Raw genomic sequence first — 55,600 nt, forward strand, 5'->3', positions numbered from 1 at the left:
TCCCTTTCCTAGCCAAGGGAAGCTGTGACAGACTGTACCTGGAAAATCGGGACACTGCCACCCAAATACTGTGCTTTTCCAATGGTCTTAGCAAATGGCACACCAGGAGATTATATCCCACACCTGGCTTAGCAGATCCCACGCCCACGGAGCCTTGCTCACTGCTAGCGCAGCAGTCCCAGATCAAACTGCAAGGTGGCAGTCTGGCTGGGGGAGGGGCATCTGCCATTGCTGAGGCTTGAGTAGGTAAACAAAGCAGCCTGGAAGATCAAACTGGGTGGAGCCCACCGCAGCTCAACAAGGCCTGCCTGCCTCTGTAGACTCCACCTCTAGGGGCAGGGCATAGCCGAAAAAAAGGCAGCAGACAACTTCTGCAGACTTAAACGTCCCTGTCTGACAGCTCTGAAGAGAGTAGTGGTTCTCCCACCATAGTGTTTGAGCTCTGAGAATGGACAGACTGCCTCCTCAAGTAGGTCCCTGACCCCTGTGTAGCCTAACTAGGAGACACCTCCCAGTAGGGGCCAACTGACACCTCATACAGCTGGGTGCCCCTCTGAGACAAAGCTTCAGAGGAAGAATCAGGCAGCAATATTTACTGTTCTGCAATATTTGCTGTTCTGCAGGCATCTGCTGGTGATACCCAGGCAAACAGGGTCTGGAGTGGACCTCCAGCAAACTCCAACAGACCTGCAGCTGAGGGACCTGACTGTTAGAAGGAAAACTAACAAACAGAAAGGAATAGCATCAACATCAACAAAAAGGACATTCACACCACAACCCCATCTGTAGGTCACCATCATCAAAGACTAAAGGTGGATAAAACCACAAAGATGGGGAGAAACCAGAGCAGAAAAGCTGAAAATTCTAAAAACCAGAGCACCTCTTCTCCTCCAAAGGATCGCAGCTCCTTGCCAGCAATGAAACAAAGCTGGATGGAGAAGGACTTTGACAAGTTGACAGAAGTAGACTTCAGAAGGTTGGTAATAACAAACTTCTCCAAGCTAAAACAGGATGTTTGAACCCATCACAAGGAAGCTAAAAACCTTGAAAAAAAGATTCAATGAATGGCTAACTAGACTAAACAGTGTAGAGAAGACCTTAAATGACCTGATGGAGCTGGAAACCATGGCACGAGAACTACGTGACCCATGCACAAGCTTCAGTAGCCAATTCAATCAAGTGGAAGAAAGGGTATCAGTGATTGAAGATCAAACGAATGAAATGAAGTGAAAAGAGAAGTTTAGAGAAACAAGTGTAAAAAGAAATGAACAAGCCTCCAAGAAATATGGGACTATGTGAAAAGACCAAATCTACGTCTGATTGGTGTGCCGGAAAGTGACGGGGAGAATGGAACCAAGCTGAAAAACACTCTTCAGGATATTATCCAAGAGAACTTCCCCAACCTAACAAGGCAGGCCAACATTCAAATTCAGGAAATACAGAGAACACCACAAAGATACTCCTTGAAAAGCACAACCCCAAGGCATATAATTGTCAGATTCACCAAGGTTGAAATGAAGGAAAAAATATTAAGGGCAGCCAGAGAGAAAGGTTGGGTTACCCACAAAGGGAAGCCCATCAGACTAACAGCTGATCTCTCAGCAGAAATTCTACAAGCCAGAAGAGAGTGGGGGCCAATATTCTACAATTTTAAAGAAAAGAATTTTCAACACAGAATTTCACATCTAGCCAAACTAAGCTCATAAGTGAAGAAGAAATAAAATCCTTTACAGACAAGCAAATGCTGAGAGATTTTGTCACCACCAGGCCTGCCTTACAAGAGCTCCTGAAGGAAGCACTAAACATGGAAAGGAATAACCAGCACCAGCCACTGCAAAAACATGCCAAATTGTAAAGGCCATTGATGCTAGGAAGAAACTGCATCAAATAACAGGCAAAATAACCAGCTAACATCATAATGACAGGATCAATTTCACACGTAACAATATCAACCTTAAATGTAAATGGGCTAAATGCCCCAGTTGAAAGACACAGACTGGCAAATTGGATAGAGTCAAGACCCATCAGTGTGCTGTATTCAGGAAACCCATCTCACGTGCAGAGACACACATAGGCTCAAAATAAAGGGATGAAGGAAGATCTACCATGCAAATGGAAAGCAAAAAAAAAAAAAGCAGGATTTGCAATCCTAGTCTCTGATAAAACAGATTTTAAACCAACAAAGATCAAAGAGACAAAGAAGGCCATTATATAATGGGAAACGGATCAATTCAACAAGAAGAGCTAACTATCCTAAATATATATGCACCCAGTACAGGAGAACCCAGATTCATAAAGCAAGTCATTAGAGACCTACAAAGAGACTTAGACTCCCACACAATAATAATGGGAGAATTTAACACCCCACTGTCAATGTTAGATAGATCAACAATACAGAAGGTTAACAAGGATAGCCAGGACTTGAACTCAGCTCTGCACCAAGCAGACCTAATAGACATCTACAGAACTCTCCACCCCAAATCAACAGAATACACATTCTGCTCAACACCACATTGCACTTATTCCAAAGGTGACCACATAGTTGGAAGTAAAGCACTCCTCAGCAAACGTAAAAGAACAGAAATCACAACAAACTGTCTCTCAGACCACAGTGCAATCAAATTAGAACTCAGGATTAAGAAACTCACTCAAAACCGCTCAACTGCATGGAAACTGAACAACCTGCTCCTGAATGACTACTGGGTAAATAATGAAATGAAGGCAGAAATAAAGATGTTCTTTGAAACCAATGAGAACAAAGACACAACGTACCAGCATCTCTGGGACACATTTAAAGCAGTGTGTAGAGAGAAATTTATAGCACCAAATGCCCACAAGGGAAAGCAGGAAAGATCTAAAATCGACACCGTAACATCGCAATTAAAAGAACGAGAGAAGCAGAAGGCGACAAATTCAAAAGCTAGCAGAAGGCAAGAAATAACTAAGATCAGAGCAGAACTGAAGGAGATAGAGACACAAAAAACCCTTCAAAAAATCAATGAATCCAGGAGCTGGTTTTTTGAAAAGATCAACAAAATTGATAGACCGCTAGCAAGACTAATAAAGACGAAAAGAGAGAAAAATCAAATAGACGCAATAAAAAATGATAAAGGAGATATCACCACTGATCGCACAGAAATACAAACTACCATCAGAGAATACTATAAACACCTCTATGCAAATAAACTAGAAAATCTAGAAGAAATGGATATATTCCTCCAAACATACACCCTCCCAAGACTAAACCAGGAAGAAGTTGAATCCCTGAATAGACCAATAACAGGATCTGAAATTGAGGCAATAATTAATAGCCTACCGACCAAAAAAAGTCCAAGACCAGATGGATTCACAGCCAAATTCTACCAGAGGTACAAACAGGAGCTGGTACCACTCCTTCTGAAACTATGCCAATCAACAGAAAAAGACGGAATCCTCCCTAACTCATTTTATGAGGCCAGTATCATCCTGATACCAAAGCCTGGCAGAGACACAACAAAAAAAGAGAATTTTAGACCAACATCCCTGATGAACATTGATGCAAAAATCCTCAATAAAACACTGGCAAACAGAATCCAGCAGCACATCAAAAAGCTTATCCACCATGATCAAGTGGGCTTCATCCCTGGGATGCAAGGCTAGTTCAACATATGCAAATCAATAAACATAATCCAGCATATAAACAGAACCAAAGACAAAAACCACATGATTATCTCAATAGATGCAGAAAAGGCCTTCAACAAAATTCAACAGCCCTTCATGCTAAAAACTCTCAATAAATTAGGTATTGATGGGACGTATCTCAAAATAATAAGAGCTATTTATGACAAACCCACAGCCAATATCATACTGAATGGGCAAAAACTAGAAGCATTCCCTTTGAAAACTGGCACAAGACAGGGATGCCTTCTCTCACCACTCCTATTCAACATAGTGTTGGAGGTTCTGGCCAGGGCAATCAGGCAGGAGAAAGAAATAAAGGGTATGCGATTAGGAAAAGAGGAAGTCAAATTGTCCCTGTTTGCAGATGACATAACTGTATATTTAGAAAACCCCATTGTCTCAGCCCCAAAACTCCTTAAACTGATAAGCAACTTCAGCAAAGTCTCAGGATACAAAATCAATGTGCAAAAATCACAAGCATTCCTATACACCAATAACAGACAAACAGAAAGCCAAATCATGAGTGAACTCCCATTCACAATTGCTACAAAGAGAATAAAATACCTGGGAATCCAACTTATAAGGGACGTGAAGGACCTCTTCAAGGAGAAATACAAACCACTGCTCAATGAAATAAAAGAGGACAGAAACAAATGGAAGAACATTCCATGCTCATGGACAGGAAGAATCAATATCGTGAGAATGGACATACTGCCCAAGGTAATTTATAGATTCAATGCCATCCCCATCAAGCTACCAATGACTTTCTTCACAGAATTGGAAAAAACTACTTTAAAGTTCATATGGAACCAAAAAAGAGCCCGCATTGCCAAGTCAATCCTAAGCAAAAAGAACAAAGCTGGACGCATCACACTACCTGGCTTCAAACTATACTACAAGGCTACAGTAACCAAAACAGCATGGTACTGGTACCAAAACAGAGATACAGACCAATGGAACAGAACAGAAGCCTCAGAAATAACACCATACATCTACAACCATCTGATCTTTGACAAACCTGAACAAAACGAGAAATGGGGAAAAGGTTCCCTATTTAATAAATGGTGCTGGGAAAACTGGCTAGCCGTATGTAGAAAGCTGAAAATGGATCCCTTCCTTACACCTCATACAAAAATTAATTCAAGATGGATTAAAGACTTAAATATTAGACCTAAAACCATAAAAACCCTAGAAGAAAACCTAGGCCATACCATTCAGGACTCAGGCATGGGCAAATACTTCATGACTAAAACACATAAAGCAATGGCAACAAAAGCCAAAATACACAAATTGGATCTAATTAAACTAAAGAGCTCCTGCACAGCAAAAGAAACTACCATAAGAGTGAACAGGCAACCTGCAGAATGGGAGAAAATTTTTACAATCTACCCATCTGACAAAGGGCTAATATCCAGAATCTACAAAGAACTTAAACAAATTTACAAGAAAAAAGCAAACAACCCCATCAAAAAGTGGGCAAAGGATATGAACAGACACTTTTCAAAAGAAGACATTTATGCAGCCAACAGACATATGAAAAAATGCTCATCATCACTAGTCATCAGAGAAATGCAAATCAAAACCACAATGAGATTCCATCTCACACTAGTTAGAATGGCGGTCATAAAAAATCAGTAAACAACTGGTGCTGGAGAGGATGTGGAGAAATAGGAATGCTTTTACACTGTCAGTGGGAGTGTAAACTAGTTCAATCATTGTGGAAGACAGTGTGGCGATTCCTCAAGGATCTAGAACTAGAAGTACCATTTGACCCAGTGATCCCATTACTTGGTATATGTCCAAAGGATTATAAATCATGCTACTATAAAGACACATGAACATGTATGTTTATTGAGGCACTACTCACAATAGCAAAGACTTGGAACCAACCCAAATGTCCATCAATGACACACTGGATTAAGAAAATGTGGCATGTATACACCATGGAATACTATGCAACCATAAAAAAGGATGAGTTCATGTCCTTTGTAGGGACATGGACGAAGCTGGAAACCATCATTCTGAGGAAATTATCACAAGGACAGAAAACCAAACACCACATGTTCTCACTCATCGGTGGGAATTGAACAATGCGAACACTTGGACACAGCATGGGGAACATCACACACCGGGGCTTGTCATAGGGTGGGGGTATAGGGGAGGGATAGCATTAGAAGAAAGACTTAATGTAAATGATGAGTTAATGGGTACAGCAAACCAATATGGCACATGTATACATATGTAACAAACCTCCTGCACGTTGTGTACATGTACTCTAGAACTTAATGTATAATTAAAAAAACAAAAAAACCAGCTCTTGCTTCTGAAAGATGCCACAGTCTATTGAGAAAAACAAATAAGAAAATAAGCAAGTGTGATAATGCCATAGTAAAATGCTAGGAGAACATGGATTTGGAGCCCACTGCTTCTAACAGGATCTGATGATTCTGAAATGATTTTAAATGTGTTTAGCTTTCATAGGTAACAGCTTTCCAAAGTATTTGAGCCAATATATTTTCTTACCTGCAATGTATGAGAGTTCTAACTATTCCACATCCTGGCCAACACTTGCTATTGTATGTCTTTGTAATTTTAGCCGTTCTGATAGATATGTCATGGTATCTCATTGTGGTTTTAATTTGCATTTCCCTGATGAGTAGATGTTGGTGAAGGCAATAGGTGGGAAAGGGTAGATGGAGGAAGAGGCATTATAGACAGAGAGACCAACATGTACAAGTAGACACAGAAACTAGAGAAAATATGTATCGTAGGTGCACAGGATAGCAAGAGACAAGGCAAGAGAGAACACAAGGAGGAGTATCAAAAGCCTTGCCCAACACACTGAGAAGGTTGAGCATCTCATAAAATCACTGGAAAGCTAGCCATAAAAATATTTTATAAGTAAGACATAAATGTAACCAGATCTATAGTTAAATGATCCCTCTAACAACAGTGTGGAAGACAAATTGGAGGAAGGAATACTGGAGGAAACGGCAAGGGAAGGAGGTAAGTAGGGCTTGAATAGAGGCAATGCCACCAAGGACATGCCAAGAGAGTGGTTTTTAAGGACATTTAGACAATAAAATCTACAGGTTTGGCTCAACACAGGAAATGAGGAGGATGAGGAGCACAAGATGGCACCCAGCATTCGGGCCTGGCAGACATGCTATACTTGAAATAGGGGTAGAATATCTAGAAACCAAGCAGTGTGTCCTGGAGGTCTGGTATTTGTTTACCTTACAAAACAGTTAAAAGGATTTTGTTTTCAAAGCTTAATTCATAGGACCACCAGAATTATATTTCCAAAGGGGCCCTGGGAGTTGAGAGAGGAGATAAACATAGTGTCTTGGTCTTTGAGAGCAGAAAAAAGGGTTCCTGGGGCAAATTCTGCACTGATGAAGAGGGCTGCCTTCACTATCTCTCCCAGAGAAGTGCTCCAAAGCTGGCAGAAGACCCTCAGTCAAAGGCAACACTGTACAGCAGAAGCAAAAGTACAAGATACCAACTTCTGTAGACTACATACAGGTCGTCAGCATGTGTGGGGTGGGTAAAGCCATGAAAACGAGTGAGCTTATGCTAGGATTGCTTAGACTGTGAGGAGAAAAGGGCCAAGATGATGGGAAGCATCAGTGTTTAACAGGTGGAAAGCCTGAAAAAGAATGTCCAGAAAGGCAAGAAGAGAGCCAGCAAAGAGCAATGTAATGGAAACCAAGGAGGAGAATTTTATGAAGGAAGTGATCAATATAGTCAAGTGCTGGAAAGAGAAGTTAAATAACATGAGGATTTTAAATAGTTAGAAAATCTTTAATGACTTTGCAGAAGCCACTTCACTAGGTTAATGGGATGTAAGCCTCATTATGGAGAGCTTTAGAGTAAATGAGCAATGATAAAGTGCAGAGAATGGTTTATATTATTTTGGGGGGTTAATAATGAAGTTGGAAAAATATAGGGTGATCTCTAAGAAGAATTACAAATTTAGGGGAAAGAACTTTCCTTTAATGTGGTAGAACCTGTAGCATGGTAAAAGGCTATGGAGAAGAAGCCAATGATAATAGGTTGAAAAAAATGGAAGAGAAAAGAAGCTAAGAAGTAACTGAAGCATTAGAAGGGAAATCTCCAGAGAAATCTAAGGATTGTCAACTATGCCAACTGTTTAAACAACTTCAAGAAACATAAGGACAGAGAACAGTCTACTGTATTTGGCAATTAGGGCATCAGTAAGAGTTGTTTTGAGAAGTTCACTTGAGTGTTGGGGACAGAAGCAGAGTACAAGGAGCTGAGAATCTAAGGGGATATGGGAAACTGAAGACAGAAAATTGAACACTACATTTTCAAAGCACTTGGCTGTGATTGGAAGAAGAAAAGTAAATTATTTAATCCTACCTATCATTTCTGCTAGGCCCATGGTCTCCTCTGAGTGGCCAGTATCCAGTGATCTTGCCCTGCTTATTGGACAGGAGTGGACACTAAGCCAAGGGAAGTTTACCTTATGGGCATAGCTGTCAATCAAAGGGGAGCACCCAAAGTAATGCACAATTTGCTTTTTCTTAGTGGATCCTCTTTCTGGGAGAAATTAAAAGTGTACTCACAGTTCAACGACAAATACACAGTGACACTACTGGAAGAGACTCATTTGTTTTTGGAGTTATGAAGCACTCTCCTTTTTCTTGGATTAATTTATCTCCATGGTAATTAACCAACAAAATTATGTTCAGAGATATAGTTTCTGTTAGATTGCCTTTCAGAGATTAGATCTTTCCTTTTCTACACTTCCCTTTATTTTGAGCCATGAATAGCAAAGCAAAGGACCATTAAGTATCCTATTAGCCAAATGCTTTAGTTTACACCATGATGATCTCAGAATACCTAAGTAATCAGTCAATACATTTTTTTAAAAGCCAAATAAGTTAATAATCTTAATGAAGTCTGACTTCATTAAGTCATTTTTGTAGTTCATTTTTGTAGTTTTTAGTGTAATTTAGAGACATAGCTCAAATCAACTTCCTCATTCTATAAGTAGAGGTACACATAATTATGCCCTTAAAGCTAATCAGGATTTTCAAAAGTCAAGCATACCATGGGCTGTGGCTTTTATTAGTCACAGCCTCCGGAAATGTTGATTCAGCTGAGTAGGAGGCAATGGGAGCATTCATTGTGACTTAGTTAATAGTCATGTGTGGGGGAAGGGTGCAGAACTGGGTAGAAGATGAAAGAAGATAAGCACATGTTTAAAAGAATTGCATTAAACAACTTTTTACTATGGTTAGAAAAGTAGCATTTGTTTTTTTCATGCTGTAATATGTTCAGCTTCATAATGAGTTGTGACATTTACAGCATTCTTTTAAAGATATCTGGGCAGAGCAAAGCCAGGGAGGAAATTACTGAGCATGACTACTGGCAACTGGTGATAAATACTTTCGCATTATTTAAAAATATTTAATGGCCACTGTCTTTATTGTGCAAGGTATACTACCATTTCATTATCATTTTTCAGATACGTGACTCAAGTTACCAAGTTGCCATGACTGCCTACTGGAGATGAAGGAAACAAAATCATCATTACTGAAAAATTCTTGAAGAAAAAAATGTTCATCAATTTGGAGATACCTGTCTTCCAGAATACTTGAGATTATTCTTTAAAAACAATTTTTACCACATATAAACAGAAGCCAAGGCTAACTCAAGATAAAAATTTAGGTCTTAAGGATCTTTCATGCCTGTAATCCCAGCACTTTGGGAGGCCAAGATGGGCATATTACTTGAGCTCAGGAGTTCAAGACCAGCCTGAGCAGCATGGCAAAATCCTGTCTCTACAACAAATATAAATATTAGCCAGGCATGGTGGCGAGTGCCTGTAATCCCAGCTACTCAGGAGGCTGAGGCAGGAGAATCACTTGAATCTGGGAGGCTGCGGTTGCAGCGAGCCGAGATTGCACCTCTGCACTACAGCCTGGGTGACAGAGTGAGACTGCATCTCAAAAAAGAAAAAAGATATACTTTGGGTGTGGATAGATGTAATATTTCTGAGAGAAAAGATCTTTTTTGCTCACTTTAAAAATTGTTCCTCCACCGCATCTCACCACTCCACAGCCTAAAATCACCTGATATTGATCCCTGTTCTATCCAGAGTATTAGTGATGTGTAGTATCTATTCAAAAAGTGCTCCAATACTGTCTTTGAGGTTTCCTCCCAGGCTACCGGCACCCATTCTGTAGCTTTTGCTGCTCTCAAATCTTGAGTTTACCAGAAATTGTCAATAAAAGTTTATTATACAAGAATCAGGACCATATTCCTTCCTCAAATGGCCCTTTAATGATTGTTGAATAAAATATCAAGGAGTTGCTGTGGTCTACTCATATCGTCCTAAAAACCAAGTTTGTACAAGTAGATAACAATCACTATGTTAGAACAACTTCTTGGCTGAAAGCAAGTACAAGACACCATTGATTATAAGACGCATCCCAATTTTAGACATGTTAACATGTGAAAACAAAAAACAGGCTTATCTTCAAGACATATTTTTAAACCTAGAAGAAGAGAAGGAAAAGGATGAGGAAAAGGAGAAGAACAAGAGAAAACTGTTCAAATAATCTAGATAAGAACTAAGGTACTAGTAGCAGAGAGAGAGAGAGAGAAGGGTTTGGACACAAGGCATATTTAGTAACTAGAATCACCAGGTCTTGGAACTGACGGGAAGTTGAGAAAGATGGCAACAAAGTATAGGAAAGCTATACAATTTCTAGGTCATATATCTGGATGGGAAGCAAATAAAAGATTAAGGGAAAATACTAGTTTAGTTTTGGATACACTATTTGACAACCAGATACAGATGTCCAGTAGGCAGTTGGATATATAAATCTGGAGCTTAGTAGAGTTGCCTAGTCTGCAGATATACAATTAGAAGACATTTATATGTGGTACTGGGTAATATTGCCCATCAATGGCCTATTGAATTTTTTTTAAGAAAAACATAAAAACCTCCAAACTAACCAGTACTGTATTGTCAGTATTCAGTTACAAGGAACAGAATCCACTGTAGCTGGTTTAAGAGGAAAGGGGTTTGTTACAGAATATTAAATGGCTTACTTTAAAAAGCTAATAAAAAAAGACTCCATTCTAAGGTTCTAGAAACAATTCCCAAAGCCACACTACAGAACTGGGTAGCTGAAGGAGCTGCTGCCTTAAAAATGATCAGGGATCTGTAAAATTAGCAAACTGCCATGTGAGAAATTACTAACACTACTTGCTTCCAAACCACATCACGTTCACTAAAATCTCCACCAGCAAAAATATGACCCTGTGCCTTGACTCTCTCCTCCTAGATTAACTGCAAATCTAAGTCTCATACAATGTATCTGTCTGATTGTCAGAAGGTAAATTATACCCAGAACTCTAGGACATTTGAAGAATGGCTTGCTTTGTTTTGCTTTGGCTTTGTGTGTTGAGCTTTCTGCCTTCCACATATTATAAGGAAGCTGAACTGAAACGTGTGGTGAGTGAGCCAGACCCTATCACCTACCATGAAGACCAAAAGCAGAACAATGGGGAACATGAACACTGAAAGTGTGAGAAGTTTGGCCATACCAAAGAAGGTATGGCCAGAGAGGTGAGCACCACAGTGAGTGTACAGCATGGAAGCCAGTGGAAAGGAAGCAGAAGAACAAAGCAGCACCAGAAGAAGCAAGGAGTGAAGAAAGGTCAATGTCAGAAGCTGCTAAGAAGTGAGCGTTTAAACAGCTGGATAATTTCTAAAGCAGGGGCCCATCCATGGCCTGTTAGGAAATGAGCCGCATAGCAGGAGGTGAGTGGCTGGCGATCGAGCAAAGTTTGATCTGTATTTACAGCAGCTCCCCATTGCTTGTATTACTGCCTAAGCTCACTTCCTTCAGATTTTAGGGGGCATTAGATGCTCATAGGAGCAAGGGCCCTAGTGTGAACTGTGCATTTGAGGGATCTGGGTTGTGTTCACCTTATGAGACTCTAACAAATGCCTGATGATCTGAGGTGGAACAGTTTCGTCCTAAAACTATTCCCCCCCAACCTCCCACCCCTTCCCATGGAAGAATTGTCTTCTGGGAAACCAGTCCCTGATGTCAAAAATGTTGGAGACTAAAGAGTATCTGATAGAGTTAGCAAAAACAAGGTCCTTTGGTGGCCTTGGCAAGAGCAATTTCAGTGAAGTGGTTATGAAGGATGCTTGCTTGAAATGGGTTAAAAAGTGACTGGGAAGGATAAACTGATTTCAAGTTTATCTTCCTCTTAAGTGTGAAGTAATCTGTTAGGGCCTGAGTTTTCCTCGTCTGTTAAAATGGATTTATGCGCACCTTGTATGTTTGTTTTATGTGCAACCTGATATGGCCAGGCATTCACCACTATGACGGAAATCAAAAGAATTAACCTCACTTTTGTACCTAGGATCTCCCCAAACACCTCCTGGTTGTTGGAATTTGGGAGAACCTAGTCATTCACTACCTCATTTCTTCCAGCTTCTTCCAAATTGAGAACAGACTCATGTGACCAATGGATATCAAAGTATCAGTTTTATTCATGGTAAAGCTGGAATGAAGAAAATAGTTTGGGCTTGAGGTCAAAATGCCTTTCCCTTGTATTGAATGTGCATTCCCAGCCAGGCAGAGGAGCTAGAGGGGACACTCTGCCCAGTCTATTTACCACACTGGAGATAAGATATGAGAAAGGTCCCAGTCGTTATCCATTTTTGAGGCAAGTAGCAGGAGAGCAAGAACCAAGAGTTAAGGCCATACATATACAGTGACCCCATCTGGCAGGAAAACAAGAGGAGGCACCAAGAAAGGAATGAAGAGAAAAATGGATACGTCCTTTATGATAATTCCTCAAGACTGTTAAAGCATTTCCAGAAACCATAGAGAGGAAGAGAGAGGTACTCCCAACCTAAGGGATGATCATGTCTCTCATGGCCCACAAACAAGATGTCTTTTACATCAAAATCCATGCATGGTGGAAGGGGAACATGACTAGGTCTTCATTTGCCACAAAAGTTCACAGGAGGAAGAATGGGGAAGTAGCCGACCCAACAGCCTTCACCATACCAAACACTTCAGACTAATAAGTAGATTCAGTTCTTCAAATAGGATACAGTTATAGTAGATATAGAGATATGGAGGTACCCAGATTCTCCTCCAAGGAAGGACTTGCTGCCAAGCAGCCATGAGTGCAAACAACAGTCTCCAGCTGACTTATTTTTCAGCATTTGCCTAAACTTCAGAGAGCTTTGAGATCCGACCTCACATATTCCCAAGCAGCCTGCATCTAGTGACTAATCGACACAGGGGTATACAATTCTGTCCATTTTGGTCAGATGTGAGACAACTCTGTTGTGAAATATTTGTTCTGGAGCTTCCATTCAGGTTTGCTGAGGCTTTTTTGGACCTGAATTCACCTTTACCCTCATCCTGCTTCTTTTCCCTTCCTTTTACAGATGCTAATCTCCAAAAAATATTTGACATCCTAAACTCTATCTCTGTATCAACTTCCAGACAATCCCATCTACAACAATATTGTAGTGCAAATAAAGAATAAATTCATGGTGAACATAGCTGTTTCCTTTTACCTCCCCAGAGAAGCCTTCTAGAGTAGCTTTTTTTTTTTTTTTTTTTTTTTGAGATGGTGTCTCGCTCTGTCACCCAGGCTGTGGTACAGTAGCACGATCTCAGCTCACTGCAACCTCTGCCTCCTGGGTTCAAGCGATTTTCCTGCCTCAGCCTCCCAAGGAGCTGGGACTATAGGTGTGTGCCACCACGCCTGGCTAATTTTTTGTATTTTTAGTAGAGACGGGGTTTCACCGTGTTAGCCAGGATGGTCTCAATTTCCTGACCTCGTGATCTGCCGGCCTTGGCCTCCCAAAGTGCTGGGATTAGAGGCGTGAGCCACTGTGCCCAGCCGGGACTAACTTTTATAAAGAGGCTGCCTCCTCTCTGCCTGCTAACCTGTACTCCAACCTCTCAGCCCCAGTTTGATTTCAGATATCCCAGTACCCAGTCTCCCCTTTAAGATTCTCTGTTTGATGACTCAACTCACCTCCTTCCGAAAAATCCATGTTCTCCTGTAGGAGGCTGTGCCACCCCTAGAGGCATCCCATGTTTGCTATTACACACAAAGCCTCACAACTAAGTAGTCAGATGCTTGTCAAGGCTCTCCTCTGTCAATTAACACTGGCCTCTGAAGGTGCAGAACAGAAGAGGTTGGGTTCAAACTGTGAGCAAGAGTGAACACAAGAGCTCTAAGCCCCGTTTGGAGTTTCCACTAGAGAGAACTGTGACATATCTAGTGCCTATGACAGAAATACTCCCTATCAAGATGAGCCAGACAAGGTCTAATCTTGTGCTGAGAAAACAATCATTCTCCTATCAGCATGGTGTTGCCCTTCTCCTTTCTGGAACAATGGACACATTTTCTGTCTTGTTTGAGCAAAACTATACCACAGAAAAAAATTGTGTCAGTCTTCATTGATTGATCTCTTTATCATTCAGATGAAATGGAGTCAGCTCTATGCATGTTCCAATTAAACTCTATGTGGGGGAAACTGTTGGGGGCCAGGAGAGCTTCTGAATTTCCCTGCTACTCTAAGATCAGAGTTAATGTAAACAAAGAACTTAGCACATTGCCTGAGACATAATAAGTGCACTTTAATTATTTTTTGCTTTGAAAGGTGAATAAGTTAAACTACCTCTATTTACAAATGACATAATCTAATACATAGAAAATGTTAAGAAATACACTAAAAACACAATTAGAACTAATAAACGAGTTCAGCAAAGTTGCAGAATAAAAGATCAATTTACATCAAAGGTGAGGGTGAAAAGGGACAAAAAGATCAATTTACAAAAATCAACTGTGTTTCAATAATAATGGGAGAGTTTAACACCCCACTGTCAACATTAGACAGATCAAAGAGACAGAAAGTTAAAAAGGATATCCAGGAATTGAACTCAGCTCTGCACCAACTGGACTTAATAGACATCTACAGAACTCTCCACCCCAAATCAACAGAATATACATTCTGCTCAACACCACGTCACACTTATTCCAAAATTGACCACATAGTTGGAAGTAAAGCACTCCTCAGCAAACGTAAAAGAACAGAAATTATAACAAACTGTCTCTCAGACCACGGTGAAGTCAAACTAGAACTCAGGATTAAGAAACTCACTCAAAACTGCTCAACTACATGGAAACTGAACAACCTGCTCCTGAATGACTACTAGGTACATAACGAAATGAAGGCAGAAATAAAGATGTTCTTTGAAACCAGCGAGAACAAAGACACAACACACCAGAATCTCTGGGACAAATTTAAAGCAGTGTGTAGAGGGAAATTTATAGCACTAAATGCCCACAAGAGAAAGCAGGAAAGATCTAAAATTAACACCCTAACATCACAATTAAAAGAACTAGAGAAACAAGAGCAAACACATTCAAGAGCTAGCAGAAGGCAAGAAATAACTAAGATCAGAGCAGAACTGAAGGAGATAGAGACACAAAAAACCCTTCAAAAAATCAATGAATCCAGGAGCTGGTTTTTTGAAAAGATCAACAAAATTGATAGACTGCTAGCAAGACTAACACAGAAGAAAAGAGAGAAGAATTCAATAGACACAATAAAAAAATGATAAAGGGGATATCATAACCGATCCCACAGAAAGACAAACTACCATCAGAGAATACTATAAACACCTCTACACAAATAAACTAGAAAATCTAGAAGAAATGGATATATTCCTCCAAACATACACCCTCCCAAGACTAAACCAGGAAGAAGTTGAATCTCTGAATAGACCAATAACAGGCTCTGAAATTGAGGCAATAATTAATAGCCTACCATCGAAAAAAAGTCCAGGACCAGACGGATTCATGGCCAAATTCTACCAGAGGTAAGAGGAGGAGCTGGTACCATTCCTTTTGAAACTATTCCAATCAATAGAAAAAGAGGGAATCCTCCCTAACTCATTTTATGAGGCCAGCATCATCCTGGTACCAAAGCCTGGCAGAGACACAACAAAAAAAAAGAATTTTAGAACAATATCCCTGATGAACATCGATGCAAAAATCCTCAATAAAATACTGGCAAACCGAATCCAGCAGCACATCAAAAAGCTTATCCACCATGATCAAGTGGGCTTCATCCCTGGGATGCAAGGCTAGTTCAACATACGCAAATCAATAAACATAATCCAGCATATAAACAGAACCAAAGACAAAAACCACATGATTATCTCAATAGATGCAGAAAAGGCCTTTGACAAAATTCAACAGCCCTTCATGCTAAAAACTCTCAATAAATTAGGTATTGGTGAGACGTATCTCAAAATAATAAGAGCTATTTATGACAAACCCACAGCCAATATCATACTGAATGGGCAAAAACTAGAAGCATTCCCTTTGAAAACTGGCACAAGACAGGGATGCCTTCTCTCACCACTCCTATTCAACATAGTGTTAGAAGTTCTGGCCAGGGCAATCAGGCAGGAGAAAGAAATAAAGGGTATTCAATTAGGAAAATAGGAAGTCAAATTGTCCCTGTTTGCAGATGACATGATTGTATATCTAGAAAACTCCATCATCTCAGCCCAAAATCTCCTTAGGCTGATAAGCAACTTCAGCAAAGTCTCAGGATACAAAATCAATGTGCAAAAGTCACAAGCATTCCTATACACCAATAACAGACAAACAGAGAGCCAAATCATGAGTGAACTCCCATTCACAATTGCTTCAAAGAGAATAAAATACCTAGGAATCCAATTTATAAGGGATGTGAAGGACCTCTTCAAGGAGAACTACAAACCACTACTCAACAAAATAAAAGAGGATAGAAACAAATGGAAGAACATTCCACACTCATGGACAGGAAGAATCAATATCATGAAAATGGCCATACTGCCCAAGGTAATTTACAGATTCAATGCCATCCCCATCAAGCTACCAATGACTTTCTTCACAGAATTGGAAAAAACTACTTTAAAGTTCATATGGAACCAAAAAAGAGCCCGCATTGCCAAGTCAATCCTAAACCAAAAGAACAAAGCTGGAGGCATCACGCTACCTGACTTCAAACTATACTACAAGGCTACAGTAATCAAAACAGCATGGTACTGGTACCAAAACAGAGATATAGACCAATGGAACAGAACAGAGCCCTCAGAAATAATACCACACATCTACAACCATCTGATCTTTGACAAACCTGAGAAAAACAAGAAATGGGGAAACGATTCCCTATTTAATAAATGGTGCTGGGAAAACTGGCTAGCCATACGTAGAAGGCTGATACTGGATCCATTCCTGACACCTTATACAAAAAGTAATTCAAGATGGATTAAAGGCTTAAATGTTAGACCTAAAACCATAAAAACCCTAGAAGAAAACCTAGGCAATACCATTCAGGACATAGGCATGGGCAAGGACTTCATGTCTAAAACACCAAAAGCAATGGCAACAAAAGCCAAAATTGACAAATGGGATCTAATTAAACTAAAGAGCTTCTGCACAGCAAAAGAAAATACCATCAGCGTGAACAAGCAACCTACAGAATGGGAGAAAATTTTTGCAATCTTTCCATCTGACAAAGGGCTAATATCCAGAATCTACAAAGAACTCAAACAAATTTACAAGAAAAAAACAAACAACCCCATCAAAAAGTGGGCAAAGGATATGAACAGACACTTATCAAAAGAAGACATTGAACACGCCTGTAATCCCAGCACTTTGGGAGGCCGAGGCGGGCAGATCACAAGGTCAGGAGATTGAGACCATCCTGGCTAATACAGTGAAACGCCGTCTCTACTAAAAATACAAAAAATTAGCCAGGCAAGGTGGCAGGCGCCTGTAGTCCCAGCTATTCGGAAGGCTGAGGTGGGAGAATGGCGTGAACCCCGGAGGGGCGGAGCCTGCAGTGAGCCAAGATTGCGCCACTGCACTCTAGCCTGGGAGACAGCGAGAATCCGCCACAAAAAAAAAAAAAAAAAAAAGAAAGACACTGATGCAGCCAACAGACATATGAACAAACCTGCATGTTGTGCACATGTACCCTAAAACTTAGAGTATAATAAAAAAAAATGCTCATCATCACTGGCCGTCAGAGAAATGCAAATCAAAACCACAATGAGATACCATCTCACACCAGTTAGAATGGTGATCTTTAAAAAGTCAGGAAACAACAGGTGCTGGAGAGGATGTGGAGAAATAGGAACACTTTTACACTGTTGGTGGGACTGTAAACTAGTTCAACCATTGTGGAAGACACTGTGGGAATTCCTCAAGGATCTAGAACTAGAAATACTGTTTGACTCAGCCATCCCATTACTGGGTAGATACCCAAACGATTATAAATCATGCTGCTATAAAGGCACATGCACACGTATGTTTATTGCAGCAGTATTCACAATGGCAAAGACTTGGAACCAACCCAAATGTCCATCCATGATAGACTGGATTAAGAAAATGTGGCATGTATATACCATGGAATACTATGCAGCCATAAAACATGATGAGTTCATGTCCTTTATAGGGACATGGATGAAGCTGGAAACCATCATTCTCAGCAAACTATTGCAAAGACAGAAAACCAAACACCGCATGTTCTCACTCACAGGTGGGAATTGAACAATGAGAACACCTGGACACAGCAAGGGGAACACCACACACCAGGCCTGTTGTTGGGTGGGGGGAGGGGGGAGGGATAGCATTAGGAGATATACCTAATGTAAATGATGAGTTAATGGGTGCAGCACACCAACATGGCACATGTATACATATGTAACAAACCTGCACATTGTGCATGTGTACCCTAGAACTTAAAGTATAATAAAAATATATTTAAAAAATCAATTGTGTTTCTATACATTTGCAATGAATACACTAAAAATGAAATTAAGAAAACAAAATCTGTTTACAATAGCATGAAAAAGAATAAAATACTTAGGAATGAATTTAACAAAAGAAGTACTAAACTTATACTCTGAAAAATACAAAACATTGCTGAAAGAAATTAAAGAACACCTAAATAAATGGAAAGTCACCTCATGTTCATGGATTGGAAAATTTAATATTGTTAAGATGGCAATACTCCCCAAACTGATCTACAAATTCAACACAATTCCCATCAAAATTCTGGACCAATAATCTGATCCTAAAATTTATATGAGAGCGCAAGAAACAGAAGAGCTAAAACAACCTTGAAAACAAACAACAAAGTTGGAGGATTCACGCTTCCCCATTTCAAAACTTACTACAAAATCTACAGTAATCAAGACAGTGTGGTATTGGCATAAGATAAGACATACAGATTAATAGAATGAAATTAAAAATCTATAAGTAAACTCACACTTACTGTCAATTGATTTCCAACAAGGGAAATTTTTTCCCATTGAATTGATTTCCAACAAGGGAAATCAATTCAATGGGAAAATAAAAGTCTTTCCATAAATGGTGCTGACACAATCTGAAAAAAAAGAAGTTAGATCCTACCTCACATCTGTATAAAAATCAACTCAAATAGGATCCAATAACTAAGTGTAAAAGCTAAAACTATAAACTTCTTAGAAAAACAGAGGTAAATCTTCATGACCTTGTAGTAGGCAATGATTTCTTAGCTACGACACCCAACATATAAGCAACAACAACAAAAAAGAATAGGTAAATTGGATATCATAGCATTTAAAAAAAAAACTTTCCTGCTTCAAAACACACAATTAAGAAATTAAAAAGGCAACCCATAGGATGGGAGAAAATTTCTGCAAATCATATATCTGATGAAGGACTTGTGTGTGGAATATATAAAGAACCCTTACAACTTAACAATAAAAAGACAAATAATTTTCAAAAAAGCAAAGAACCTGAATAGACATTTTTCCAAAAAAGATATATAAATGGCCAATATGCACATGAAAAAAATGATCAACTTCATTAGCCTCAGGGAAATGCAAATCAAACCTACAATGGGCTGCTATTTCATGCAGATTATGATGGTTCTAATCAAAAAGTTAGATAATAACAAGTTAGCAAAAATGCAAAGAAATTGGAACTCTCATGCACTCCTAATGGAAATGTAACATAGTACATCTTTTGGAAAACAGTCTGGCAATTTTTCAAATAATTAAATATAGTGCTACCATACAGCTCAGCAATTCCCCTCCTAGGTATATACCCAAGAGAAATAAAAACATATGTCCACATAAAACCTTGTGTGTGAATATTCATAGTAGCATTCTTAATAATAGGCAAAAGTTAGATATAACCCAAATGTCCATCAACTAATGAATGTATAAATAAAATGTGGCATAAGCATACACTTGAATATTATTCAACCACAAAAAGGAATGAAGAACTGATACATGACACAGTGTGGATGAACCTTGAAAACGTTATGTTAAGTGAAAAAAGACAGTCACAAAGGATTATATATTGTATTATTCCATTATATTTAATGTCCAGAATATGGAAATTCACAGAGAAAGAAAGTAGGTTTGTGGTTTCCTAGAGCTAGGAGCAATGGGGGAATGAGGACGGATGGCCAAGGGATTTCTCTTTGTGGTGATGAAAATGATTTAAAATTTATTGTGGTGATGGTTGCACAACTCTGTGAAAATACTAAAAACCAGTGAATTGTACGCATTAAATGGGGAAATTGTATGTTATCTGAATTATGTGTTAATAAAAACTTTTTTAAATTATTGATTTAAGACTGAGTAAAAGAAGTGGTTATGGATATCAGGTTATGGGTTTAAATAAGGTCATTGGCTGAAGTCAAAAAGTTGAGGAAATTCCCAACTAGAAACCTCAACTTCCTCACTGAAATAGAAGGCAAATCCATCTGCCAAGTAGGAGTTTATAATCAGATAATGGTACATCAGAGGTAAAGACTGCAGAGGTGGTACAGTTCCAGGTGATGACAGGTTCCAAGGTGTGTCATGAAAGTGAGTGGCTAAGCTGGAGAAGAGGGAGAGGGGGTGGAGGCCCAGGAAGTGACAAAGCTTAATACACCTCACAAGTACTTGTTGAATTGAATGAAAGAATTACTTCCCCTGCCAGCACTGTATGATACATTAAGGCCTCAGTGTTACTTTAATCATCTTGGAAATTGTCACCATGTTTGCCCTAAGTAAGTTTCTTTCTTTTTCTACTAAATTTAGGGATAGGCGTATGAGTTTCAATGGAGACCATACTCAAGTTACCTCTCACCTATGGATGAAAAAAGGAAAGAAAAAGAAATTGGGGTTTTCTAAGTGTACTATGATTACACTGAGAGTATAAAAACTACTTAGGAGAATAAGCTTCTAGAAATTTAGAATGAAAACAATGCATACGCAAAACAATAAATAAGATACTAAACACAATTAACTACTGATTCAAGAAATTCACCTAAGACCTACTTTCTTTGTAGCCCCAAGTTCAGTAGAGTCAGAGGGAGGATTTCTGGGAACCCCAAACGCCTTTTCCTTGCATTCCCCCTCTGATCCAGAAGATCTTCTCAGGTCCCAGCTAATCTTTCCATTGAGGCCACCATTCTCTCACCTGTAGGGTCCCTATACCCCCCTATGTCATAGAAAGGTTTAGAGCTGAGCATCATCCCCCCATTTTCATTGCCCCCATACCAGTCCCCTCTACTAACACAAACATACAATGATAATAAAGGTTCAGGGCAAAATATAGAAACCTATCTATTTGTATTAAGCACAAAGGAATTTAATAAAGGAAATTGGGTGTTTACATATGAACTAGAATGGCTGGAGGAGCAGGCTCAAGGTTGGGCCCCCAGGAATAACTCCTAGAACAATGCAGAACTGACTATCCAGGCAAGCTACTTGCTCTGCAGCAATCAGGATGGTGAGTAGCCAGCAGGCTGACACTGGAACTTTTGAGTTCATGAACCCACAAGGATAGCTGTGTCCCAGGATCAGAAAGTCAGGATCGAGAAGCTACTGCTGCCACACCACAACTGCCTATAACCATCTATGAAGCTAATGTCTGAACACTAGAACACCACTTCAGAAAAACGTGAGATCTTGGAGATGGTCCAAGATCTTGTTCACACACAGAAAAACAGACAATAGAAGGAAGGTGGCTTCTGTTTCACTTCTGCTTTCTACATGTAAAACAAAGCGTATTTAATAAATTCATCCAAAGGAGTCAGGGAAACGTGGTTTCCAGCATTCAAAAAAAGAGCTGGAAATGGCTGAGTGCCAATCAGCTATATCCAGCATACAAACACACTATAAATGCATACATGTGCATATGTGTACACACACGATCCCAGATGACAAGATTATTGGCCCTTTTTGTTATGTGAATTTTTGTAATAACCCCAACAGAAAATAGAAAATAATACAAATGAGAAACATGGAAAATTACAAAAGTCCCAAAATTTCACATAGGCTATAGAGTCTTGGCCTCTACAGTCACTGGTTACCGACTTCCTCTAAGGAATTAAGTGCATGTCCTATGGGCAGCCCTGTGGTTTTAATTATCTTGAGGTTCAGGCTCACCAGTGCTCTCTAGTACTCAATAATAAGGAGTCTGACTCCATTGTTGATGTTTAACAGCTGACAGCTGTCAAGCCCTGCCACGCCTCCTTCCTTTTGTGCCCCACATCCAAGCAAGCTGATAAAAAAAAAAATTTAAAAAAAGAAAAAAGAAAAAAAGCCTTGGTGCTCCTTTGGCACCGATGGGAAATTCAAACCATACAAACGTTGGCCAGCATGAGGAAACCAGCAACCCAGCCTCACTCCCTAACTATTATAAAACCCCAAGCAGGGAGGTTTCCCCTCCCTGCTCTTTCAAGGCATTTTCAGATCTGCTTGGGAGCCTGCCCTGTTCCCTCTAGAAAACCTCATTACATGTGCAATAAACCTTCCATCCCCTCTTTGTGTATGTGTGGCATCATGAGTCTTGACATCTAAACCAAATTTTGTGTGGGAGGTCCATCTCACCACCGAGGGATACCACAAGAGGTTCCACCCCACAACTCGCCACCAAAACACTCCCATATCATACATTTCTGACCCCATCCTTTCTCCCTCATGATCCTTTCTCCTACCTACTGATACCGTCCAGGCAGAAGGGTGTGTCTCTTTGTATTCAGTGGAGACTTGGCTTCTCTGCAGGACAAGATTGGGTGAAGCTCAATTTGCCAGAGCTCTGCTTTGCCCAGCGAAGTTTCTTTCAGAGCACTTCCTCCCAAAGACCGTGTTAACCTTTCTCCCTATTGTCAAATCTTGATTATCGCCTCATGCCCATGTGAAACTCCCTTAGTTGATAATTTCATCCACAATTGCTTGCTGCTGTCGTTGGTGTCTGTTCTCTCTGCTCTGCTCTGCTCTTTTGGAGCTTTGATGCCTGGCTTAGCACCTTTGCCCACCTAAAGACTCCTTTGACCCTGGAATATGAGTGATGATACTCTCAAAGACATTTAATTTCAATGATATTCACCTTGCAAACTACTAACACCACCATCCTGCCTCTCATCACTGTCATCACTTTCAGCCGAGATTCAGACATCTCCAGTCATTTGTCTGCTCCCATACTTTCTTCTTAATACTGCTCACTTTGTCTGGTATCAACTGCCCTTAGACATCTTCATTTGGATAACTCCTTCTCATCCTACTGGACTCAGAGCTTTCTGTTCTTTGTCAGGGCTATCACTGCCTTTCTATTGTCCCCATTATACAAAATACATTAAAAATAACAGGAATTGTAAATTGGCATCTTACAGTCTGCCTCTGGCTAGAAGCTATATTTTATTTGGCCAGCAATGGGTTTTTGAAAAAACACATTTTTCCGAAAGAATTCAAAGCAGGATCTCAAAAAGATACTTGGATGGCCATGTTCCTTGCAGTATTATTCACAATAGCCTAGAGGTGGAGGCAACTTGAATGTCCATCCACAGATAAATGGACTAACAAAATGTGTTATATACAGAAAATGAAATAGTATTTCACCTTTTAAAAGAAGGAAATCCTGTCACGTGCTACACCATGGATGCACTTGGAAGACATTATACTAAGCGAATTAAGACAGTCATAAAAAGACAAATACTGTATGATTCCACACATATGAGTTATCTAAAGTAGCCAAATGCATGGATACAGAAAGTAGAATGTTGGTTGGCAGGGGCTGGTAAGAGGGGGAACATAGGGAATTGTTGTTTAACATGTATAAAGTTTCAGTTTTGTGAAATGAAAAAGTTCTAGAGATCTATTGCACAAGAATGGGAATATACTTTATACTACTGAACTGTACACTTAAGATGATAAATTTTATATATTTTTATCATAAGTAAAAATAAAAAAACAAAACTTCTAAAATTTGAATGCTTTTAGAGGGACACTCTACTTCACCTGAGGCCCAACACTAGCCTGATTTACGAGTTTAAATGAACTTTCAGGCCCCCATAAACATTAATTTTGAGTTTGGAATAATGAGAGAATTTAAAAATGAAATAAGATGAACCTGGAGTTCTTATTAAATAGGAATGTGGGATTTAACATTGAGAATGATTCCTTTGTTTGGCAAACATTCATTGAACTCTAGCACCTGGCACTTGCTAGGTACTCCAAATACAAAAGTGATCATCTCAGTTCCTGCCCTCAAAGATTTTATATTCTAAGCAAACTGAATTACAGTATAGTTTAATAAGCATTGTGATCAAGGGCTGTGCAGGTTATCAAGTGCTCCCTCCACAGAAAGGAAGAGCTATGAGAACTGGTAAGATGGGCATGGGAGGATGAAGAAAGATAACCAAAAGGGGCATCTCCTAAACTGAGCATTGTAGGATGAATAGGAGTTATCCAGGGACAATCACATATTTGAGAATTTTCCATTTCTTCTTACGTTGTTGATTTCTAGTTTCATTGCATTGTGGTTAGAAAAGATACCTGGTATGACTTTAGTCTTCTTAAGTTTGTTGAAACTTGTTTTGTAACCAAACATGTGATCTGTCCTGCAGAATGTTCTATGTACACTTGAGAAGAATGTGTTCTGCTGCTATTGGATAGAATGTTCTATGTATGTCTGTAAGATCCATCTGGTCCATGGTATTGTTTCAGTGCAGCACTGTTTTCTTATTTATTTTCTGTCTGAATGTTCTATTGTTGAAAGTGAGGTATTGAAGTCCTCCACTACTATTGTATTGCTATGTCTCCTTTCAAACCTGTCAATGTATGCTTTATATATTTAGGTGCACTTATGTTAAGTGCATATACATTTATAATTGTTATATCTTCCTGATGAATTGTCCCTTTTATCATTATATAGTGACCTTTTTTGTCACTTGTGATAGTTCTTAAGGTCTATTTTGTGTGATATAAGTATAGCCAGCCTGCTATCTTTTGGTTACGTTTGCATGGAATGTCTTTTTCCATCTCTTCACCTTCAGCTTATGTGTGCCTTTGATTCTAAAGTGAGTCCCTTGTAGACAGCACATTGTTAGATCTTGTTGTTTCATCTACTCAGCCACTCTATGTCTTTTGATTAGGAGTTTAATTCATTTATATTTAAAGTAGTTATTTATAAGTAAGGATTTACTACTGTCATTGCTTTCTGTTTTGTATTTCTTTTGTTTCTCTTTCCCTTTTTTCTGTTTACCTTTGTGATTTATTGACTTTTTATAGTGATTTGCATTGATTCCTTTCTCTTTTTTGTGTGTGTATGTCTACTATGGGAATTTTCCTTGTGGTTACCTTGATTGCATGAAACACAGTAGTCTATTTTAAACTGATAACTTGTCTTCCACTGTATACAGAAACTCTATATCTCTCACACACACACTTTATATTATTGATGTCACACTTTAAATCTTTTTTTTTTTTTTTTTTTGATACATGATCTTGCTCTGTCACCTAGGTTGAACATGGCTCACTGCAGCCTCAACCTCCTGGGCTTAAGTGATCATCTTGCTTCAGCCTCCCAAGTAGCTGGGACTACAGGCCTGTGCCACCACACCCAGCTAATTTTTTTGTTTCTTTTGTAGAGACAAAGTCTTGCCATGTTTCCCAGGCTGGTCTCCAGCTCCTGGGCTCAAGCAATCTTCAGCCTCCCAAAGTGTTAGAATTATAGGTGTGAGCCACTATACCCAGCTTCTATCTTCTTTTAATATTGTATATCTATCCATAAATTTTCATATTTATAGTTATTTTTTAAACTTTTTTCATTTAACTTTTATACTAGAGCTAAATGTATCCACCAACATTACATTACCACAGTTTTCTGTGTTGGTCAATGTATTTACTTTTACTACTAAGTTTTATACTTTCGTGTGCTTTCATATTGCTGTTTAGTGTCCTTTCATTTCAACTTGAAGAACTCCACTTAGTATTTCTTGTAAGACAGGTCTAGTGGTAATGGAATTTCTCCATTTTTTGTTTGTCTGGAACATTTTTTATTTCTCCCTCATTTCTGAAGGACAGTTTTGACAGGTAATGTATTTTTGGCTAGCAGGGTGTTTTTCCCCCACTACCCCCACTCAGCCCTTTGAATAGATTACCTCACTCCCTTCTGACCCACAAGGTTTCTGCTGAGAAATCCACTGACAGTCTTATGGGGGCTTCTCGTAAATGATGAGTCACTTTTCTCTTGTTTTTTAATTTTTCTTTGTCTCAGCTTTTGATAATTGGATTATAATATGTCTCTGTATATAGGGTTCATCCAATTTGGGATTTTTTTAAGCTTCATGAATCTGGCTATTTATCTCCCCAGATCTTGGAAGTTTTCAGCCATTATTTCTTTAAATAGGCTTTCTTTTTTTTTTCACTCTTCTCCTTCTGGGATTCCCGTAATGCATAAACTGTTTCACTTTATAGTGTCCCATAATTCCCTTAGGCTTTATTCACTGTTTCCATTCTTTTTCATTTTGCTCTCCTGGCTGGATAATTTTAAATGACCTGTCTTCTAGTTTCCTGATTATTTTTTTCTGCTTGATCAAGTCCACTATTGAAGCCCCTTAGTGAATTTTTAAGATCAGTTATTATATTCAGCTTCAGAATTTCTGTTTGGTTCTTCATAATTTCTGTTTCTGTTGATATTCTTAGTTTGTTCATGTATCATTTTCCTGATTTCTTGTAGTTGTCTATCTGTGTTCTCTTGCAATTTGCTGTGCTTCTTTAAGACGATTATTTGAATCCTTTGTCCGGCAGTTCATAAATTTACATTTCTTTATGATCAGTTACTGGAGATTTCTTTCGTTCTATTAATTGTGTTACATTTTCCTGATTCTTCATGTCCTTGTAGCTTTGCATTGGTGTTTGTACACCTGAAAAAACAGTCCCTTTTCACAGTCTTTACAGACTGGCTTTGATTAGGAAAGGCCTTCATCAATCAACTCAGCTAGAGATTCAGGGCCCTCATTCCTAGCTGCTCTAGGTATTCAGCGTTTTTCTTTCAGGAGCCCATATCTCTTGCTCCCTCTGGTGTTTGACTGTGTCTGTTCCATCAGTGATCTGTGTGAGGCAAGATCGAAACTGGCCTCTCAATCAGCACTGTGAAAGGCTTCTTTCACAGTTTCCTTTCTTTCCCTTCTTTCCTAAGGGAGAAGCCTCAGTTATGCGCATTATCCCAATCTCTCAGAGCCATGCCAGCAACACCTGCCCCAGGAATCTGGACTATTTCATTTTCTTCACTCCTTGTGACGCAGAGCATAAACCAGCCCTTTGGCAACAGCTGCCAAATTATCATTTTTAGGGAAGCAGTGTGGTAACTGCCGAACCATCACCTGAGGGACACCTGACATTCCTGGTGGGTTGGGGGAGAGCCTTCTCCTGCCCTGCTCATGCCTGTCTAGTTACTGTAACAATACCAATCTTTTCAACACTCTGTGTGTGCTAAACTAGCCCCTTGGGGAGCATCTTGAAAGGCTGGGAACCATTGGACATTTTCCCCACTCTCCCCCACTCCCCACAAAGGAGGAGTCACTGAACTGTGCTGATTTGGGCAAGGGGCTGATGTAGATAAAGTGAAATTCATTTTGTTATCTGTTTCAGCACAGCTGCTCTTGGTTTTGTGCCTATCCAAGGGTACTGCAAGCTGTTAATTAGAATTAGTCTTCTCATAAAGGTATTTTGTTACTTACATCATTATTAAATCTGTGTTTCTGTAGAAGAATGAGGGCTGGGACTTCCTATTCTGCCATCTTGTGGACATCATTCTTCTATGCTGTTATTCTCCAACATCATTTTTCATGGCTACATGGTAGCTGTATTTAACTGTTCCCATATTATTCGACATTTGGTTGTTTCCTAGTGTGTTATTATGAATATTCTCATAGACAAATAATTCATAATTGTTTATTAGGAGTACATTTCTATGTGTTCAAAGGACATGAATGTTTTAAAGACATTTGATACACATTATCACATTGTCCTCCAAAAAAACTGTACTAATATCCACCCCTGTTGGTCCAGTGAGAAAGTTTTATTTCTCTGAATATTTATCAAAACTGGCTATTATCTGGATGACGCTGGAAACCATCATTCTCAGCAAACTATCGCAAGGACGAAAAACCAAACACCACATTTTCTCACTCATAGGTGGGAATTGAACAATGAGAACATATGGACACAGGAAGGGGAAGATCACACACCAGGGCCTGTTGTGGGGTGGGGGGAAGGGGGAGGGATAGCATTAGGAGATATACCTAATGCTAAGTGACGAGTTAATGGGTGCAGCACACCAACATGGCACATGTATACATATGTAACAAACCTGCACATTGTGCACATGTACCCTAAAACTTAAAGTATAATTAAAAAAAACTGGGTATTATCATTTAAACGATACTTGCTATAAGTAAAAATTCATACCTTCTAATTGTTTTAATTTGTATTTTTCTGTCATTTAAGGTTGAATTCAATTTGTGAGTGTTTACTGGATATTTGTGTTTATTTGTATGGGCGAATTCCCTCAGGCTCCCCACAAGTTTTTTTACATTGTTGATTTGTAAGGGCTTTAAAAAACATATTGAATATACTAGGTGTGGTGGCTCACGTCCAACACTTTGGGAGACCAAGGTGGATCACTTGAGCCCAAGAGGTCAAGGCTGCAGGGAGCCAAGATTGTGCCACTGCACTTCAGTCTGGGTGACAGAGTGAGACCCTGTCTCAAAAAAAAAAAAAAAAAAAATATATATATATATGTATAAAATGTGTGTGTGTGTAGAACATATTAATCCTTCTTCTGTATTATGTATTCCAAATGTATGATTCCAGTTTTTCATTTGACTTGATTTTGTTTGTGCAGATTATCTGCTGATCAGAACTGTTTTCATTTTAAATAATCAAATCTCTCAATTTTTTTAAAATTTTGCCATTAAGCATAGAAATAACTTCTTTACACAGATATCTTTTCTATATTTTTATTGTTCACATTTATATTCTTAATACATGTGGAGTTGTGTGTTCTAAAGCAGAAAACTTTTCTAAATGATAAGCCAATTGTTACAGCATCATTTATTGAAAGTCCCTTCCTGTCCTCATTGATTTAAAATGCTACTTTGTCACAATTGCAAAAATATGGAACCAGCCCAAATGCCCATCAATTAATGAGCAGATAAAGAAAATATGGTGTATAATACATGGAATACTGAAAATATTATATACTCAGCCATAAAAAGGAACAAAATAATGGCATTTGCAGCAACCTGGATGGAACTGGAGACCATTATTCTAAGTGAAGTAACTCAGGAATGGAAAACCAAACATCATACGTTCTCACTCATAAGTGGGAGCTAAGCTGTGAGGATGCAAAGGCATAAGAATGACACAGTGGACTTTCGGGACTTGGGGCAAAGCGGGGAAAGAGGGTGAGGGATAAAAGACTACACACTGGGTGCAGTGTACACTGCTTGGGTGACGGTTGTTCCAAAATCTCAGAAATCACTGCTAAAGAACTTATTTGTGTAAAAAAAATTTAAAATAAAATAACTGCTATTTCATCATATACTAATTTTTTATGTAGAGTTCAGTGTTTCTACATTTTCTCCATTACGCTATTAATTTATTTACTCTTGCACCAACAGTGTACCATTTTCATTATTTTTGCTCTATAGTATTTACCTGGAGTCAACCAAACTGTAAAGTTTAATGGCACAGTCTCCAAGACTACCCTCACCTCTGACACTGACTGCAAGTTTGAGGGGTTTGCAAAATGACCCTCAGATTTAATAATTCTGTAGAGTGATTTACAGAACTCACTGGAAGCTATTATATTCACAGTTATAGTTTATTACACAGAAAGAATACAGATTAAAATTAGACAATGGAAGACAGACACAGGGTAGAGTCTGTGAGTGTTCCAAATGCAAAATTTCCATTGTCCTCACCATGGAGTCAGGACACATTACCCTCCTGGCATCAATGTGTGACAATATGCATGGAGTATTGCCAACTGGGAAAGATATCCAAACTCAGTGTCTAGAGTTTTTACTGGGTCTTTGTTATGTAGGCATGATTGATTGATTCCCCATGTGGCTGAACTCAGTCTCAAGGTGGACTGATACCAGATGACCAAGGCCTCCACCGTAAATCACATGGTTGATCTTTCCGGCACGGCCAGCCCCACTCTAAAATTAAGAGTGGTCAGTTCGCACCCTAAAAACAAAGACACTTTTGTCATTGACTACCTCCTAGAAGCCAAGGGCAAAGGCCAGACCTCACTTAGGTAGAACCAAATCCTTTACTACATAGTATTATGTAAAATTATGTAAAGCAAGTCCCTTCTATCATTACTCTTCCTTCCTAAAAATGGTGAGCTAGTTTCAGACCCTGCTTCATGGGCATGTGACCTATGCAGTCTAACAGGGCCCAGGGCTCAAAAGGGCCCCATATGTGGTTTTTAATGCTCTGCTGTCACTGTCTTAAAATTCTTTTATCTATTTATTTTTATTAAATTTTTTTCTTTAATTTTTAGAGATAGGGTCTCTCTCTGCCACCTACGCTATAGTGCAATGGCACAATCATAGCTCACTGCAGTCTCAAACTCATGGCTTCAAGTGATCCTCTAGCCTTGGCACCCTAAAATGCTGAGGTTATACATATGAGCCGCTGCACACAGCCTTGAAATTCTTAATACATTTATTTTTTCAACTTTGTTTTATAAGTGAAGTCCAATGGGACAAAGGCGCATGCATGTGAGCTGAAAAGATATTCATACGCGTGTGCCTATCATTCCTTGCTGTCCCATTTGTATGTAACATTCACAATTCCCTATAAGCATAGAATTCTGGTGGGACGATGATGCATAGGAGTTCAGTGAGACTCAAAGCAAGTACAAAGTAGGTGTGTTACAAGAGGTAACCCTTTTCATTCTTCAAATGCAGAAAGAAGGCATTCTAATAATACAAATAACCAAGTAAGTCTATCGTATCCTTTCTTACTTATGTTATTTCCCTGCATTAGCTAATCACTTATGCTAAAAATGATGACATCGAAGGAAACAGAAAGATAGGGCAACCCATGTTCTATGTCCTTTCAGTCCTTCTTTACTCATCAATAAGCTGAGGGTAGAGTGTGTTGGTAGAATGTGCATGAAGCGATATAGAGAGGTGAAATAAAAAGAGTTAAATATGTTTTATACAGCATTTCCACTGCTGTGTAACAGTAAAAAACATGCATGTGCAAGCTACAAAATATAAATTGTGTATTTTCAGTGATGACACATATGAGTAAAGGGCTACTATATTTGCATTTAAAATTGGCATTGCATAATAGAAAGATGAACAAAAGGCTGGGCACAGTGTCTCACGCCTGTAATTGCAACACTGTGGGAAGCCGAGGTGGGTGGATCACTTGAGGTCAGGAGTTTGAGACCAGCCTGGCCAACATGGCAACACCCTGTCTCTACTAAAAATACAAAAGAAAAAAAAAAAGCCAGGCAAGGTGGCGGGCACCTGTAATTCCAGTTACTCGGGAGGCTGAGGCACTAGAATCACTTGAACCCAGGAGGCAGAGGTTGCAGTGAGCCGAGATCGTGCCACTGCACTCCAGCCTGGGCTACAGAGTCAGACTCTGTCTCAAATAAAATAAAATAAAATAAAATAAAATAAAATAAAATAAAATAAAATAAAATAAAATAAAATAAAATAAAATAAAATAAAATAAAATAGATGAACAGAAAATTTCATACTAGTAATTGAAAATTCCAATTTTCTTTACCTAGAACAACATTAAATAGCAAATGTAAAACATCATGACTGGTTGAGAAAGAGAACATTGAAGAAAAGAAAGGAATGGGTTTTGTGTTTTAATAACTGTAACAGCACTTTTTCTCTTCTTTTTGTACCAGGGGCTCCACAATTTCATTTTGCACTGGGTCCTGAAAATTGTGTAGCCAGCCCTGACCAGTCTGTATTGTTTATCCTTTCAGAAAAAGTGAAGCATCATATTGTTATTATCTAGAAAATACCATGCCTGGATTTGAGTAGGGATGGCATTAAATCAGCAGTCACATAGGTATCCTAAATGTGTGGAGCCACGGGGTTTAAAACAAAAGGGAATGCCAGAATAATATAGTGCATGCTCCATCTAAAAATATTTAATGTAAAAGTTTTAAGCAGTGATGGTAAAAGCAAACAGACAAAAAAATGAATTGCAGCTCAGTTTGCTTGGATATCACGTCCTCTGGTAATGTCCGTGTCCTTTATCCTTCTGCTAAAACTGATAGACTACTTTGAGGGAGAAGTTGCATCTTTACCACATCATTTTCTGATTCAGGAACATGAATATGTCTCCATGTATTAATTTTATTTATTTATTTATTTATTTATTTATTAAGACAGGGTCTCTCTCTGTAACCCAGGCTAGAGGGCAGTGGCACAAATACAGCTCACTGCAGTCTCGACCTGCTGGGCTCAAGTGATCCTCCTGCCTCAGCCTCCCATGTAGCTGGGACTGCAGGCATGCACAATCATGCCCGGCTAATTTTTTAATTGTGCCTGATGACTGTCTTTTTAAAACCTTCATAATGTTTTGCAGTGTTCTTCATTTGGGGACATATATATTTCTTGCTACATTTGTTCCCATGTATTGTATTATTTTTTGCTATTGGGGATGACATTTTTTTCTATTACATTTTCTGAGATAAATGATATAGAGGAAAACAACTGAACCTTTTTTCTTAGTTCTAGATGGTTCTTGGTTGATTCTCTTGTATATTTTCAAGGAGATAAACATAATAATTTTATATTTTTCTCAAGGTTACACAGTTTATTTCTTTTTCTTGCTTTATAATTGCTAGCCCTCCAAGGAAAATGTTAAATAATAGTGGTGATCATAGGCTCAGAGTAGTATGGTATCGACTTTTAAGATTGAAATTTGTTATTATGTTTTCATGCCTAGTCTGCCAAATTTGTTTTTAATGAGAAATGAATGTTCAATTCTATTAAATTCTATTAAATGCCATTTTAGCATCTATTTTGATGTTCTTGTGGTTTTTCTCCTTTAATCTATTGACGTGTTAAATTACTTAATAAATTTTCCTAATACTGAATCATCTCTAAATCATTAGGATAAAACTTATTTGCTTATAGTGCATGGTTCTTTTAACATTTTGCTATTATTCTCTTTTCCAAATATATAAATATATATATAAATATATATAAATATATAAATAAATATAAATATATAAATATATAAATACATATATAAATATATATAAATATATAAATATATATAAATATATAAATATATATATAAATACATATAAATATATATAAATATATATAAATATATATATTCCAAATATATATATAAATATATATAAACATATATATTCCAAATATATATACAAATATATGTAAATATATATATTCCAAATATATATATAAATATATGTAAATATATATATTCCAAATATATATATATATTTGTAAGATGATGGTTTGTAGTTTTCATCTTTATGCTGTTCTTCTCAAACTTTTGAATCATTTTCTGGGTAATCTTGTAAAATGAATTGGGAAGATTTCTATATTCTCTACATGCTCTTAAAGATCTTAAAAATAAAAACAAATTATTTGCTCCTTGAATATTTGAAAGAACTTACCCATAAAACCTCTAGGTATGGGGACTTTTTTTTTGATAATTCTTTAAATTTTTTTCCAATGCCTTTTTGGGATCTATTTATTATTTCCACCTGTTTGTAAGTAAATTTTGGAACTTTTTATTTTCTTAGAAAATCCCTCATTTTCCTAAAGTACTTAAATTTATCATCATAGAATTATATCTAATCTTTTTTCTCTCTCTCTCTCTCCTTTTTTTTTTTCTTTAATAGAGACGAGGTCTCACTGTGTCACACAGGCTGGTCTCAAACTCCTAGGCTCAAGCAATCCTCCCATCTCAGCTTCCCAAAGTGCTGGGATTACAGGCATGAGTCCCCACGCCCAGCTCTCCTTTTAAAAATTATCTTTTTTATGAGGATGCAATCTGTCAAATTGAGAATTAGAAAATTCAGTGTACATATGACTATGTGTCTTTAACAAAAAATGACCTATGGGAAAAATGAGCAGGATAGTTATTCTAGACTTGAAGACTGAACAACAAATTAACTAACTGCAGTGTGTAGACCTTGTTTGCACATGGATTTGAACAAAACAGTTGTTAAAAGAGTTTGAGAACTTAAGGTAAAGTTGAACACAGACTGAGTATTAGATGATACAAAGAAATTACTATTACTTTTGTTCAGTGTAATGGTATTTATTATGGTTAAGGTTCAAATTTTTAAAGTCCTAATTTGTTTGTGATATATACTGAAGTATTTATAAGTAAAATACTATATTGTATGAATTTCCTTAAAATACTCCAAGGGAAAAATAAGTTGGGGAGAGTCAGGAAAAGAGGGAGGGAGAAAGGAGACAAGATAAATAACAAGAATGGCAATGTGTTGATGATTGTTGAAGTTGACTCTTGGGTACATAGGAGTTCATTGTCCTATTTTAAATACTGAAATGTCTAAAACTTTTCCCTCTGTATATATGGGTTGTCCCTTTTACCATTCTGAATGTTATGTGTGTTTTCTTCTAGAGACTTTTATATTTTATTGTGTTTGTAACAAGCTTTTAATTTACTAGTCATTCTGCTTTAAAAGTAGTTTAAGATTTTATCTAAAAATAATTTATCTGTATTTTTTAGGTTAAGCTTGTTGTTCTGTTTCCTGCTCCTTGAGTTAAATGTTTAGTTCATTTATTTTCTCTTTCTGGTTACTAATTAGAGCATATAAGGGTATGAGTTTTCCTTTGAGTTCAGTCTTGGTGTATCTCAGTTCTGGCAGGCACCATTCTTATGAGGGGATACTGTGTATATATGGTAGATTGGTACTGAACATTCATTGTACTGTGTTTCTAGTGTGCCTTATTGAACTGCAGAGCCTAGAAAGCTGAAAACTACATTTCCCAGATTCCCTAGCAGACAGGATTTTAAAGGAGATTTAGATTTAGCCAATCAGATGCATTCATGCAAGTTTTTGGAAGGCAAAAAGAAGGCAGAGGCAGAGCTTCTGTGGCTTCTGCTAGCAGGCACAGTTGGAAGTAACTAATTTCTCTCCAGCTAAATTAGCAGAGGTCCTAGTGCACTCTTTAGTTTTGTGGATGTCACGCACAGGCACAAGGTACCAGGTTACTGGAGCAGATCATAGCATAGGCTGAGGTTCCAGAGCCCTCAGCAGTAATGACAGTTTCCTGTTTGTTGTGGCATCCTTGCCAGTCCTGCATTTTTCTGTAGCAGTGGCTTTCTGACGTGGAAGACATAGCAGCTGCCATGGTGACACCATTTTGCTGTGTGGTTTTCAGAGTCATTTCCAAAAGCTCACTCTAGCATCTGCTCTTCACAACATTCCTACAAACCATTTAATTCCTTGTCATAATCTTCCTAAATCTGTTCTCTGTAACTGAACCTTAACTAATATAATAAATGAAATTAGCCGTGTGGTTATATTCTACTTATGGTATAGAATTGGTTGCATTTGCTAGACCCAAAATAGCAGTAGCTTAAAAAAGTTAGAACTTTATTTCTCTCTAAAATAAATGCCTGCGCGGGTATGGCTAGTCCGCACTACAAAGTTGAGGCCATTTCTATTTTTTTGCCCTGACATCCCTAGGCTGTTACTCTTGTCTGCATTGTCCAAAATATCCCACCACTGTGTCTGGTGAGCCAAAGAGAAGGGAAAGAAAGAGAGAGAACGTTCTTCCTTTGAAAGGCATAACTCGAAAGTTGCATGTTACTAAGGATCGCATCCTACTGGCCACACTTGGCTGCTGGGAACAGTGACCCTTTTGGTTCCTCCCTCTTGATATCTTGAAATATTTTATTATATTTGTAAAACTCAAAGAATGGCCTGGCCTAGAAAGGGAAAACATCCCTAATTGTGCCATATCCCTCCCCTCCCCATTATTTTGTTTTAGAAATTACAACTAGTTACTGAAGGCTGGGTTCACCTGCAGACATGTTTTGATTGGCTGTCGGAGTATTTTTAAAAAGTTTAAATTTCAATGGCTTTAGATAAGCATGCGTCCCCAGACCACCACATTGCACACCACTCCCTATTGTCTTGTGGTCAAGACTGATCCATTAATTTACATTACTTTCCTGACCCCATGGGCATTTGAGTTTGTGAATCAACCTAAATTCTTTTTTCTTTTTCTTTCTTTCTTTTTTTTTTTTTTTTTTTTTTTTTTTTAAGAGACAGGATCTCACTTTGTCCAGGCTAGAGTGCAGTGGTGCGATCTCAGCTCACTGCAGCCTCAACTTCCTGGGCTCAAGTGATCCTCCCACCTCAGCCCCTCAAGCAGCTGGGGCTACAGGTTAATTTTTTGTATTTTTTTTGTAGAGATGGGGTTTCTCCATATTGCACAGGCTGGTCTCGAACTCCTGAGCTCAATCGATCCACCCACCTCAGCCTCCCAAAGTGCTAGGATTATAGGCATGAACCACCACACCTGGCCCCTCTAAATTATTGTTTCTTCTGACTACGTAAAACCTTCAGGATTGGAGAGTTTACAATCCTTGACTTTAAAGGAAATCAAAGGACTGCCACTGACCAATTCCTTTTCACTTATTTCCCTTATTTTTATCATGGGATATACCACATCAGTTATTTCCTTTCTTACTGAACTTCTCCTATTTTATCAACTCTAGCTTAGCCTCTTTGTTGATACTATGTCCAAGGAATGTGAACCTGATAAACTAATACTTCTGGATGTGAATTTTAAAATAGTTTATGAACTAATAATTTCTGGCTCTACTTAATTTCAGTCATTTTTGACCTTCTGAAACCCAAATTTTTCTTTCTTCTTCACCAGATTATTATTCCTTCTCCTGGAAACCAGTTCTCCTCTCATATTCAAAATCCACATAAGAAGCATAGTTCCTATATGACCCAGCAATTTCACTGTATACCCCAAGAATCATGAGAATATTTGTCCACACAAAAACTTACACACTATACAGATATTTATAGCAATGTTATTCACAATAGCCAAAAGGTGAAAGCAAACCAAATGTCCATCAGCAGATGAATGGATAAACAAAATGTGATATATCCATATTATAGAATATTATTCAGCCACAAAAGGGAATGAAGTAATAATACATGCTCCAGTGTGGGTGAATCTTGAAAACATTATGGTAAATGAAAGAAGCCAGTCACAAAGGGCCACATATTGTATGATTCCATTTCTACGAAATGTCCAGGATAGATAAATCTATAGAAACAGAAAGTTTATTTATGCTTGCCTAAGGCTGGTAGAGGGTGTTGTAGGCAGTGGAAAGTTTACAGTTAAAGGATATGGGGTTTCTTTTTGGGGTGACAAAAATATTTTAAAACTGATTGTGGCAATGAATGCATAAGTCTCTGAATACGCTAAAAACTCATTGAATTGTACACTTCAAATGGGTAAATTATATGTGTTAAATAAAATTTGGCTGGATGCAGTGTCTCAGGCCTGTAACCCCAGCAACTCAGGAACATGAGGCAGGAGGATCACTTGAGCCTAGGAGTTCAAGATGTTAAATATAAAACTTTAGCCGAATTCAATTTAAAAGCGTTAACTGAACAAAGAACAATTCAATTTGTGAATCAGGCAGCCTCCTGAGTGAGAGTAGGCTCAGAGACTCCAGTGCAGCCACATGGTGGAAGAAGATTTATGGACAGAAAAAGGAAAATGACTTACAGAAAATGAAAGTGAGGAACAGAAACAGCTTGATTGGCTACAGGTTGGCATCTGCCTTATTTGAACACAGTTTGAACAGTTGGCCACCTTTGGCCAAAACTCAGTGATTGGCACAAGAGTAGGCTACAGTCTGTTTACAGTTCCATTTAGGTTATAGTTCACAATGACAGAGAAACCTTTAGAGTGAACTTAAAATATGTAAGGAGGCAGCTTTAGGCTAACCTTGATTTAACAATTGTTACAGTGAGCTACGACAGCACCACTGCACTACTGCAATCCATCCTGGGTGATAGAGCAGGATCTCCTCTCAAAAGAAAAAATAATTATAGGAGGCCATTAGTTTGAACTGAGCCAAAACTAAGTTGTTTATCTGACCTTTCAAGAAATCAAGAGAGGGAGAGAAATAATAGCCAAATCCCCAAACAGACTATTTTTAGCTGGCATGAGAAGGAAGTCCCCTCTGCTTTAACATTTACAAGGAAAGTAGCTTTGAAACGACCAACACACTTTTTGTTCCTGCTTTTGCTTTCCTCCACCCTTTTCTGTCTATAAAGCCAAACTCCTGTACTCAGCTCACTGGAACACTTAATCTATTTCATGGAATAAGCTCTTGCCCAATTCTAGAGTCACAAATAAAAGCCAATGAAGATCTTTAAACTAACTTTGTTGTGATTTTGTCTTTCGACATATGGCACATGAATTACATCTCAATAAAGCTGTTTTTAAGATCCATATATGAACCCTCATATATATAGTTAACTGATATTTGACAAAGATGTCAAGATGATTCAATGGGGAAAGGACAGTCTTTTCAACAAATGGTGCGGGGAAAATTGGATATTCATATCCAAAAGAAAGAAATTGGACCCTTACCTTATATCATATACAAAAAATTAACTCAAAAATGGATCAAAGACCTAAACATAATACCTTAAACTCTAAAATTCTTAGAAGAAAACATAGGAGAAAAGCTCTCTGTCATTGGATTTGGCAATGATTTCCTAGATATGACACCAAAAGCATAGGCAATATAAGTGGAAATAGATGAATTGGACTATATTAAAATGTACAACTTCTGTGCATCAAAGGACACAATCAACGGAGTGAAAAAGCAATCTACAGAATAGGAGAAAATATTTACAAATCATATGTCTGATAAGGGATTAATATCCAGAATATATTTTTAAAACTCTTATAACTCAACAACAACAACAAAACCTTGATTTTAAAATGGGCAAAGGTCTCTAATAGATATTTCTCCAAAGAAGATATGCAAATGGCCAAACATATGAAAATGTACTCAATATCACTAATCATTAGGGAAATGCAAATTAAAGCTACAATGTGATATCATCTCTCACCCATTAGGATGGCTGGTTTTAAAAAACGGAAAATAACAAGTGTTGGTGAGAATGTGGGGAAATTGCAACCCTGTGAATTGTTGGTGGAAATGTGAATTAGTATAGTCATTATGGAAAACAGTACAAAAGTTTCTCAAAAACTTACAAATAGAACTACCATAAGACTCAGCAACCCCTCTGTTGTGTGTATACCCAAGAAAAATGAAATCAGCACCCTGTAGATGTAACTGTGCTGCCATGTTCATTGCAGTACTATTCATGATAGCCAAGAGATGGGAAAAACCTAAATGCCCATTGACAGATGAATGGATAAAAAGAACTGTGGCATAGCTCTATTTATACCACAATTTTTAAAATCTATTTACAAAGAAATATGCTCAGTCTTTAAAAAGAAGGCAATAATGTCATTTGCAACAACATAGATGAACCTAGAGGACATTATGCTAAATGAAATAAGGCAGACATAAAAAGAAAAATACTGCATGATCTCATATGTGGAATCTTAAAAAAAAAGTTGAATATGTAGAAACAGAGAGTTACACGGGTGGTTACCAGGGATGGTGAAAGGGAGAAGTGGGTCAAAGGGCACAAACTTGCAGTTATGTAGAATGAATAAGTCTAGAGATCTAATGGACAGCATGAGGACTACAGTTAATAATATTGTATTTGAAATGAAAATGTGCTTAGTCAGTAGAGTTTAGGTGGTCTTACACATACACACACACACAAATTTGCACACAAAGTAACTATGGAAGGTGACGGATAGGTTAGTTTGCTTGGCTGCAGTAATCATTTCACCATGTATATGTATATCAAAACATCGTGTTGTACACCTTAAATATATACAATAAAAAAGTGAAAAAAGTCATCTATCAGCACTAATGACATCTCTATACATGTCTGGGCTTCAGATAGAAATAAACCTTGGGATCCCTGAGTAAGTTGCTCTCTCTGTCACTAAAAGACAGCCTTCTGAAAACTTACGTAAACTTGCAGCAGCTCTTACCTTCCTTTGGGACTTAGACTTGCCCAGAGGACCTCTGTCAGCACATTTACCACGGCATCTCCAAAGGGTCCATCATAGTGTGGTGTATACAATTAAGAATCATCTCATCATTAATGCGTGTACGAAATTCACCGTTACTTTTAGATTCTGGTGTATCAACTAATGATTGCAGTTTGGCAATCTCAGGCCCATAACTCCCACCGACCCCCCAATTAATAAACTTAATCTTATCTCAAGCCCCCATTTCTGCTGATGGCAAAAATGCGATCTCATCATTTCCAAACAGATTCAATTACTTTAGACATTTCTCAGTTAGTCCAGGGAACCGTGTTTCGTCTTCCCCCTGGAGTTCTGCCCATATAAGGAGGTGAGTGAAGAGAGAAGCGTAAGCACCTGTGGGAAGGGGGCCATCACATCCTATGGTTCTCTGTCCACTCCAGTCTCTGCTGAGATGTGACTTGTCCTCCTGGTCTTCAACTTTTATTTATTTATTTTTTTTTTTTGAGGCAGAGTCTCACTCTGGTGCCCAGGCTGGAGTACAGTGGTGTGATCTCAACTCACTGCAACCTCTACCTCCCAGGTTCAAGCAATTCTCCAGCAACGGCCTCCCAAGTAGCTGGGATTACAGGCATGTGCCACCGTGCCCAGCTAATTTTTGTATTTTTAGTAGAGACAGGGATTCTCCATGTTGGCCAGGCTGGTCTTGAACTCTTGACATCAAGTGATCTGCCCACCTCAGCCTCCCAAAGTGCTGGGATTACAGGCATGAGCCACAGTGCCTGGCCTTGCCTGGTCTTTAGTCAGTAGCATCTGTTGTGCTGCAGAGGCCAGGTGTCCAACTATGAACTCCAGTCTGTATCATTCAGGCCACTCCCTGTGATGGCATCCTCTCCTTGTGGCCTCAGAGTCCCTTCTCCATCATCCCTCCTTCTGCTGCTTCTGCAACCCTCCTGGAGGAATGGGGGAAATGTAGGAAGTCTTCCGCCCTTTGGGTCTAAGGGAGACTCAGACTGGCGAGTGTCCTCTTCGTTGACACACGTCACTCACAGGCTGCTGCACGTTGTTGAAGCAGAGGGCTTCTCTGGGAAGCCTGGCCCCATTGGGATATTGACTTAAACCTATCTCAAGTTTCTCTTTGGTCCCCTCCCGTGGCTATGCTGAGTCAGGGATGCAGCACAAGATCCCTTCTTGAAGATGCAGTGACTACTTCTTCTCCTTCCCTTATTGCTGGACTAATGTTAGCTCCTTTTAGGTGGAAACACTGGTTCTTCCTTCATCAAGGAATTTTCCCAGCTTTTTTGTTTATGGCATAAACTTCATGAACTGAGTCCTTACGTTTTTGGATCTGAATAGACTCCCAAAAGGGCAGACCCTTGCTATTGAATTCTTTGACTTTCCAGTCTACTGTCACTGGCATAAATTTCAAGCATCTATTTTAGAAATCAAGAGCCACAAATCTAACTTTTGTTCTCTGTGACTCACCTGTCCAAGAGTCACTAATGCTCAGCTCCAGAGACTAGTTATAATGGTGGAAGGATCATGTGATGAAAATATATTATCCCTAATTTAAACTAAATATTGTCTTCTTCTACCTGCCCCTGTATAAGGGAAGTCTGTAATCACAGGGGCTCTAAGAGGGTGAGAGTCAATGGAGCAGAGTAGCTCTGATGGCAAGTCAGGGAAGGGCAAATGTTGGATTGTCCTTTCAACAACTGATTCCTTTCAAAGAAGTTATTCCCAACTCTAAACATGTCATCAGAATCCCCTGAGGTTTTTTCATTAATTTCTTATTTAGACTCAGGGGCGCATGCACAGGTTTGTTACATGGGTATATTGCATGATGCTAAGGCTTGGGCTTCTACTGACCCTGTCACCCAAAGAGAGAACACAGTACCCAGAATGTAATTTTTCAACCCTGACCCCCTCCCTCCCTTCCTGCTTTTGGAGACCTCAGAGTTTATTGTGCCCATCTTTATGGCCATGTGTACCCAATCTTTAGCTCCAACTTATAAGTGAGAATATGTGATATTTGGTTTTCTGTTTATGTGTTCATTTACTTAGGATAATGGCCTCTGGCTGCATCCATGTTGCTGCAAAGGACATGATTTTGTTCTTTCTTTTGGCTGTGTTGTATTCCATGGTATATACATACCATATTTTCTTTATCCAATCCACTGCTGATGGACTCATAGGTTGATTCTGTGACTTTGCTACTGTGAATAGTGCTGCAATGAACATATGAGTGCATGTGTCTTTTTGGAAAAACAATTTATTTTCCTTTGGGTGCATACTCAGTAATGAGATCACTGGGTCAAATGGTAATTCAATTTTTAATTCGTTGAGAAATCTCCAAACTGTTTTCCCTGTAGGTTTTTGGTTTTTGTTTTGTTGTTGTTGCTTTTTAGAAAGACACACTCCCAAGCCCCACTCTGGACCTGTTCAGAGAAGGCATCTAATTTTTTAAAAATTTTCAAAATTCACAGTGATGATTTTGATGTATACCTGCTATTAGAAGCTATGAGTTGAAAACAGCTGTGGCCTGAAGACCCTTCATAAAGAGGTTGTCTAGGGGAGGATCTAGAAGTGTCTAGAATCAGGTATGTAATCTGAAGTTGGGATTCACCTATCTCCACTGCTTGTAGCAGAATGCAGAGCTAACCCCAAGCAGAGGATCAGCAGGCCAAGGGGACACTTAGCAGGAACTGTCAGAGCAAGGGAACAGGTGCCAGCAAAGTCACAAGACCTGAGAGGGTGTAGAGAACTTGGCAGGTAAAAGAACAAAAAGAGCAGAGATAAGGAATCCAGATAAAGGAGCTGATGATTCTATGTTGACCTTCTGTCCCCCAGTGAAGAAAATTCTAATTTTTTTTCCTGCTAAATCAGGAAGCAGTTCCAGGAGATTTTAGTCAACAATTTGCCACCTCTGACAGACGTTGGCATAGGCTGCTGGTGTGCATACCTGGTGTGCAGCTGGAAATAAAAGGGGAATAGAGTTAGGACAAGGAAATGGGGAGATGTGCAGCTAAGCTAGATTTGAGTAGATTGACTGGTGGAAGGAGCCATTTCAGACTACAGGAATTCTGGAGTCAAAAAAACAAAGCAAAAAACGATGCCTTGCTGACAGAACCAAGAACTGCACTTCCCACCGTTTAGCTGTCCACCAGAGTCAAAACACTCATTCTGGGTACATGTCTTGATGTCTCCTGGATATGAGTGGTATTGCAAATATTTTTAATTTAAAAAGAAGCCCTCCTACAAAAACATTAAGGTTAGCAGATAGTACATGCTACACACCGTTCTGATTTTTTAAAAATAAACAAACCACAAAGCTACCTTGAACTGTTAGAAGGGCCTGCTCTATGTAAGGCAACTAACTTCCTTCTTTTTTTAAGTAACAGGCCACTGAGTGAGGGATCTCTCACCCCAACTCTGGCCAACACGTATCGATTTATCTTTTATTTTATAAAATGAAATAAACATAACAAAATTTACCATCTTAATTTCTTTAACTGTACAGTTCAGTAGTGTTAAGTGTACACATTGTTACGCAACCAATCTCTAGAACGTTTTCATCATGCAAAACTAAAATTCTATACCCATTTGACAACTCTCTAATCCTTCCTCCCCCAGCCCTCAGCAATTACCTACTTTCTGTCTCTATGAATTTGACTACTTGAGGCTAGGCGCCGTGGCTCATGCCTGTAATCCCAACACTTTGGGAAGCCAAGGCAGGAGGATCACTTGAGGTCAGGAGTTCGAGACCAGCCTGGCCAACATGGCGAAACCATGTCTCTACTAAAAAAAAAAAAAAAATTAGCTGGGTGTGGTGGCACATGCCTATATTCCCAGCTACTTGGGAGGCTGAGGCAAGAAAATTTCTTGAACCTGGGAGGTGGAGGTTGCAGTGAGCCAAGATCATGCCACTGCACTACAGCCTGGGTGACACAGTGAGACTCTGAGTCAAAAAAAATAATAATAATAAATAAACAAATAAAATGAATTTGACTACTTTAGATACCTCATATAAATGAAATCATACAGTATTTTGGGACTGGTTTATTGCACTTAGCGTCATGTCCTCAAGGTTTATCTGTAGTGCAGCATATGTCAGAATTTTCTGCCCTTTTAAGGCTGAATAGTATATAATCCATTGTGTTTTTTTTATCCATTCATCTGTGGATGGACATTTGGGTTGCTTCTGCCTTTTGGCTACTTTGAATAGTGCTGCTACGAACATGGGTGTACAAATATCTTGTACCTTCAATTTTTTTGGATAAATATCCAGAAGAGGTATTGCTAGACCAGATGGTTATTGATGAAAAGAGTCAGATTCTGTAAAATATTTGAAGAGATTTATTCTGAGCCAAACATGAGTGACCCTGGCCTATGACGCAGCTCCAGGAGATCTGAGCATGTGTATCCGAGGTGATTGGGCTACAGCTTGGTTTTACACATTTTAAGGAGACATAAGACACCAAGCAATACATGTAAGATGTACATTGGTCTTGTCTGGAAAAGCAGGACAACTCTAAGCAGGTGAGGGGGCTTCCAGGTCATACGTGGATTCAAAGATTTTCTGACTGGCAATTGGTTGAAAGATTTTAGTTATTACCTAAAGACCTGGAATCAATAGAAGGAAGTGTCTGGGTTATTATAAGAGATTGTGGAGAGCAAGGTTCTTATTATGCAGATGAATCCTCCACGTAGCAGGCTTCAGAGAGAATAGATTTAAAATGTTTCTTATAAGACTTAAAAAGGCAAGGTTTCAGAGAAAAGGGAACACTTATACACTGTTGGTGGGAGTGTAAAATAGTTCAGCCATTGTGGAAACCAGCATGGCAATTCCTCAAAGAGCTAAGAGCAGAATTACCACTTTGTGGACCCAGCAATCCCATTACTAGGTATATAACCACAGGAATATAAATCATTGTAGGCCAGGTGCGGTGGCTCATGCCTGTAATCCTAGCACTTTGGGAGGCTGCAGTGGGCAGATCATGAGGTCAGGAGTTCAAGACCAGCCTGGCCGACATAGTAAAACCCCATCTCTACTAAAATTACAAAAATTAGCCGGGGCATGGTGGCATGCACCTGTAGTTCTAGCTACTTGGGAGGCTGAGGCAGGAGACTCACTTGAACCCAGGAGGCAGAGGTGGCAGTGAGCCGAGATTGCACCACTGCACTCCAGCCTAGGCAACAGAGTGAGACTCCATCTCAAAATAAATAAATAAATAAATAAATAAATAAATAACTCTACCATAAAAGCATATGCACACGAATGTTCATTGCAGCACTATTCACAATACCAAAGACATGAAATCAACCCAAATGCCCATCAATGATAGACTGGATAAAGAAAATGTGGTACATACACACCATGGAATACTACGCAGCCATAAAAAAGAACACAGTCATGTATTTTGCGGGAACATGGATGGAGCTGAAGGCTATTACCCATAGCAAACTAATGCAGGAAGGGAAAACCAAATACCACAAGTTCTCACTTATAACTTGGAGCTAAATGATGAGAACTTACAAAGACAAAGAAGGAAACAACAGACACTGGGGTCTACTTGATAGGGGAGGGTGGGAGGAGGGAGAGGAGCAGAAATGATAACTATTGGATATGGGGCTTAACACCTGCGTGATGAAATAATATGTAAAAGAAACCCCTGTGACACGTGTTTACCTATGCAACAAACCTTCACATGTGCCCCCAGACCTAATATAAAAGTTAAAAATAAGAAACAAGCAAACAAACAAACAAGACTTTAAAAGGTGCCAGACTCTTAGTTAATTCTCTGCTGGATCAGGGAAAAGACCTGGAAGGGAAGAGGAGAAGGGGATTCTCTAGAGAATGTAGATTTTCCCCATAAGAGACAGCTTTACAGGGCCATTTCAAAACATGTCAAAGAAACATATCTGGGAGTAAAATACTTCCATTTCTTTCAGGTCCTGCTATCCGTCATGTGATGCTATACCAGAGTAAGGTTGGAATTTGGTGTCTTGTTGCTACAGAGTCTGTTTTGTCAGCCTTAAGCTCTCTGTTTTAATGTTAATGTTGGTCAGTTGTGCCTGAATTCCAAAGGGAGGAGAGCATAATGAGGCATATCTAACCCCCTCTTCCCATTACAGCCTGAGCTAGTTTTTCAGGTTAACTTTGGAATGCCCCTGGCTGAGAGGAGGGGTCCATACAGTTGGTTGGGGGGGCTTAGAATTTTATTTTTGATTTACATGGTAATTCTATTTTTAATTTTTTGAAGAACCACCATATTGTTTTCCACAGTGGCTGCATCATTTTAAATTCCAACCAACAGTTCACTTGTCCTAATATGTGTGAGGTGATATCTCATTGTGGCTTTGAATTGCATTTCTTTGATAATTTGGGATGTTGAGCATTTTTCATATACCTGTTGTCCATTTTTGTGTCTTCTCTAGGAAAATGTCTATTCAGCTTCTTTGCCCATTTTTTAATCAGGTTATTTGTTTTTTTACTTTTGAGTTGTGTGAGCTCTTGATATTTTTGGATATTAATCCCTTATTATTTGCAATATTTTCTCCCATTCCATAGGTTGCATTTTCATCTTGTTGATTAGTTCCTTTGCTGTGCAGAAGCTTTTTAATTTGATGTAGTTCTTCTTGTTTATTTTTGCTTTTGTTGCCCATGCTTTTGGTGTAATATCTAAAGTATCTTTGCCAAGGACAATATCAAGGAGCTTTTCTCCAATTTCTTTATAGAATTTTTATGATTTCGGGTCTTACATTTAAGTTTTCGATTCATTTTGAGTTGATTTTTGTGCATGGTATAAGATAAATGTCCAGTTTCATTCTTTTGCATGTGGATATCCAGTTTTCTCAACCCCATTTATTAATGAAACTATGTTTTTTCCATGTGTCTTCTTCATGGCCTTGTTGAAAATTCACTGACCATATATGCTTTTGTTTATGTCTGCTCTGTATTCTGTTCCACTGGTCTTTGTGTCTGTTTTTAAGCCAGTACCATGTTGTTTTGATGACAATTCTGTAATATAATTTGAAATCAGGAAGTGTGATACCTCCAATTTTGTTTTTCTCTCTCCAGCTTTTTCTGGCTATTTGGGGTCTTCTCTGTTTTTATATCGTAAGGCTCTTGTATTGGTTTGAACCCTGAGAGCATGACAATGAACAACACAAGGCGGTGTGGAGCAACACACTGTTTTAATGAGCTCCTGGGTGCAGACGGGCTGAGGCCTAAAATGGCGTCAGCACCAAATGAGGACAGAGCAGGGGTTTTATAGTCTCCTGTAAACAGGAAGCGTCTCAGTCTGATGTAACTGCTACGCGGTACCCCGATGGCCTCTCTCTCAGTCTTCAGGGAGTACATGTCTTCCAGCCAGCTCTCTTCCTGCTTCTGCTATCTTGCTGATGGACGCTGCTGGCACAAGTGACCTTGCGCTTTGGGACTGGGCTTGAGAAGGTAGGAGTTATTCGCCACCCACCCCCTCAAGCTTCTAGGTCCCGGGGAAAGTCTTTCATCTATATATTTTGGAGTTGGTTTTTCTATTTCTGTGAAAAATGTCCATAAGACTTTGTTGAATCATGTTGAAGCTGTATATTGCTTTGGGTAGTAGGCCCATTGTAACAATATCAATTCTTCCAGGCCACAAACACAGTATACTGGGTTTAACCTCTTTCATCTGTGTTACAGTTTTCAATGTACTGAACTTTTACTTCCTTGGCTAAATTTATTCCTAAGTATTTTATAATTTTTTATGCTATTGTAAATAGGATTGTGTTCTTGATTTCTTTTTTAAACTAATCATTTTCAAATGGTTATTTTCAGACATGATTTATTTAGACATAGAGTAGCAGCTATTGTTGAAATTTTTTTAAGCAGATTTTCAAGCATGGATTGTAAAGCCAATTTGGCAGATCCTATATGATCTAGAGCTATGGTTTCCATGCCTCCCCATGGGTAAAATAAAGAAATGTGTAAATAATTCTGAGCATACAGCTCCAGTGCCAGTGCTGCAACTGCTACTTCAAGGAGCCCCTAGTAACACCTGAAAAACCCTGCTACGTATACTTGGTTCATTCATTTTCACCCTCCTACATGATTATTTCACCCTTCTTCATTCGTTGCAAAACTCCATCTCTCTCAAAGCTCACCCAGCTGATGACCCTGCTTTCTAATTCACTGAAAAACTAGAGTAATCAAAAGAAGCTCCACTTCCTCCCATGCACACATCTGCCAAGCCACTGGCTCCATGCCCAAATATTCTGCCCTCCCTCCAGTTACTACAGATGAAGTAATTGTCTGTGTTCTAATAAGCCAACTGCTGCACTAAGTCTTGTCCCCTCTTACCTACTCAATGACATGTTGCCAGGTGAGTTTCTTCTTAAATTTTCCACCCAAGGTGTCTCACTTGCCTCCCAGGATCCCAGCCCTGCAGTATTGGAACCACCTTAAAAATAGAAGCCGCATCTGACCACTTCTCACCATCTCTACTGCTGCTGACCTGGTTTAAGCCAGGACAACTGCTCCTGGGGCCAGTGAACTACCAGCTGGTCTTGCACATCACTGCCCTCACTGTTGAGTCTTAACACAGTAGAGTTAGTCCGTTTCAATATAAGTCAGATGAGAACAGCTCTTTGCTCCAAATTCTCCCATGACTTCCCCACCATTCAAAGCAAAAGCCAAAGTCCTGGCAATGGCCTCAGGGCCCGACAGATCTGTAGGCCAGCTACTTCTCAGACCAACCCCCACAGTGACACTGGCCACTTCGCTCTTCCTAGAATGTATTAAGTACACCCACAGCAAGACCTTTGCATTTGCTGCTTCCTCCACCTAAAATGCTCTTCCTCCAGATATCTGTGTGGTTTGGTCCCTTTCTTTACATCTCTGCTCAAATTCAGTCTGTTGTCAGAGAGGCACTCCCTGACCCTTCCTCATAAAAGAACAGTCCCCCTCATCCTGACCTATTCTTCTCCCTGATGTTATCACCACCAGATAAACTTTATTCTCTGTCTCTTTCTGCCCATGGTCCACTAATGTATCCATCCCACCTGCTACACAGTAGTCTACTGCACCTGGTCCTACCTGCCCAATAAGTGTTTTAAATTAAATGCAAATTATTTTCACGCATGCCTATCAATTCATATATACAATATTAATAAATCTTATTTCTTTATTTTTGGATAAAACTGAGTTTTAACATTCCCTTTTCTCCTCACCCCCCCACCACCACCTTATTCTGTTCAGCTTTCTTAAGCCCTGTAACCACCCCTTACACCACCCCCTTTGTCACAGTGGCCCATGAAGAGCCCATAGCACAATTTTCCTGCATGTGCAGAAGTAAAATAAGATGAGAACTGTGGGTTCATGACATAACTCTGTTATTTTCACCATCACATCTCAGAAATGGCTTACTGCCTCTATCAAGAAAATACAGATGTTCTCTAGAACCTATTTTTAAACAGCAAAAACATCTCAACTCCCCCCTCACTGATGACCAATATATTCAAATCTAAATTAAACATTAATGGGAAAATTTTAGTTTTAGGTAAACATATTAATATTTGGTATATGATGTGTGTGCAGATAAAGTGTTTCTATTTATGTAAGTGCATACAAATGTTTATCGACCTATCAACCTTACATATATGCTTCCCTTTAAAAAACAATAAAGCTATACAAATGAATACTAACGGTTGTTGACCCAAATACTTTTTAATGTAATCGAGGTGTTGAAAAATGCAAAGCTTTCTTTTAAGGGTGGTTCTCATCCTAGGCTAGTGCAACAACTCCCCGGAAGTCAACCAAAGACACTCTTTTTCCCCTGTGGTTTCTTTATGTAGAAATAATGAGAGTCCTAGCTACCCATCTCCTACCTCTGCTTTTCAACTAGATCATTTTATCTCCCGCTATTAGGCCCCACTGAAGAAAACTCAGGAGCAATGAGGATACTGACTATGTAGGACAAAGGCACTATGTTCCATGGTGGGGAGGGAATAGTGGTACATGGCCCAGTGGAAGAACAGGCTTTCTCTATTCAGAAAAAAAGAGATGATGCTTATGGTCTTACATGGAAGGGACATCATGTGAGATGTAAAGTCAATGGAAATCAAGAGGTTTCCACAGGGGCGGGAGAAGGGGAGATGCTGGCAATAAATAGACAAGAGGGCAGGGAGAGGAATGTGGCTAATTTCTTTTTCCTGCTTTTATAGTTTTGAAGGGTACAGCCAGCCAGATTTTCCAGCTTAGTCCATTTTCCTTCTAAATAAAAGGCAGCACTGCGGGATAAGCATGACCAGAGCATAGCCAGAGAGCATGGGATGCTTATAGTGATAATAAAAGAGGGGGTGACTGAGTTGTTTACACTGAGCAGACAAACTTCACTGGAATTGAATACAGGTGGGCCTCCTGCATTCGATGCACCTGTTGACTTTAATTTGCTTCATCTGTCTGCTGCTTGCCTCCATACCTCTACTTCCTAAGTGCCTTTACCCCGCCTGTGTTTGCAACAGTGGTGGGAAGAGGTGTCAGCCGTTCTAATTGTTCTGTTAATAAAAACAAAATGAAGGCCCCTCTCTGCAATAGACCCATGACTAACCAGGACGCCAGAGAGTGCAGCTGCCTCTTCAAGTCCACTCTCAGCAAGCAGCTACCTCTCCCAAATTCGCCTTTTCGGGCCTGCTCTCCATGTGACCAAGGAGAGTGGGCTAGAGAAGAAAATCAAGCCAGGGGATCTGAGTCAGTAAATCCCAACTCACCAAACTCTCGCTCCACAGGATGTGTGTTGGAGCCGGCTCACACAAGCTGGAGAGAGGGCCATTGTGCACATCTCTTCCCTGTTCCAATTGGTGACCCCACGTTGGTCATGTGGCATCTGTTGTGGTGGGAGTATTTAGAAGTCAGCAAATCTCACAAATCAGCATGCTCATTCTTCTCAGGTAGCCCCTTGTTAAACACCAGCACGTCATTGCTTTCAACTCTAATATTTAACTGATGCCTTCAAATGTCTAGCTGCTCTAATGGCTATTTCTGACAGCAGGATCCCAAATATTAGATAATGCAGAAAAGCATAAAGGATGTAAATCTCTACTATAAGTGTACTGCTTAGAGAGAAACACTGCTGATATTTGTGATGTATATCTTTCCAGACATAAATATGTGTGTGTTTCTAACCACATCTTCCTAGTGCAATTATTATTTTAATGTTTTTATTTATAAAACAAATAACAGATTTGTTCATGGACACAATTTTCAAACAATATATGTCTGAAGTAAAAAGTGAAAAACCCAACCCTCATTCCCTCTCACCCTCCCTCTAAACTCCTACTTCCTGGGAGTAGCTTCTGTCCATAGTTTGTGGCATATTCTTCTAGATCTTCAGATAGCTAGACTCCTTTTTTTTTTTTTTAACTAAAACTAGCATTATATATGCATACTGCCCCACAACTGCTTTCCCACAGAAGGATGATTGCAAGCTCCATGTTCCCGTACTTCATTAGGCTGACTCCCCTGCAGCTTCATGGTCAGAAAATAGCCAAAGCTGGGAGCTTTGGGCAAAACACACTTTTATTCTAATTGTTCTTTCCTTGATCTCTGTTGTGAACACCAGTATTAACTCAGTTCCATATATTCATCAGGCCCCAACATCCATCTGAGAAGCGCTCTCCTCTCCAGGCAAACCCGTCATTTTCTTTAGACGAGAATGAAACTGCCTTTGCAAAATTATGTCAGCAAGAGAAATCTGACATAGTTGACTCTGTCTTGCTTCTGAGCCCCAAGCTGTCCCTGGTCATTCCTGGGCATAGGCCATTCTTCCTAACTTCAGGAGGAATTTAGCTTATGGTTTAACTTTGAAACAAAAGTAATACTAGGCTGGATGTGGTGGCTCATGCTTGTAATCCCAGCAATTTGGGAGGTGGAGGTGGGCGGATCACTTGAGCCCAGGAGTTCAAGGCCAGCCTGGGTGATATGGCGAAACCCCGCCTCTATAAAAAATGCAAAAATTGGCCAGGCGTGGTTGCACTCGCCTATAGTCCCAGCTACTCAGGAGGCTGAGGTAGGAGGACAGATTGAGCCCAAGAGGTCAATATATGAATAATATATGAATATGCTGTTTATATTATGTATGAAATATATTACATGCAGAATATTATATATTAAACATTACACTCCTATGTCCCCATTAGGTATGGTCATTTTTGCCCAGAAGACTTCTAATATACATTTAATATTCAAAATAATGATAAAATTTATAACAGTTATATCATTGCTTTCATGAGAATTTAGTAATTGAACCTAAATGTACTCAGTACCAAATGGTAGCTCATGGGCATAGTTCTCAAACATAATGTTTCTATGGAACAGTACAATCTGCATTTTGACCATTCATTTTATTTTGGTCTCTAAGAACATATTCCAGCAAAAGGTAAGGAATACATATACAAAGTTAGCTTTAGATAGTAAAAGCCTTTTATAAAATGTTGAATCTCATGATGCCATATTGGGTGTATTGATGTTAGAATACAGTGAACTAGGGGCCAAGAAGGTGGATTCTAAAAGCAGGAGAGCCACAGACATTTCAGACCACGAAGACCAAATACAATAATAGCAAAGAAAATTTCCCAATACCTATAATGACTATTGCATATTTTAAATATAAATACAGAAGAGAGTTTTTCAAATAGCCATTAGAAGCAGTTGCTGTGAATTGCTTAGTCAAGATAATACAAAGTAAAAGACATTTGGTATTTCCTGATTTTTTATTTTGTAAGGGTGATTCTTTATGCCCAAACTCCCAGAAAGTATTTTAATAATTTAGAAATATATTTTAGAATAAAACTAGATACTATCTCATGCCAGTTAGAATGATGATCATTAAAAAGTCAGGCAACAACAGACGCTGGAGAGGATGTGGAGAAATAGGAATGCTTTTACACTGTTGGTGGGAGTGTAAATTAGTTCAACCATTGTGGAAGTCAGTGTGGTGATTCCTCAAGGATATAGAACTAGAAATACCATTTGACCCAGCAATCCCATTACTGGGTACATACTCAAAGGATTATAATTCATTCTACTATTAAGACACATACACACATATGTTTATTGCGGCACTCTTCACAATAGCAAAGACTTGGAACCAACCCAAATGCCTATCAGTGATAGACTGGATAAAGAAAATGTGGCACATATACACCATGGAATACTATGCAGCCATAAAAAAGGATGAGTTCATGTCCTTTGCAGAGACATGGATGAAGCTGGAAACCATTATTCTCAGCAAACTATCACAAGGACAGAAAACCAGACACCACATGTTCTCACTCATAAGAGGGAGCTGAACAATGAGAACACATGGACACAGGGTTGGGAACATCACACACCGGGGCCTGTCAGGGGGTGGGGGCTAGGGGTGGGATAGCATTAGGAGAAATAACTAATGTAGATGACGGGTTGATGGGTGCAGCAAACCACCATGGCACGTGTATACCTATGTAACAAACCTGCATGCACTGCACATGTATCCCAGAACTTAAAGTATAATAATAATAATAACAACTGAATTACTATAGATTATCAGGAAATAACTTATAAATGCAAAAATCAAACAAACATTTTTCAGTTGCCATACAACATGGTGGGCCCACTATTTGAATTATTACTAAAAGGAGAATCTACTGACCACAACTCAAGTTACGAAAAGCATGAAAGTTTCATGACTATGTACCATTAATTATTTAGAACTGGAGTTCTCATTTTTTAAATTTGTCATGTGATCTCCCACATAGCTGCTATAAAATGAATACTCATCTTTACTGAGCTTATAGACAATTGATTAAAGAGAACAAACAAGTAGGTGATACACTGACAAGTATTTTAAACTCTATGTATTTTTATTCTTTACTGCTAAAGTCACTGTCAGGTAAGTATGGGAGTGGAGCAACAATCTGATTCTAATAAAGGTGGCTTTAATTTAACTCACTGCTCTCTGCCTGAAGCAATCAGAGGCCCATGTAACCTTCTCAACCCAACCCCATATCCCTCCCCTCTCCTCCTTGTCGTCTTTGCTCCCCTATCCTCTCTCTCCTTTTTGTGATCTTTGCTCCCAGATGCCAGCTGATTTGTCACAGGAAGGCAAACAGCTCCTGATGTAGGAGGTGGGGTTGAGAGCTAGATTGGAGGGCAATGTTCTGTGTCAGCTGGAGTTGGCAGTCCTCTGCCCAGGCAGGGGAAGGTTTGTGATTGATCCCAATGGACCACCGCACCACAGGCCTCATCATCTCACTGAAGCTCTGATGGACACACAGTCTTTGGTTGCCCTCAGCCCTGCCAAGGCACAAAATAGCAAACAGGATTTAGGGCCAGGTATTATCTCCTAAGAAGATAGAGAAGATGGCTACCTACAGTCATGATGTTAGAGACAAAAGAAAAGCCCCTATAAATGCCAAGACTGGCCACTCTCCATGTTAATCTGCTTCCAGTCATTAGTCATGACATCCCCAAATAGCAGGGGTTTAAAAACACTTTAATAATAAATGCTGGCCTATGGTCAAAGGGATCAAAGTTCCTTACTTTATTTTTCTGGAAAACAAGAACATATTTTCTTCTGTGATCATAAACCAATCATCGTGGGAAGTATGATTCCTCAATAGTAAATGGTCAACTTGTCAAGAACTATAAAGAGTCTGAGATTATATTCTACTTGGCAAATTAACATATTAGCCTATTACTGTTGCATGAATGCTGACAGAAGGCACCAGACTTCTGGCTCAGAGACAAAGGACTTTATCACCCAGAGCACAGAAAGGAGCAGGAGCTACACGTTCATATTAGTTCCCCTTCCCCCGACACACCCACCAAATTCCACAAAGCAACTGCATGGATGCTCCACACACATGGACTTACATCACAGCTAAAGAAAACCCAAGTTTAAGGAACCTCAATCATTTATAATGGGCTGCAAGAAAACCTTCCCAAACTTTGCTCCCAAACAGACATTATCTTTATCATATTGGACAGTAAATAATCTGTCCTCTGCTCCATAGGAAGATGCCATCTTCCAAGGCAGTTCGTAATGCAAAGGTTCTTAAAAAGATAATCAATACAAAAGCAGTTTGTGCCTCTGTTCACAAAATGTGCAGAAATGTAAGGGACCCTTGAAGAATTGTCTCCCAACACAACTCCATCAAGCTGCTATGGTTTGTATGTTGTCCCCTTCAAAACTCATATTGAAAATTCATTGCCATTGCAACACTATTAAGATGTGAGGCCTTTAAGAAGTGATTAGGCCATGAGGGTTCCATCCTCATGAATAGATTAACACCATTATCACAAGAGTAGGTTACAGTTATTGCAAGAGTTCAGCCCCCTTTGCACACTCACTTGCTCTTCCGCCTTCCACCAGGGGA

At 39.0% G+C, this 55,600-nt stretch overlaps 5 annotated features.

Moving 5' to 3' along the window:
* Positions 8,492-9,691: an enhancer, noted in NCBI's record as "P300/CBP strongly-dependent group 1 enhancer chr7:106358550-106359749 (GRCh37/hg19 assembly coordinates)". NCBI's record gives its function as "activates an origin of replication core promoter dependent on BRD2, BRD4, P300/CBP, MED14 and CDK7 cofactors, with strong dependence on P300/CBP, by STARR-seq in HCT116 cells {active_cell/tissue: HCT116}" and the evidence as "EXISTENCE:reporter gene assay evidence [ECO:0000049][PMID:35650434]".
* Positions 11,211-11,470: an enhancer, noted in NCBI's record as "active region_26488". NCBI's record gives its function as "activates an Ori minimal core promoter by ATAC-STARR-seq in GM12878 lymphoblastoid cells {active_cell/tissue: GM12878}" and the evidence as "EXISTENCE:reporter gene assay evidence [ECO:0000049][PMID:35858748]".
* Positions 21,828-21,877: an enhancer, noted in NCBI's record as "active region_26489". NCBI's record gives its function as "activates an Ori minimal core promoter by ATAC-STARR-seq in GM12878 lymphoblastoid cells {active_cell/tissue: GM12878}" and the evidence as "EXISTENCE:reporter gene assay evidence [ECO:0000049][PMID:35858748]".
* Positions 41,237-41,437: a silencer, noted in NCBI's record as "peak6674 fragment used in MPRA reporter construct". NCBI's record gives its function as "represses an SCP1 promoter by STARR-seq MPRAs in K562 erythroleukemia cells {active_cell/tissue: K562}" and the evidence as "EXISTENCE:reporter gene assay evidence [ECO:0000049][PMID:32103011]".
* Positions 43,277-43,477: a silencer, noted in NCBI's record as "peak6675 fragment used in MPRA reporter construct". NCBI's record gives its function as "represses an SCP1 promoter by STARR-seq MPRAs in K562 erythroleukemia cells {active_cell/tissue: K562}" and the evidence as "EXISTENCE:reporter gene assay evidence [ECO:0000049][PMID:32103011]".

This window comes from Homo sapiens, chromosome 7 (assembly GCF_000001405.40).
Source record: "Homo sapiens chromosome 7, GRCh38.p14 Primary Assembly".
NCBI classification, from domain to species: Eukaryota; Metazoa; Chordata; class Mammalia; order Primates; family Hominidae; genus Homo; species Homo sapiens.